We start from the raw sequence: 72,089 nt of genomic DNA, 5'->3' as shown, positions 1-72,089 counted from the left end.
CATGTATTTTGTGTGCACTCTTTTGTGCAAAAAGTCGAGAAGACGAGATTTGGAATCTCGCCTTCTCACCTTCTCATACCCGATAATTCGAGAAGACGAGATTTGAAATCTCGCTTTCTCATCATCTCATACCCGAGAAGTCGAGAAGACGAGATTTAGAATCTCGCTTTCTCACCTTCTCATACCCTAGAAGTCGAGAAGACGAGATTCGGAATCTCGCTTTCTCATCTTCAAATACCCGAGAAGTCGAGAAGACGAGATTTAGAATCTCGCTTTCTCACCTTCTCATACCCTAGAAGTCGAGAAGACGAGATTCGGAATCTCGCTTTTTCACCTTCACATACCCGAGAAGACGGGAAGACGAGATTTGGAATCTCGCTTTCTCATCTTCACATACCCGAGAAGTCGAGAAGACGAGATTCGGAATCTCGCTTTCTCACCTTCACATACCCGAGAAGACGGGAAGACGAGATTTGGAATCTCGCTTTCTCATCTTCACATACCCGAGAAGTCGAGAAGACGAGATTCGGAATCTCGCTTACTCACCTTCACATACCCGAGAAGACGGGAAGACGAGGTTTGGAAAATCGCTTTCTCACCTTCACATACCCGAGAAGTCGAGAAGACGAGATTTGGAATCTCGTTTTCTCATCTTCACATACCCGAGAAGTGGAGAAGACGAGATTTGGAATCTCGCCTTCTCATCTGCTCATACCCGAGAAGTCGGGAAGACGAGGTTTGGAATCTCGCTTTATCGCCTTCTCGTATCCGAGAAGTCGAGAAGACGAGATTTGGAATTTCACCGTCTCGCCTTATTGGACAAAAAAAGGCTGAGAAGACGAGATACCGGATCACGCCTTCTCGCCTTCTCGGACCAAAAAAGTCGAGAAGTCGAGGAATTATCTCGTCATCTCGGTGGCACTTTTAAGCTTCCGTATTGGGGAGACCCACGGTCACCGGTCCCACGTGGTACGTTCACGGGAGCCTCGCCCTCCTACTTTTCGCTCTTGTGACAGAGAGCGAGGGGTGGGAGGATTGGGCGGGTTTGATGCACGCGCCGTATGGGACGGGTGGCCGTGGGGTTCCGCCGAGGAACGGCTGCCGGCGTTCAGATCTTGACTAGTTATTTAGTTACCCGGTGGATATACACACAAACCTCTGCTGTGCAAGTCGTGTTATGCTAATACATCGCGCCTGATACCAATTTGTTTATTATTATTATTAGTTCATAAGCTTGTGATGAAAATTTTACAATTTTACAATTTTTAGAACTTTTTAAACTCAAACATAATTGAATAGGTTTACAGGTGTTTTTGTAATGCTTTTCATGCATGTATTTCACATTGTAACAACTCAAAGGAAACGATGTTTGGATTTTTATACCAATATTTCACTCATTTTTATCAAAATTTCTGTATGTGGTGGAAGACATTTATATCATTTTACAAAACTACGTCATCCTTTATATTTCAAGTAAATATTTTCAGGTTTGAGCAGGACGGATTCTTAGGACGAGCGATCACTCACCCCCCCCCCCTTCATACTTTTTTTTTATAATCCGTATGCTTAATGAGTGCAAGGTGACTGCTGGGTGGGTGAGTTCAGTTGTTTATGGTCGTTGGATGAATGAGGAGCGTAGTATGAATGTGTGTTTGTTTTGAAAGTGATTGTTTGTCGGTCCTATTAATGCATAGCTCCGGTGAAGCATGGACCTATAGGTCCATGGGTGAAGTAAGCTGACCCTACAAAGTTCCACCTGAGCGATGGATTTGAATAACCAATTCCATTGCTCAGGTTGAATGGTGTTGTGGGATTAGCAATCCTTGGCTGGAGCTGTGCATTGGACTTGACTGCTCGCTCGTCCCCAGACACCCTCCTGTCTTTCGTTTTTGTTCCTGCTTAAAATGCTAAAACTCTCTGTACCAAAAGCAACGATTGATGCATACAAATTTTCATATTATCCCCGTACCATTCGTATCTGGAACCATCTACCAGCTAAAGCAGTTACTGCCCCATCAGTTGCTGTCTTCCGGGGGGCTGCCCTTCCTGACATCAGAGAGTTAAAGCCTCCTGTAGGTTCCAGGATGCTGTAAGCACTAGGAGCATGGTTTTTACTTGCACTTCACCAATTTTATTGTAAATAGAATTCCAACAAAATTGGCTGCACCATCACCTTCTGTCACAGCACATCCCATCCCAGTTTAGCTTGGAAGAGCTGCTTAAGGGATTATTCCTTCAAGGTTCAAGGTTCAAAACTCAGTTTTTTATTGTTTGAATTAAGATGTTTATCAATAAGCATCCTTCCACCACCATTAGTGTTTGTATTTTTTTTACTTCATCTTTTCCTTTTAGTATACATATTATATTAAGTTGCATTATAACGAGGCAACGAGTGACGAATGACATGGCTACTTGTTAGGCTGCTTTTTGGACATTAAACCCTTCAAAATACACACTAACTTTTAATTTTACTTGGATATTCCTGAGGTGTATAATCGTAAAGCAGCATATGAAGGAATACCACCTACGTTCGAGAGACAAAAAAGGAGAATCTTGTCTTCAATCTCCATTCAATATGCCGTCAAGCTTGCAGGAGGATTCTTACGGAGGTCTAGCTACTCCCATGCCTAAGCCAACCCCGTCTAACAAGGAGAAAGCCGCTGGTCTGAAACCAGCGGCAAGTGGTACCACACCCCGCCTTGACAATAGGAGAACCGACATAGCAGCTGGGGCTAGGCCACGCACCACCACCTCGACACAAAAGGCCGAACCGCAACTCGCAGCTATAGTAGAGGCAGCAGTGCAGAAGGCCAACGCCGAATCCTACGGAGAAATTAACAAAAAGCTTGATTTAGTACTCCGTGAAATATCCACTTTTAAAGCAGATCTCGCAGCCACGAAGCAGCTTGTTGCTGATCTGGAAGTGTCCGTGATCGACAACTCGGCTCGAGTGAGTACCATAGAATCTATCACCGTTCCTAATGTTGCTGCTGAATGTAAGAAATTGGTTTATGATTTAGAGGAAAAGTTGATCTTGCAGGAAATCCACACGAGAAAGATGAACTTGCTTCTTTATGGAATTAAACAGGAAAAAGATGAAAATGTTTTCACGAAGACAACGTCTGCCATCGCTGAACTCCTCAACGTACCTCGCGAAGAAGCCGAGAAGATCCCGATTGCGAATGCACATCGACTTCCTTCAGTTCGGAATCCGTCGAGCAATTCACGCGACTCCCCGAAGCCCATCATAGTTCGTTTCGTTAACATGAAAGATCGTGATGAGATACTTCAAGCCTTCGAGCGACCTGTTCACGTCCATCACCGTCGGCAATCGACGAGCGACGACGTCGCCGCCAGCAGACCGATTACCGTTAGAACGGATCTACCTGCAGCTATGAAGCGTGAACGCGGCCGTCTATCGTCCATTGCCTACAAGCTTCGACATGACTCTAAATTGATGACTAAAATCAAAATTGTGAAGACACAAGTCATCCTCCAGACGAAACGCAGCAAAGAAGACAACTGGGTCACATGGAAAGAATGAATGCTGCCGCCCGGTAAATATATTCCTACTTTATTATAGGACCTACTTATAAGTTTTGATAAATCCCAAATGCTGATAATGTTTATTTCTTATCAGGTAATTCGATATTCTTCTGAACGTTTGAGTTTCGGCAGTCTTAATTCACTGGCCACACTTTCTGTATCATCCAGAAATTTAGTTCTGAAACTTGTTTTGCACATCTGCATTACCCTACATCCAATCAAAGCTATGCAGTACTCCACTCATTTTATAACCCAGGATATTATAGACAAAATAGACGCCTTGTATCATCGAGTGTCAGCCTTACAGCTTCCCGATATTTTTATTCTTATTGTTCTTGGCGTCTACAAGCGAACCAAAATATCGAGCTACGACCTATATCATGCATACATTATCCATATCATTTTTGACACACAAATGAGGTACTGTATCTGCATTCACATGCCCAATGTTCGAATGATGTAGTTTTTACTTCTATGCAAATTTATCTATGTTTTCAAAGAGATTTACCTGTCATATTCTAGGATATTGGTACAGATATCTTACATAGCCTAGAATACTCATCCTATATTAATATGTTGATATTGGATAGGGTTTGATAATCCCGTCAGTATCCTCAAATCTTATTTGGTGATTTTATATAATTTAACACCATTAAAAAGGGTGTGTACCTGCCATCATCTCTTGAATGTAAATAAATAAATCAGTTATCATTCACGGTCAACTCCTATCTATCGCCATTTAATGCCGATAACAGGGTGTGTTTCCTCCGTGACTCAAGTATTGATCTTTACAATAAAAATTTGAAAATTTAACCCTCTGGTGTGTTGGGATGCAGTCGCTTTCCAGGCTACTAGAACGTCTTTATTTGATAAGCAATAAAGGGTTTAAAATATGTGCCCTCCTGACCTTGTACATTATACTGTATAGCATTTGATGCGCGTTAAAAAAAAAAGATTTCTGAAATGTTCTAGAAGCTCGGAGAGTGACTAAATTCAGCGTCGGCTATCGAGTGTTATGTATATTTGGATTTGATTTTTATTCTGGAACTTGCCGAGCATGTCTAACTAAAGTACTTTGAAATGCCAACCTATATGTATAAAATTATACTTTGTTTTGTAAAGAGGCAAGAAAATCAGTCACTTTTCAACGGTCTCGCGCCTTCCTGGCACAACAGGCTCTACCATTATCATGATTATTATAAAGTCATGTAGTTCATTGATTAGGATATTCTACATCAGTTTTTATCGATCTTTGTGCCTTTATTTTACCTTCTCTGCCACTGTTACTTCGGGCATAATAGTGTTTCGAACCTTTTTTTCAAATCAAGAATAGGTTTTTGGTTTCCTTGTCTCTCGTGCTTTTGTATATAGGCATATAATAGTATAATTCGATCTCTACAAATAGGTGTTTGATATGACAGCCCTACTCATTTCCCCTCAATTCAAAGATTAGACACCACAAACTATGTAAGAAATGAAGATATTACAACTTTGCAAGATAAGTCTTCATAACATAGATTATATACCCTACTCAATGACAAAGACGTATATTGTGCTGAAAGTCTTGATAAACTTTGTTCTCACTGAACTTATGCCATTTACCTTGATCCTATCACCATTGCTTTGTTGCAGTCTGAATATGCTTATTAGGTAAACGTTCTGTAGATTCGATGAAATTGCCGACCGTTTTCCCCTCCCTTTCTTTGCAATTGAGATATTCGAAGGATACCGTTTACGTTTGGCATTGACACATATGTTGTGTTGGTTTTTTTTTCTTCTAATTTAGAAATATTTCCCTACCTGATTGAAAAAAAGATTCATTATCAAGGAGCCCTACAGTGGTTGACCGCTAGATCACAATGTTGAGTTAACTGGAATTTCGGGCTAGAAGGGCTATACGGCAAAAGTTATATTGAAGGAAATTTATTACAGATACTTTATATACACATACATGAATACATTTTAAGCCGGTATGCCTATCTCCTAGCTATGTGGTATTGATATCTTATTACTTTTACTTTTGACCTCCAATAGATATCTTAAAGATTTAGGCTCTCTGACTACCCGCATGCTCGAACGGTCATGTGTTAAAAATTATTTAATATGTCGCTTAGTGGTTTTTACAAAATACTTTGTTTGCTAGTCCATGCTATTTTGCTATTTAAAGCTGAAATTTCATGTGCTTAATGGTTTTGTATTCCTTTGCATTGACTTGGTTTACCAGCTAGGCAAGATAGAGAGAGTTTCTATACACGAGTTTACGTTCTAAGAGTGAGATCTACTCTCTATTTGTAGATATATACGTGTGTATATGTGTTTGTTTTATCTAAAATTGATGTGAAGAGTTCGTGAATTAATACTATCATCGATTTCACTTCACGTAATCTGGCTTTTAATTACACCGCTACATGTTGGTATTCTTAGGTTTTATAATATTAATAAGTGTCATGTACAACAAGTGTAATTACTTCATATCCTCCATCAAATAAGATGATCTATATTCCGTTGAAGTTTGGTGTTTGGTGACCCTTTTGTGATGAACCTTCTAGATCGTTGTTATTGTATGCTGTACGTGTTTCTTTTTTACATATCACGCAAAATCCGCTCCATTGTTTACTCAGGTACAACATTGAAAATCATACTCCTAACAAGTTACATAAAGTACAGATTAAACCAACGTTTGACATGTTGGAACACTATGGAATTATTCCTTTCACTCTAGGGTCTTGAAATGCCAGTATGCAACAGAAGCCCCTCCATCCAGTCGTTAGACTGTTAGAAGGACTGGTTCATTTTTTTATGGGTGGTCGCACAATACATGATTGTTATCCTCTTCGCAGTTTATACAATCGTTACATGTTTCTTTATCATTATGGGTATTTGTCTAAGAATGTATGCTTTTTCTTTAATACACGACATTTGGTCATTCTTTCTCCTCCTTGCTGTTGTTTCTACAATATTCCTTCAAATTATATCTGCCGTTTTAATCTGTGTGTGATCTTGGGGGTTTGTGGGGGAGCATGCACCACCCTTGTTAGGTTTTGAATTGTACACAAAGCGATTTACTGCAAAGAACTTCTTATGCAAAATTTTCTTTTTTCATGCTAATGTATCAAATTAATTCCTCCTATTGTCTTACTTTTGGGAGATTCTTACACAAATGGTATATATGAACATTATTTACATATTGGACTTATTGATACGTATCCAACACAATACTGTATCAGATGTTTCTCATTCTTTCGTTTTATTTATTTTGATTGCTGTCCCAATCTTTTTATATCGAAGTATCTTATCGTAATGTATATTATTAGTCCATTTGCTATGCTTTGCGATTTAAAGGGCTTGCATGTTCCTCCAATAACCTTTCAATTGTCTCATTATTGCTGGTGCTTGTTGGTTCTTCTTCCACCTCATGGAAATGTATATACATGGAAAATATAGACACATTTTACGTCTTCCCTCGAAGGGTTAATGTCTGTAATATTGCCTAAAATACTTTGCTTATTTTGTTCCTGTTATATAGTCAGCTCTGAATATTCTCCCTCTTTTTATAATTTGAAGGTTCCTAGGATTTAAGTGCTACTGTATATTTGTATTCTTTTTGTTTTTGTTTTTGTGTTTGTCGTTATTTGTCTGTATTCGTATCTGTCATTCTCGTAATATCATGTCTTGTGTTATTTCGTTTAGCTGATCTGCATACTCCTCCCTATCTCTGGAGATCCCCTAGACATCCTTTGTGATGGCTGTAAACACAAATTTCCCATTTTCTGATATAGATAATGATGAATTACACGATACTTTCCAGGCTGCCTTTAATTCGAAGTTTGATGAACATGATGAATGTAAAAATTCTGTTTTTCATGACTCCGTAGCTCAAACTCTCAATGCACAAGCTAATCTTGATTCTCTTTCTGATCCTAATGATAATACGTATCAACATACCCCCTCGCTCTATTTTACTGATAAACAGATAGCGTCGAAACAACTTGACAACAGTAACTTTCTAATGCTACATTGCAACATTCGCAGTGCCAACAAAAATTTTGAATCACTTCGTTCCCTTTTATTGAATTCTAAGCTCTTTTGTTCTGTGATAGGTTTGTCAGAAACGTGGTTTTCCCACTCTACTCAACTATCCTTTTATACGCTGCCAGGTTATAATTTGGTCACAAATAATAGAATAGGGAAATCAGGTGGAGGCGTTGCTCTCTTTGTATCCCAACAATTCGATTACAGGTTAAGGCCTGACCTTACTTTAATGAATGATGCTATTGAAACACTTTTTGTTGAAATTCTTATGCCCAACGACAAAAATATTCTGGTTGGAACGATTTACAGGCCGCCTAACTCCTCCCACGATGACTTTTTAAATACATTCCATGGGTTATTGGCACTCCATGAGATGGTCAATAAAACGTGTTTTTTACTCGGCGATTTCAATATTGACTTACTAAAATACGATAATGATACTTTTGTTCAAACTTTTTCGGATGTAATAATGACAGCAGGTTTCCTTCCTTTGATAACCAAGCCAACTCGAATCACAGGTACATCGGCTACTCTCATCGACAATATATTTACAAATACCAGAAGTACTCTCTCTACGGGAATAATTCTTTCTGATTTGTCGGACCATTTCCCCATATTTTCGCATTTTAAACTAGATACCAACGCCACTGAACACAAAGTTGATCATAATACTCGACGTGATTTTTCTGAAAATAATATGAATTTGTTCAATGAAGAGTTAGGAAATGTTGACTGGTCAGGAATTTACAGTATTCAAAATGCCGAGGATGCATTTGACGCTTTTATGAATAAATTGAATCCATTAATGAATAGCTCTTTTCCCGTAGTGCGATTCAAACGCTCTAATTACAAAAAGGTTCCAAGGTCCCCATGGATTACACCTAGCATTTTGCGCTCAATAAACAGAAAGAATAACCTTTACTTAAAAACTATTTCAAAGCCTTGCGACAGTAATAGAAAAAAGTACACTGACTACAAAAATATTCTGACAGGTATACTGAGAAAATGTAAAAAGAATTATTTTCATAATCAATTTGACCTCTATAGAAACGACGTTAAAAATACATGGAAAGTTATAAAAAACGTTATACAAGGTAACTTCAGAATGTCTACGCCCACGAAAATAAATGTTGATGGTGAATTGGTAGAGGATCCCCTTGCCTTGGCAAATGTTTTTAATGACTATTTTGCATCCGTAGGCCAAAATCTTGCCAGCACAATCACTGCCTCTTCTAAACACTTCACATCTTTTCTTAATGTCCCTAATCCAAATTCGATATATTTCACACCAACAGACGTAAAAGAACTAGCTGATATAATTTATGGACTAAAGAATAAAATGAGTTCAGGATGTGACGATATAAGTAACATTCTCCTGAAAAGAAACCTGATACACATTATTAAACCTTTGACTTATATCTTTAATTTGTCTCTTTCTACAGGAGTTGTACCTTCTTCATTAAAGCAAGCCCGAGTAATCCCTATTTTTAAAAAAGGCGACAACACCGTGTTGGGAAATTATCGCCCCATATCATTATTGACATGCCTTTCGAAGGTTTTGGAAAAAGTAATTTTTGTACGCACGACAAAGTTTCTTAATATACATAAATTGTTTTATCCCCTGCAGTTTGGTTTTCGCGAAAAACATAGTACTACTCATGCCCTGTTGTCAACGATTAATAAGATTGCCAATGGAATTGACAAGTATGAGCATACTGTTGGGGTGTTCCTGGACTTCTCCAAGGCTTTCGACACAATCAACCATGATATCCTTTTATACAAGCTTAATTATTATGGAATCAGAGGGATAGCCTTGGAGTGGTTCAGGAACTACCTCAGCAGTAGGCAGCAATATGTTTCCATAGCAAATGTAGATTCCCCTCCCAAATCTATCTCATGTGGAGTCCCTCAAGGCTCAATCTTGGGTCCGCTTCTTTTTTTGGTCTACATTAATGATTTTTATAAATCATCAAGTACTTTATCATTCATTCTTTTTGCCGACGACTCAAATATATTTTTTTCTCATAAGGACCCCAAACATTTACTTGACACACTTAATAAAGAATTAAAACTAGTCTCAGAGTGGATCAAAGCCAACAAATTATCGCTTAATCTCACTAAAACAAATTACATGCTCTTCAGCAATATCATTGATGAACTCCCAGGTAACATTATTTTTGATAATATTAATATTCAAAGTACGAAATTTCTAGGAGTAACTATCGACGACAGACTGTCATGGAAAGAACATATAGATAACACATGCAAAATAATTTCACGGAATATTGGAATTATAAATAAAGTTAAATTCTATTTTCCGACTCGTATATTATTAAACTTATACTCTACGCTGATACTCCCGCATTTGAACTTTTGTATTATTGTATGGGGGAGTTGTGCTGATTTTCATTTGAATAGACTTTTACTACTTCAGAAAAAAGCTTTGCGCGTTATTTGCCATTCTCATTATCGGGCACATACGAATGTTCTTTTTAAAACTCATGGAATTCTTAAGATACATGATCTTTACCATTATAATCTTGGATCTTTTATGTTCAACCTTAGTAAAGATGAACTACCAGACGTATTTTATTCTATGTTCACACGAAATATCAATGTACATCACTACCCTACAAGATCTGCTGGACTTTTCCATTTACCTAGAACGAGGACATTATTAACAAACAAACTGTTTATATCTTCTGGTATCAAACTTTGGAATTCACTTCCGCAAACTTTACGAAATAAGCCAACTATTCATAGCTTCAATAGAGCACTTAAAAAAAATCTAACCAATAACTATAACACTCACATCATTCATCCTACTTAGGATATCTTGTGGATCTTCTGTTCTTCTGGATTCCCCCCTCCCCCACCCTGCCTTTATTTCGCTTCTTTTCCCGTCTCCTTTCTTTCGCTCTACCTGTTTTTTGGGGTTTTTTTTCTTTCCTTCTTCTTTCTTTCTTTCACTCGTTTTTGTCCTTTGTTTTGTTGTTGTCGTTGTCTTTTTTTTCAATTTGTCTGTTCTTGTAATACTTCGTCTGTCTTGTTTTGGTATAACTTTTTGTCATGTCTTGATCTTGTACCGTTCTGTCACGTCCTGTTTTCGTAACGTTTTGTCTTGTGTGTCCTTTTCACTTTTTCTTCATATCTTGTAAGATAATCCAGCCTTGTTTATTTTTTACTTGGGAGAATATGTAAAAAAAAAAAAAAAATACATTTAACAAGGATTTACATATAATTTTTACATATAATTTTTACAAGAAAGATATGATGACTTGTTTATTGTATCTATTTTGAACTTCAACAAGAACGATATGATTAGTATATTATATATATATATTGTTTTTTGCATTAAGTCTTATTTATTAAAGGAAACCTTCAATAACAAGCTTTGCTTTCCAGAAGGTTCCTATTTCATTTCAAAATGTTATATTATATTTTGCTTTACTTTGTAACTTTGATGAAATTTTGGAATGAATAAATTCGTTGTCAATCAATCAATCAATTTTCGTCATCATTTCAAGTTTGATGTTTTTAAATCTGTACACTCTATGTATATATACCTGTAAATTGTACGCAATTCAGCCTTTTGGCTGCAAAGTGCAATAATTTTAATAAAACCTTTTCAATTTCAAATCCACCTGGCAGGGAGGGCATGGATCAGGATTCCTGATATCATTCACTCACTCTTTATTTATTTCTGTTGGTATTGATGATGATGATGATGATGATGATGGGTTCTTGTATAGCGCCGGTATCCGCCTCAGCTGGGCGCTCATGGCGCTTGCTCAAAAATAGGAAATATCTCACAAATTTCAATGTCTTTAAACAGTGCTTAGGATCATCATTCAGTTCAAGTACTGTCCTAGTAATGCTACAATTGAGTTATTCTTGCAATAATGTTGGAGTGGGGAACAGAAAAGTCTTCAGGTAAGACTCAAAAGTTGATTGGGTCTCTGCTCTCCTGATAAATTGAGGAAGGCTATTCCACAGCTTTGGTCCAGAGATGTAGAAGGCTCTGTCACCCCAAGTTGTGTGGCTGAGAGATTCTGTCAGCAATGCTTGATCTGCTGATCTGAGACTGCGTGTTGGTCTATGCTGAGATAAGAGCTCTGATATGTAGGGTGGAGATTTATCGTTAAGCGCTTTAAATACGAAGACCCCAAGTTTATAGGATATTCTCTGGTTGACAGGCAGCCAATGTAGGTTGAATTATACATTTTTTTTTATAGATTTGACAATGATTAGGACGAATTTAAAGGTAAATGCTAGTTTTGGTAACGATATCAAAATGAGTTCGTACAGAATCCAATGAAATGACCACCAAAGTGTCTGTTTGTATAAATAAAACGCATGTGCCAAAGGATTCTGGAAGAAATTGTGTAATTGCTGAGAAATCAGCAAATAAGCACAGGATTCGGGTAGAGCGTCGGGCCCGACGCTCAAAGTAATAATTATACACTGTCCCATGTGCGCTTATCTGTGTTGGGGAAGTTCAGTCTGAACATTATTCAGCGTAGATTTCACGATTTCACAAAGTTCAGTTTATGTAACTGTACCAGATCTAGATCCTCGATGATATACTGACAATTAAACCTGGTTTTACAGACTTTCTCATGAAATCAGTGTTTACTGCAACTACTGGAATTTCTCTTTAACTGAATTGTATAGTATTAAACAATGTTAGTTCCGCATGGTCAGGGAGGAATCAATAAAATTGTTTCGCTTTACATTGTTGAAGAGAAAATTTGAATATATCATATTCCCTACAGTATAATACGATAGTGAGTTGGTGGTGTCATCAGTCTGCAAACTGGCATACCGACCTGGATGGGCATATAACTTTTTTGTGAAATTATGCGAAACTTAGAAATGTTATAACTTTCTTAATTTTTACCCGATTTTGATGACCCTTTTCAGTGTTATTCTAGTTAGATTTTTCTCTTTTTCTTCAAATCAACTTCTGATGGGGTGGGCTTCTCCTTTAATTTCTCGAATACTGATCTTCGAAAATCTCTCATCCACTTGTTTACTTGATCCATTATATCGCCTAAGATAAGCCTTTCTTTGTGCTTTACTGCCGTGTCAAAAAGTGATAATTTAAGCGTGTAGTAATTTTCCTGTAAAGAGGGAGTTCACGCTGACAAAAAGTTTGATGCAAAATACTTTTAAAGAATTGGTAAAGGCTCTGATAAAAATCCGTCAAAATTTTTTTTTAAGTTATCAGAATTTAAAGTTAAATTTGTGACGTGATATACAAGCAGCTGCCCAAATGTTATATAATATAAAATGCATGGATTTGGCAATGGTTCATGATAACTAAAATATGTCTCTCTTTCGGGAGCGGGGGTAAAATAATTTATCTTTTGATAGACTGAAGACAAAAATATCATTTTTTAGACAATGACATTTCCATTAATTATTGAAATTCAAATAATATACATATATTGTCTTCTATTGTTTGAATATAACAATTCATTTCCCGACTTAGTTCAATTTTTCCCAAGGGATTATGTTCTACCCGAATCGCGCAGCGCTGAAGGATGGAGCTACTGAGAGGACATGACATTTTATTTCCTCAACGGATAGACCAGGCAATAATCGACAAATTTTATACTCTATGTAGATTCAAAATCATAGTTTGCATTAAGGATAGGACAGTATATAATGTTTGCTGTAGTTCCCCTCCTTGAATACGTCACGCAAAGATAGACACTGCAAGTGCATTTCTTTTGCAATCTACGCGTACACACAAGCGCGTAAATTAGGTAAACCAGTGTATTTTGGAACCAGATATATGAATAACATATGTTGCGTTTGCTGAGCTGAAAGGGGGCTATTATAGTATGTGGAGGGTGTAGCATTTGTGGCGCACATGGGGTGGGGGTGATGGTTTTGAAAATGTCAAAATCCTTTATGCATGGATATCTTATCAATCATAAAAGACGTCAATGGATACACAGGCTTTTTGGTTTTGTTTTGTGTTGAAATTGTGCTTATTTCATGGATTGTATTGTGGTTGATAATGGGCGTTTTTTAGAGAGAGGTAGTGGTTTGAAGCTATGTTAGGATGCTGAGGATAAGATCAGGTTTCACTGCCCATGTTAATCATTAATTAAAGAGCAAAGAACGTTTGGCTGGAAAAAGGATAGTTGTTGATCAAAAAATTTGGGTGGTGAGAGGATACATTTCCCATACAGGGAATACATCTACTCATCTTGTGTTCTTTTAGATTGGAAGTGAATGTTGGGGTAGTTAGTGTATTCACTTTAGTTGGAGATGTTTATGTGTCGATGTGTCCGAAGTCCTACCCTGCCTGTTAAGTGCTAAGTTAGTGGTGGGCGCATGGGCGAGGATCGGCCGAGGCAGGTGCGCGCGCCTGCCCAATCGCCTAGCCGTAGCTTAAACAAATTCGAATCTTATCAACTAGAAACTTTCAGTACAGGAATTTTTTTTACCGCTTTTTCTGGTAGTGATATCAGATTTTAACGATATTAAGTACTTTCTGAGATATACGACCGTCCACGAAATATGGTCACGCGCGAAGTAAGGTCACACGACCATACTTTTCACTTACCCATCACCCTGAATAATACGGCGAACAATGTCAATGATGACCCACACACGGCTGTTTCACTCCCATAGGCTATGTACAAAATAAGCCCTTTCAAGTACGCGCGCACGAAATCCGCGCGCGCTGCCCAGCCAGCTGATATGCAATTTCAACTTTTACACTACTCGACGATCAACTGTAAGACTTTCATTCGACATGTGTTAGAAAGCTACATTTTGGAGGTTTGCCTTACCTTTCAAGGTTATTCCTTTCCATTGTCATATGGTATCTCCAAAATATCACGAGAAATCACATTCCAAATTTCGAAAATCCTCATCATTTTAATGATATTCACATAAATCCTGAAAGTTCCACTCTTATTAGAGACATTTTCAGTGCAATCGCGAATGAGCCTGGCCCCTGGGACTTGCAGAGAGCGTCCATTTCAGGCTCAATATCTTGAAAACCACTCGTCCGATTTTGGTGTTCTCAACGTCTCAAAAGATATAATGTCTTGTTAAATAACATATCCGATCGGCATCACAAACCCATCACTAGTTTTCTTTTAATTCTACTTTTGCTACCCAGTACTTTTAATGCACGTCAAATACCATATACGGTCTTTGACGTTGCCAAATTTCTTCTGGAAACTTATAACACGATCATTGTTTCATTTTAAGATTTGTAATGTGTATATTTCATGAATAAAGCAACAAATTCAAATAAAAATAATTTTGTTAGAAGTTTTATATTTTTTTGTTAAGTTTTGTCAGAAAAATTATTACGATATGTTGAATTTACTTTATATAGATTTGAATCCTTGAAATTTATAATTCCAAATTGGCAATCGATCTTTCCCGCAAAATACGATTTACGATTTATTTGTAAACAAAACTATCTGGACGTCATCGATCACACTTTGAATGGGGAAATGGGTCTAGATCTAACGTTAGGTCCAAGACCGGACCAAACACAGCGAGATCACGTAGACAAATGTATTTGTTTTAGAGGAAAATTCCATATGAATTATTCCAATGCTCTTCTCATAATTAAGATTTGAGAGAAATATTGCAACTAAAACGATTCACGTTCGTCTGACAGCATTTCGTGATCCTTTTCAGACTTGATCATGGGGAGAGCCTATTTTAGAATGGGAGATCGAGTCGACGATACCAAGTACCACGGATCATGATCGATCATGGAAACTAATTGTTGCCTCTAGCTAGCTCGGGAGCTAGCTGTCATATCATATAAGGTGTGAGAGTATATTGGCCTATTTTTTTCATTTGCATAAATTGCTTAAGTTGGCGGTCCTCTAAAAAAAAGGCAAACTCTTTCTCATTCAAAAAATTAAAATATATAACTTGTTACAGTAGCTTACGTAGGAATATTTAAGGGGGGGGGGTCAAGCTGAATGAAATCTTGATGACCCCCCCCCCCAAAAAAAAAAAAGTCTTAACCACCAATTTTTGGTCGTTTCATACCCCCAAAAAATAAACAAGGGTCTTCCAAAAAATTTACGTGTTTTTTTTATGGGGGGAGGGGTGGGTGGGTTTAAAAAAAAAATTGAAGGAGGTTAAACCCCTGTAACCCCCCTCCCTTGTGTACGCCACTGACTTGTTAGAACTGAACCTGATCCAGAGAGGGGGGCCGGCCCCAGGGCCATCTTACTTTTGAGGATAAGGCAGTCCCCCCCCCCCCTTCTGGAAAGTGGTGTTAGGTGCTGCGGAATAGTTTTGAAAGTGGGGGCTGACCACTAGCGTACCTACGGGGGGGGGGGGGCACTCTGCCCCCCCCCCCCCCTGACGAGCCACAACCCATGCAAAGGACATATACCTGCCCCCCTGACGAGCTTGAAGACCTTTTTTTTAATTTTTTTTTTTGCTTGTCAATTTTTTTTCTGGTATGAAATCCTTTATTTGTGATTGAAGACTTGTTTGGGGGGGGTGGACGGTTTTGCCCCCCCCCCCTGTGGAAAATCCTAGGTACGCCACTGGGGCTGACCATGCAATAATCATATTTATGTGGTAATTTTTATGTTTTAGTACATGGTTTTAGAAAGCCCCCACAGCTCCCCCCCCCCCTTTCACAGCCCCTGGTGTTGACTACCGGTAGTATTATTACTTGTTAAATTATTTTAATGGAAATTATGTTTTTTTCTAATTGTGGAGGTGAAATATTACCACCCCCCCCCCCCCACCGTCATAACTACCCAAGCCGATCAAACCCCACAATATCTCAGAGGCAGGTCCAGTATTTTTAAAAACAAGAGGGTGCAAAGAGCAAAACTGAAAATTGAGTGGGTGCAGATGACAATTTTCTATGCAATTTCCTAAAACTTGGCTAAAGGCCTATAGTTATATTAGTAGTATGTTCAATTGAGATTTTTTCAAAATGAGGGGAGGACGTGTCCCTTCCAACCCTGCCTTTGACTGGTTTTTCACAGTTTCATCAATACTGCCTTTGTCCCGTTTCATTAATTGTTTGTTGTCAGTGATCAAGGATTTAATATACCTGGGCCCCATTGCATAAAAAGTAACCATTATGATTTACCATGCAAATACAACTTGTATGGAGTCCTTGATCTTGATTGGCTTTGATTAATGTTAACATGGTAGTTACCATTTGATAACAAGGTTACCATAATACTAACTTTTATGCAATGGGGCACTGGAGAAGGCAAAATTGAGGAAGGGGTGGCGTACTAATGACAATGGTCTTTCTTTTGGATAAAGATGCCTAATCAAGGAGTCATTCTCAAAATATAGCGTGGAAGGGCAGCATACAAGTACATGTGCCTCACCCTTGTGCCTTTATCCTTGATTATACAACAGAATGTTAGATGTCTCAAGTAGTCATTGCAGGTCATCCCTTGCTTATAAAAAAGAGTAAGATTATATAAACAAATTTTATTCAAAATTTACAATAAAATTGCAGTGAATTACTACATATTTAATGAAGTTTAGATACAAATAGAGATTCATTCACATTCATCTATTTATTGAACCACATTTGAAAATTTGCCCTCCAGTGACATTACATGCACAAAGATATATATATAAATTAACATCAAGACAATAATTTTACCTGAATGAAACCTTCCAATAAAATATTTTTTAATGAGCATGTATAACCGATATGGAAATGAATTATGGACTAAGTGACGTCTAACGTGAGAAATATGGGTAAATAGCCTAAAACTTAATTCATGATAGCCCAAGATTAGAATACTTTATATGTGTTTTGGAAAAAAATGTGTTTAATACATAATCATTAACCATTACCTGATATGGATACTCTTCATTTTATGTGTTTGGATTAGATTCCAGGAGGTAAAATTCAATCTCTACATGTCTGTAGGGTCAATGAAACCCTCGTAACTTTATAAAAGCTATAAAATATGGATGAAAGGAGAAGGGATTGAACTCCTAAGTGAAAACCATGGTCACTTGTCAGGTCTGCATTATATACCCCCTCCAAAAAAAAGAATAAATATAAATATGAAATAATCAGTCATTTTTAAATATAATATTTGCAAATTTCATGTGATCTACCACTCACACAGCCACAAAAATTGGTTATCTATCGTTGTATGCATATCAATTACAGTGTACATTTAATTTTAACAATGTTAAAAAAAAACTGAAAAATTACTTTCACCTTCACATGCCCGGCAAATTCAGTACCCCGTGGATAAATTTTTTTCATGCAATGATACAAGACTTAAAAATACTATGAATATAAATTACAAATCAGATAAGTGACAAATGGTAATTGATTAGATTGGATATGACATGCACATGTAGCTCATTCCTTTATATTTTCAAAATGGTTGAATTTGTAAAAATAATCTGAATCTCGTTGTTCTTTGCATTTTAACTGACTAGAAATGTAAACCTTACAGTCATAATTCATATCATGACACAATATAATACATTGCCATTTTAATACATATTTTAGTTGTTTTTAACCTACTATTTAACATACATGCTATAACTTCTTAATCAATACACTTCAAATCGAACAAGAGTGTTGCTAAGGCGGGCACATAATACGCCCGTCTATAACATGGAAAATTGAGCTATTGGTCAAGCAAGAAAAGTGGAAAATGGTGACTTCACCTTTGACCTTCTGACCTCAAAATCAATAGGCTTCCTGCCTTCCTGGGATCCATGCTAGTATCGTGCACCAAATTATATGAGCCTAGATTAAGTTCAACTGAAGTTATCGCGTTTACAAGGAAAAGTTAACAGACGGACGGACACCGAGTGTGATACCATAATATGTCCCGTCAAGACGGGCGTATAAGAAGTGATGCCTGTAGTCTTTGAATTAAAGTTTGAAGTGAAACATTACTAAATTATTGGAACTAAAAAAAATTGAAAATTTGAATATTATATTGGCTGACATTTTCCTACTAGTCTAGTATAATTAGACATGTCATGAATAATAACTGTAGAGAGACATTCCAGAAGTCTGTTTTTTATTAATAATTGAATTTAATATTATTCAATTAGTGGCAATTAACTCGACAAATACTATTTCCATTATCCACCCATTTCCATACCGAACTTCTGAAATGCGACTATATTGAATTGCATAATAATGCAGGCAATACTGCCAGAGACGTCTTACTTGTATTGAAATACATTCATGTTAATACCCACCTTCTAAATAAATTTGTCAGCTTGCATTCAGAATTTGATCAATTCTAACTGCATATCAATTAAAACAAATATAGCGCAGGAAACTTTTAAAATTGTTTAAAATGCTTTGACTCGTCTCTTCTTCAAGATGAATAGTGTTGAACTAATCTAGGATATTTTCGGCTACTAACACCTAATAGATGTTTTGGGTGAATTCTATCTTGATCTTTAAAAGTACATCAAAGACTGCAAGAACTTTTTTTCCTGTATCCTATGGTTGCACACTTTAAAATTTCTCTGTAGCATGTACCCTTCCAGCAAATATTCTGCACATGGATGTTGGTACATATACTTGCACATGTTTCTCAAAACTCTTATTACTTATCGTTTAATAATTATTGATAAAAAAATAATGAATTTGTCAGATTTGATAAAGAAATATTAAATTTGAAAAAAAAAAAATTATAAGCAAAAGATAGGGAATCCAATAAGCCACTTTTCCTGACTAAGTAATTTTCAGTTGATTATTAACATTAGGCATTTGACCCATTATCCTAATGAAAGTACATGTAGTATTACCCAAGGATCAGATGTAGTAAGTGTGAACATAATTGATGCAGAAATAAAGGAATGTGACCAAGTTGAACAAAACCTTGACCTTTTGACCCCAACTTCCTTTTGTAGTGAGTACCTCAGTAAATCCCGAAGACATAATGAATAAAAAGTTTCGCCATGTCCAATTTGTAACAAGAACTTTTTCCTAGATGATGTTACAAGTAGTCCCTGTTTTTTTAACTATATGTGAACTTGAGGTTTACTGTGTTTGTGGCAAAACTGGCCTCCTAAAAACATTCACAGGACGTGTTAACTACAATAAACGCCAGTAGAAGTAGAACGTCAAGAAGCTCTTGAAAAAGCTGGAATCACACTTGAAGCAGCTATACATTCAATTGTACATATTCCAAGATTCGTGAAAAGAGCCTCCAGTTTCATTGTTTGGAAGAAGCGTCAGGAAGATGGTCACGCCGAAATCAACAAGATACCTGGAATAGTAAGTAACGCAAATTCTTAGCACTGAGAATTAAATGAGAATTATCGTAATTCAAAGCTCATCACTTGTACAAATGCAATATACTAAGTACTCGTTTATTTCTTTGAAATATAGATAAAACATGAATTTTATTTTTAAGAATGGTTTACAAGTATAGATGTTGATCTACTTATAGTTGGAAAAAATATATATCCCCTTCCTTATGAAATCCAAATCACTTTGATTTCTCATCTTCAAACATTTTCTTCCATATTGACAATTTTTTACATTTTAAATAATAGTAACTGTGATAGCGATTGACACAATATTCAGAAAGTAATATGTTCCACCCCTTTTACTTTCCTTTCCTTTTTTTATCCCCTTTTCTTTGTGGTGAAAATTTTGGGGAGCCATGACCCCAATGTGTACATGGAAGTGAGTGGGGGTATTTTATTTCAACCTGTATAGTGGCAGATGAATTTAAAAGCACCAAATTTGAATTGCGAGGGGGAAAATCTTCTAGTGAATGGCCATCAGAATATGAAATTAAAATTGTTATGTATATATGTTTTACAGCTTATACATGTGAAGAAAGCTTCTTCTTGTTAGTCATTCAAAGAGATTTACATAACGAGATGCAGCAAAGACGTTGGCCATGATGAATGATGGGCACCTTAATTGGTCACAGTACAGACAGATGAATAGGTAAATTCCACTGAGAATTAATGTCATACTGACCTCACTATCTTTATTGTCTCTGTTCTTCTTATCCATGGATAACCACTGAAGACCTGGCTCAAGATCTCTGGCAGTGCATGGCTCCTTGGGGTGGGGGGCTGACCAACAGGAATTGCATTGTCTAATCTTCACACAGTCAAAGGTAGTGTCTCCATCACTGCTGTAGCCCCATTCCTGCATAAGATTTTGCATGGTGTGGTTGCATTCTTTAGGTAATCAAGAAATGACCAGGGTTGCCAATCCTCACTTGAACCATGGACAGTCGACAGTGATTCGCTAGGTCCATAGCAGAGTCACAGACTGGAGGTGGTTAGACAACAGAAATAAAAAGAAAAGTTAGCACCGGAATATTGCTTTATTTTGAATAGTTTTAATGATCATAACAATCATGAAATCAATAAATTCATCTCAGGGACATGGCCACCAAGGATTATTCATGATCATTCAAACATTCAAATGACAATAGATACTATAATCTGCCACCAGATTCATGATTCAATTCAGCAAAAGTGAGAATAATATATACAATCATAAATCTTTGCTGGAGACAGAATAAAGCATTGGATTTGTACTAAAACAAGTTTTGAACAAATTTTGATCTGATATGCACTTGCATAATTGTATTATTTTTTTAAAACTGTGCCAATTGTCACAAATGTGGCCTTAAATTTTGCATTACCAGTAGACTCAAACGAAAAAGAGTAATAGAAATATCTTGAAAATTGTTGAGGGAGGCCAGCCTTTTTTTTAATAGCTAAATCTATTAATTGGCAGAAATCATCAAAACCTACCCATATGTTCATGTTCCATCATCTTTCCACAGGAATGGATTTCTCACAACTCACGATGGGGCAATTCCTGAAGAAGAGGTGTGGATTAAGTTTGGGGGAGATCATGGTGGACAGGTGGAGGCTCATTTAAGTTGGTGATACAGAGGTCTGCAATGTGGAAAACACAATGCCTCACATAAATCCTTGTTTGTTGGAGCTCTGAAGGTTCCTTCCATCTCATTGCTTCAGAAAATGACTCATCCCATCGCCAAGCAACTGACAAATGAAGAAGATTAAATGTAGAAGTCAGGATGTTGGAGATATAAATTTCAAATTATTCTATTTTGTAACGTCACAGATGTGTAGATTATTTAAATACTGAAAATTGTGTGATATAATTTTTTAAAATAATTTTACATATAAAAAGTAAAATAGCTGGCAGTTGTTTAAGATGTTTCTTTTATCTGATGTAATATAGGCATGATTTAGATTTAACCTCTGATGTAACATAAATATTTTTTTCTTCAATTTTTGAGACTAGTGGAACTAGTTAAAAGGATACATAAAATAAAAAACCTATAAATATATTGGTAATAATGTCATTATGTGTGAAAAGTGAGATTTTTTAAAAAATGTTGGTGACATTAGTCAAATATGACTTATCACCACTCAAATCAACAAAAGATGAAAAAGCTACAGTACCAGTCACAATTCTTTGACTACCTGTTTCACCAGAGAACAACTATCATTATGATAAAAAAGACGAATAGAATTTATGCTTATCTTCCCTGCACAAAAACGTGCACACAGAAGACATGTTATATTGAAGACGGAAGGATCATTGAAAGATGAAAGTCATCTTATGATGATGAAATTTAGTAAACAAGAAATGCCACCAAAGAAGCGAGTGCAGAGATAAACTATCATCTATCATATAATTATGTATGAACTATAATAATAAATGTATATTTTGGTCTGATATATAATAGAAAATTAGAATTTAACTGACCTATGTGTGCATAGTACGATACAGTAAATTGTTGTGAATAAATGTAGCAATGCGTGGTATTGATTATTGATTCATTGAAACAAAGAGTGAGAAAAACATAAAGAAATAAAAAAACTTCCTCGCACAAAATCCTTCATTTCAGACCCAATTCCGATCCCCTGGCCCCACCATATATACTCTATGCAGTACAGCATATTTTTAATGCAATCCCCCCCCCCCCCCCATGTATCTGAAAAAACCTCAAACCTCAAGCAGAATCTACCCCACCATAAAAAATTAATTAAAAAATCTAAAATCTATAGGGCCTACTAGTACTAGCACTGCTGACCTTGAATCTAGTCACTAGTGGCTTAGTGCGGTGTAGTCAATGTAGCCCTATCAGTATCACATATATACAAGTAACATTGTAAATTTGTATGCAAAAAAAACCCCAAAAACATTGCAAGTGTTGTCATGATTGTGAAAATTAGAGTCTAGACCTAGCTCTACAGACCATGAAATACCCTTTTCACGAGTCAAAGTTAGCACTCAGTCTCAGCAGCATGCAGCAGGCGCAGCAAAATCATTACATGTACAGCGAATGCACTCTCACTCAGTCTCACTCAGCTAGCCGCGCTCAGCCTCAGCTCACGAAGCGCAGCTGAGCCGCTGTGTACATGAGCGGTGTCTGACCACACAGCCAGGCGGCCCGCGACCCGGCCCTGCCCGGCTTCACCCGGGGTAGTGGCGCGCACGTCCTATACAAACAGAATGTGCTGTATCGAAAAATCAACCTAAAATAAATTCTACTGATGGGTCCAACGAAAAATTGCGCCAGATGAATCTCAAGTGCTTTGAAAACAAAACTACAATAAATACGAAATGCTGACAAACCGGACTTTTTACATTTTGGACTTTAAAAAGTGGCATAATTAGGGCCGGATTCGCGAGTTTACATTGGATTATGCAAACGCAAACATCATGACAAAATGGAGAAAAACAGAAAACGTATAATCACATTGCCATACTTACGACTTCAAACATGGAAAAAAATGTTTCCTCCACGGAATTCTTGCGAAATAAATAAACTGTTGGGGATAGACAGAGAGAGTTGGTCGTGTCAGCGCCAGATGCCACAACATTCGCCAACGATTTTTTCATCGCCCTTGTACTATTTTGTAGAGATCGCGGCACAACAACGTTAAATGCATATGCGCACTTGGGCCGCAAGGGGGCGCTAAGCTTATTTTCACTGTGAAACAGCCGTGCACATATGCGCTATGCCTATGCAGTGTACGTGTGCACATACCGTATGTGATGCACTAAATATCGCTGCGTTTTCTTTTCCGAATATTTCCGAATAAAAACATGTACGATGATGAAAATGAACAAGATAATTCTCAAATCGGAAAGTACCCGAGAGCAACAAAACCTCTGTACCCGGAGGACGTTGTTTACACTATGAGAAAACCTACTAAAACAACAACGCCTGAGTATTCATTGAAAATAAAGAATAATAAATTAGTTGCTATTGATACCCATTCTTTTGTACGCACAGATATCTCCCAACGATGAAACTTAAACCGGCTTTACGAGTTTTCTTGGACAATCATGTTGTGCATCTTTGAAAGGAAGTGGCTCCCCCCGACCGTATTATGGTACAGGGGTAAAAAAAACGTCATCAATCACGTGACATATAATAAAAAACCGTATTTTCTTTGTAATCAGTTTCAACTTTTTTAATTTCAAGTCAGTGATATGTAAGTTAAAACATTAAGTGTTGTATCCATGTATTTCCCCCCAAAAATGAAAAATGCCAACTTAAAAAACGAGCGTTATTAAGTGACGACAAAGATTCTGGTAACGAAAGTATATGAAATGTTCCGAAAAAGCTTAAGATGTGAAGAGTGCCGCACACGGCGTTCCAGGAACAGAGCGTCTAGACAACCTTTCAAATAAACTTAAAAAATAAACTTTCACCAGAGTAAGGAGCTTTTAAGCAGCGAGTAAGGTCACGTCAGTGAATGTATACCATTGTAGTCTAAAACACAACGCAGTTACATTCACTATGGTGACATCAAAACCTAAAATATATTAATTGCAATCCTTGCAGCTTTCATCCCGTTATGGTATATTCATCACACACCTATTCAAATGTAAACTTTACTACCCATCATTTAACCTCTTCTACCAACATTGATAACGTATATTAATGGTTGAGTGAGCACAACATTTTGGTGACGTATCCTCAAAGAGGTTTATGGTAGCGCCCTCTACAATTAAAAAGAAAATGTTTAAATTAGTGGTTCCATTTTCTCGGCCCCTCCCGATTTTCAAATTCTGGATCCACCATTGATTTTTATATAAATTCAACTGATTCCGAGAAATTGTTAGTATGAATGTAATTATGCAATGTTATAGAAATTATACTCGAGTTTTCGAGAAGCTCGCTCAGCAAAGAAGATGTTATAATTTGGAAATAGTTTGCTGATGAGATAATGGATTATCAAGACAACAGCAATAAAGTGACACTTCGAAACGGAAACTGCCCCAGATATTCATTTTATAGCCCCGCCCCCTCAAAATTAGTCTGATGGGATATCCTCACTTTGATGGGCGCTCACTCATCCATAAAGAAATAGATATATGAATAAATAAATAAATAAATAATATAAAAAAGCAATATAATTTTGCTCAGAATTCCGCCCATAGGTTGAATAACATACTGCTAAATGATATTCCTTGCAATTTTTTTTAAATGTCCACTATATTGAATGAAGGGTAAAAGTCAGAAGCCAGTGCCTCTCGGCCAATCAAAACCAAGCATTTCACTGAAATTGTCAGCACTGAAAATTTAGTCAGTGCTGACAATTTTTTTGAAACACCCACCTGGTAAAATTTGAGTAGTTAAGGACATGAGATAGGGGCAATTAAGGATACTGGTTCGGACGTCCTTTAAATTTTCATTCCAAAGGAGCTAAATCCACTTAAAGGGTTTTCCTGTAAATTATTATTTTTTTAATTCACCACTTTCACTTAAATACTGCTGTTTTATTTTGATATATGATAGTGCTTTCATCTTTAAAAAAAAATCTAGCATTCAATCTTATTTATTAAGACTTTTTAAAACTTAATTTTTTCATGGATTCGGCTCTGTTTGGAATAAAACTTTAGTCGAATGTCCATAAAAAAAAGAAGATAAGTATGGTTAATAATTGAATACAAACACATAAATTTTACTAGCAAAGTACATTTTACATCTTTTCTGATGTTCATCCATAGAACATTTTTAAAGAGAACACAAATCTGATATTTGTTTATCTTGAATGATGGATTTTTATGTCTTATTCCAAAAAGAAGATTAATAAAAAAATACAAAAATAGTTACATACTGTTATTTTCATCAAAGTTTGTACAGACAGTGTGAACTTGTACCCACAAGACATTCTGAAACAATTGAATGCATAACTTTATGTAAAGTAGTAAAATTGACTAATTTTTAAGTACCACATAATCATAATGAATATTTTTACGAATAAAAATCCTATCAATTTTTGCCAACCTTCCATTTTTTTCAAAATGCGATATGTTTCATTTGATTCCCACAACACATCTAAGATATACACATGTATATATATATATATATCTATATATATATATATATATATATATATATATATATATATATATATATATATATATATATATATATATAAGGAAGAGGGCCCTTTGCACAACGTGTATTGCAGCGCGTCATGTTCTACGTATAGGCGTAAATAATCAAGCATTAACGCTAGACGTAGCTTCCTAGTATCTCTTTTATTGCGAGCTTTCGGCCAGTATATATATATATATATATATATATATATATATATATATATATATATATATGTATGTAATATATTTATATGTAATATATATATATATATATATATATGTTATATAAATATATATATATACAAAGGAAGAGGGCCCTTTGCACAACGTGTACTGCAGCGCGTCAGGTTCTATGTATATAGGCGTAAATAATTCAAGCATTGACGCTAGACGTAGCTTTCCAGTATCTCTTTGATACTTGAGATACTTGGAAGATATTTGGAAGCTACGTCTAGCGTTAATGTTTGAATTATTTACGCCTATATATATATTTTGAAATCGAGCTCTTTAAATACAAAGCGTAAGAAATCACGCTCCAAAACACCTCTTTCAAGCTTGAGTAGCCAAAAGAGTTCGCTCCCGCTGGGTTAATTCCCGGCCATTTTGATTCAAGACGCTGTGTAGTACGGAAATCAATCACCGATACCAACCAACCAACAATGGCGCGAAGTGGATTTTGCCAGATTCTGGTTCTCGTCTACTTATCTCATCTCATCAAATTAGGTAAGTGCATGTATGTGATCAGAATACGCCTCTCTATACGATTTATCACGTAAGGTTAAATTACTTGCAATTACTAATCATATTCAGATAGTAATATTCAATATCGCAGTCAGAAATTGGTAGGTGAAAAGTTTTAGATTTATCGTTGAGCGAGGCAACTTTGCAGGTCTTTTCTTGTTGAAATTTGTAAATTCCAGAGAAGAAACAAAATTGCTGCAATTAATTAAAATATGTTTTCACTTTGTTTTAGAAAGGTGGTTTGTCAGTTGCAGTGGAATGATTATGGAAAACAAACTTGTTCTTAAACGGATGTACATATTACGTCAGAAAAAGTATCAAGCTGTACTGACCGCAGATAAACATTGTTACCGCTTAGAGTGCGCTGGCCCTGTTACGCTCTTCATTTGGTAATAACTTAAGTGATTTTCCATCTGTTCCATACTTTAAAACTTCTATGAAAGACAAGAGAACGGCAAGATTTTTTTCATACTTTTTGCCATGATATACCGATACCATGGCAACACCATTTCCGACACATGCAAGACTGATGTCTGTGCCAAATATCATGAGAAATGGTTGAGAAATGATAAGGTAGTGTAGAAAAAAAAAATCACCTAATTTTCGTTATTTAATATGTTGTTACCATGGCAGCGCAATTTTTTTATATAAGCATAAAATATTCAATTCAATCAAAAGTCTTCTTTATTCGCATAAAGATGCACATATACATAAAAAACATGTTTTCCAATTTACAAAACAAACATATTCAATATATAAAAAAAATACACTTTAACACATCCATTCAAAAAAAAAACGAGCTGCTCGGGACCAGGAATTAATATACCTGTAGGCACAGAGAGCCAATCAGTTCCTTCAATTCACTTTCAGTTAAACAAGATACATCCCTCATTGTAATGAGTTCCCTAATTTGCTCAACCTTGCGATCCACATTAGCAAAGTTGCATTGAACCTTATTCCACTGCCTATTTATCAGTCTAGGGTCCATCATATATTTACTATTCAAGTATTTGATATTCCCTCCAAGCACAGAGAATGAACCAAACTGACTCATTTTGTTATATATGATACGATACAGTTATCAGCCTTAATAGATGACAAGAAAAAAATTAAGCATCGTTTTGGCCAAAAAAGGGAAAGAACACATTGTGTGTTCTTACCCTTTTTTGCATATCTTCACATTAGGACTTATGTCTGTTCCAAATTTCACGAGAATTGGTTAAAAACTTAGGAAATAGTTGGAAGTGCAAGATTTATACATAATTTTTGCCATAATATACCATTACCATGGCAACACAATTACCGGAAAAGAAAAAAGTATTTCACCTCCTTACTGGCCCAAAACCAATTTCATGATAATCGGTTAAAACTGAAGTAGCTCGAAATGCAATATAGGCATACATTCTAAAAATTGTTTGCCATGAATTGTTGGATTTTAACCAAGGCTTAAATTACCCTCTGCCCGTTTTTATCTTTTTGAGGATTTATTACCACACTTAGACCAGGGTTAACTTAAACCTTGCTATCAGAATGCGAAACTTAAACCTAGGTTTAAATATGGGGGTTTAACTTGGACTAGGGGTAAGTTAAACCAGGCTATCTGAATACGGGCCAACATGTTCCGCATTAAATGTTTTACTAGGCCCTAATACAATTTGACCTTTATGACCTAAACTAACGTTTAACTAAACTATGCGTAATCTAAACGCGCAGTTGTCGATACATTGGCATTTGATTTTTATTAACTTTGATATGAAGCCAAACATGATTTGTTTATATCGTAAAATACGAAAGTCATATTTAAGAGGTATGTGAAAAAGTGGGCGTGGCTTATAACGTTAATGAAAAAAAATGCCCAAGCGTGCCCAGGTGGTACCCGTCGGTTTCTTGAAGTAGACACCTTATACGGCAACTTAAAAAAAGCACACATCGCATAAACACCCAACTTTACGGTCATGTTGGGGTTCTACTGAACTTTTGAGAATCACCCACTTTACGAATAAAAAAAATTGCACAATTATTGGCGAAATTTTGCTTACTGTTGTGTAAAGTCGGTATTATTTTCTTAACACCTATAGTATCATTGATTTGTTTGCTCCTTGTTTATGAAAATCTTACTGTTATGTAAATTGTCGGCACGTGGGCTTAAGCAGCAAAAGTACAACCAAAACCACAACGAATCCAATGTCAAGAACCCCGGGGGGGGGGGCACTCAGTATATAATCCATAGTGGGTATGTGCCGCGGAGGGGACCCCCATTTTTACACTCAGATTTCCGTTCCAGGGCATAGCATTTTCATCTTATTGAGAAAAAGTACTAAGAAAGCCGCTCCGAAGCATAGCATTTTCTTCTTATCGAGAAAAAGGAAGAAAGAAATCCGCTTCAAAGCTTCGCATATTTTACGTTACGCCGGTCCGGTCGCATTGATACGCCACAATGAGCTGCAATTTTGGAGAAAAGCGGCAGCAGAGCGCTGTCCGACCATCGCCTCTTCGCGAGCGCACCGGCGCCCGTGCCGCTGGGCTAGCTGCATACATGTATGCCCGTTCCATAGGGATGCACATGCAGGCGACCCGTTCCAAGGACCCCCGTTTTCACAAACATTTGTATTTCCGAAGCCCGTTCCGAGGACCCTCCTTTTTACAATAAGTCCGCTCCAAGGCCCCCGGTTTTTGTCTTGCCCGCGGCACATACCTACCACTTTTTTGGTCGAGTGCCCCACCCGGGGTCATGATGGACAGCGAACATGTCAGAAACCTTCTTTGGAAGTGAGGCATGCCTCCTGAATGCATTCGAGGGTATTATTTAAATGTCGTTCTTTGGCACGTAAGAATGCATTAGTGGTTTCGGTCAATAACTTGTGGTTCAGAGCTCTTAAAACATGAAAAAGATACTCCAATGCGGCTGCATGCATGGGGACATGTAGTTCGACCTGACATGCCTGAACAAACCGACATTTAAACGGGTGATCATATCTTCGAATTACAACCTAGAGCTTATACCTCGGTCACATTTGCTCTACGGCGGCCGTACGGCGAGTCGAAAACAGCCGTTTTAACATATTTTTGTACGAGCTACATATAGATGGTTTGAATAAAAATTAATTAAACGGCTGTTTTCGACTCGCCGTACGGCAACCGTAGAGCAAATGTGACCGAAGTACTACTCAGCATTTTAAGTAACATTTTCATAAACAGGGCGACAGCGCCAGTTTACATTCCTCATTGTATCATTGTATTTTCCACACTTCTTGAGTAGAATATTAATAATATAGGGTATTTATATTGCGCACATATCCACCTTGTTAGGTGCTCAAGGCGCTCCTTAGACGGGTCAATATACGACCAAAAATAGCCTTACCCGGAACAAATTGCAACAAATGATTTTTCAACGGTATTTTGTACTATTTGACCTCAGGAATAACATACTAAAAATCTACCAAAATCCGCATCCGGGAAAGTGGTTATTTTCAAGATGGCGTCCAAAATGGCCGCCATTCACTGAAAATGGATACAACTGACACATTATCCACCCTAGAATACTATTTCGGTTCATATTCCATGGTCTGGGGTACAAACATTGATTTAGGCTAGGATGCATTATGAGCCCTCCAGTGTACCAGGCAAATCCAAGATGGCGCCCAAAATGGCTGCCGTAGGCTGAAAATCCACAATTAATCTAAATTAGTTTTTTATTTAATGGTTTTAAAGGTGAAATAGTACATTGAAACAAGTTACAAGGACAGCCAGTGGTCGAGTGTGTCCAAAAATCCAAGAAGGCTTCCAAAAAATGAGTTTAAAATGGCTGTTGATAATTAAAATGGACATAGTTCATTTTATATCCGCCTGGGACATAATGATTTTGGTGTCAAGACCATGATTTCAATGGTCAAATAAGACATTGGGATAAGTTACAAGGACAGTCAGTGGAGTAGTATGTTCAAAAATCCAAGATGGCTTCCAAAAATGGAGTCGAAAATTGCTGTTGCTACTTAAAAAAACCCGACATAGTTTGCTCAATGTCCAGAAATATGATTTTTGTGTCTATACCATGGTTAAATGGGTCAAATAATACATTGGGGCAAGTTACAAGGAAAGTCAGTGGTCTGGTATGTGCAAAAATCCTAGATGGATTCTAAAAATTGATTCTGAAACGGCTGCTAATACTTAAAGCGGACAAAGCTCATTTCATTTTGGCCTGGATATGTGATTTTGATGTATAAACCACTGGTTTCAAGGGTCAAATAATATATTAGGATAAGTTACAAGGACAGTCAATGCTATGGTATGTCCAAAAATCGAAGATGGCGTCCAAAAAATGGTATTAGAAATATGCTGCTGATACTTAAAGCGGATCAAGCTCCTTTCATATCGGCCTGGAAATGTGATTTTGGTGTCTAAACCACTAGTTTCAAGGATCAATTAATACGTTAGGGTAAGTTACAAGGAAAGTCAGTGGCCTGGTCGGTCAAAAAATCTAAGTTGGCTTCCAAAAATTGATTCTAAATTGACTGCTGCTACTTAAAGCGGACATAGCTTATTTCATATCGGCATGGGAGATGCAATTTTGGTATCTAAACCACTGGTTTAAGGGCCAAAATAATACATTAAGACAGGTTTTAAGGCCAGTCAGTGGTCTGGTATGACCAAAAATCCAATATGGCTTCCAAAACTTGATTCTTAAATGGCTGTTGATACTTTAAAGTGGCATAGCTCATTTTCAATCCGCTGTGAGATATGATTTCGGTGTCTAAACTATGGTTTCAAGGGTCAAATTATATAAATGGACAAGACAATGGCAGTCAGTGGTCTAGTATGTCAAAAATTACAAGATGGCTTCCAAAAATGGAGTAAAAATATGTCTGATGTTACTTATAAAAGGACATAGTTTGTTTAATATCTGTCTGGGGAATATGAGTTTGGTGTTAAAAGCATTGTTTAGAAGGGTCAAGTAATACACTAGGGTAAGTTACAAGACCAGTCAGTTGTCTGTTTAAAAAAAAATCCAAGATTACTTAAAAAAAATGGGGTGTAAATTGACTGTTGCTACTTAAAAGTATGCATAGTTTATTATAAATACACTTTGGAGGTATGATTTTGCTGTCTATACTAGAGTTTACAGGGTCAAGCAATACCTTGGGTTAAGTTGAAAGGACAGTCAGGTGTCAGGTATGTCCAAAAATCAAAGATGGATTTAAAAATAGGGGTCTTAAATGACTGCTGTTACTTAAAAGTGGATGTAGAACATTATAAATACACCATGGGGATATTATTTTGGTGTCTACACTAGGGTTTCAAGGGCCAAACAATACTTTGGGACTGGTTACCATGATATGCAGCTATCCATTTTGCCTTAAAATCCAAGTTGGCTTAAAAAATGTGTTCTAAAGTGACTACTTTTACATAAAATATCTACCTGCTAGAAATAATCTTGGTGCCTACACTTAAATGCATGGGGACAAGTTATCATATTGTTTAATGAGTTGGTAACAGCACCCATTTTGATGAAATTTTAGAATCCATCATGGATTATTTGACAAAATGGAGTACTAACCATCCTGTTTACTTGTCCGAATGTATCATTTGACCCTTCATACCACAATTTGGACACCAACATTATTTCTTGCAGATGAATATTGTAGAACTCTGACCACTATTGAATGATATGAGTCGTTTTAGATTCCTTTAAAAACCCTCTTGTGTTTTAGGCGAACTGGACAACTGCATATCAATGTAACCAGTCCAAACGTATTATTTTAACCATGAAACCATAGTGTGGACACCGAAATCATATCTCCTAGGTGGATTTTAAATGAACTATGTCCATTTTAAAAGTAACAGCAGTCATTTAGACTCCGATTTTTGGAAGCCATCTTGTATTTTCGACATACTGGACCACTGACTGTCCTTGTAAGTAATTTTCTGCCTTTTGAAACCATGATATAGGCAACAAAATCATATGCCCTTGACGAATAAAACATGAACTATGTCCATTTTTAAATACCATCGCGGCTAATTGATACTATTTTTTAAGCCACCGTGGACTTTTGGACATACTTGACCACCAATCGTTCTTGTAACTTATCCCAATTTATTATTTGACCCATTTAACCATGGTATAGGCACAACAAATCATATTCCCGAATATTGAACAAACTTTGTTGGGTTTTTTTAAAGTAGCAACAGCATTTTTTACTCCATTCTTGGAAGCCATCTTGGATTTTTGAACATACTGGACCACTGACTGTCCTTGTAACTTGTCCCAATCTATTATTTGACAATTGAAACCATGGTCTAGACACCAAAATCATATCTCTCAGGTTGATGTGATATGAGCTATGTCCATTTTAAGGATTAACAGCCATTTTAAACTCAATTTTTGGAAGCTATCTTGAATTTTTGGACACACCAGACCACTGGCCGTCCTTGTAACTTGTCCCGACGTACTACTTCATCATTAAAACAATCGGATGGAAACCAAATTAAAGCCACTTAAGTAAGTAATAGATGAATTGTGGAGTTTTTAGACTACGGCATCCATTTTGGGCGCCATCTTGGATTTTCCTGGTACCCTGGAGTGCTAATGTTCACTCTAACTTGTATAAATAAATTCTTTTACCCATTGGACCATGGAATATGAACCCAAATATGATTCTAGGGTGGATAATGAATGAGTTATATCAATTTTTAGTGAATGGCGGCCATCTTGGATGACATCTTAAAAATAACCACTTTCCCGGATGCGGATTTTGGTAGATTTTTAGTATGTTATTCCTGAGGTCAAATAGTACAAAATACCGTTGAAAAATCATTTGTTGCAATTTGTTCCGGGTCAAACCATATATTGACCCGTCTACCTATATTACCCGGCTACATATAGGCGACGCACGAGGGGCGCATGGCCCACGTGTTGAAATTTGGCAGTTTTGGTCAATGCGTTGTTACTCGCTAGATCTGCGCCATTGTTCGTTAAGCGTTCGACGAGCGCGTTTTACCAACGTTCTGTATTCGACGCTGTTCGCTTGTGCGTCGTGATTTTTTGAGCATGCTCAAAAATATGCGCAGAGCTCGACGCATGACTCTATACGTCATGAAGTCGCCAAACATTCGCAAAGCGCGCTAGACCAACGCTAGACGTACGCTGAGCCTACGTTGAGTATCCGTCGCAAGTTCGGCGGCTGATTTCGAACGAACGACTGGCGCACACATAACGTGCTTTCCAACGAACACGCAACGAGTATGAACGAGCTAAACGAGTGCTGAACGAGTGCTGAACGTCTCTCTAACGCACACAACGTTTATCTTGCGTGTTCCTAACCTATACCCGGCGTGTGCCTAGCGTGTAGTCATATGGCATATAAGTGGATCCGGCACCAACTCCTCATCACTTTTTCTCCAGCCCTCGAAAGAATCACCTCGGAAGATGGATGATCCTGACACTCAGTTGAAATATAAAATTGCAGTTCTCCAACATCAGCATAACCTAATGGCACTGACTATTCACCAACTAAAAGTCTCCAGAAGGACAAAATCGATCGATTTAAGGTGAAATAAACATTTTACTATGTTCAATAACCAACGCTTTTTCTTTTGACATAATTATTTGTAATATTAAAATCGAATACAAAGCACATTGTTGAACATTTGAAATGAGAGGTTGATAACAATCATTTACCAAGACCTTTATGACCACTTGTTTTCAATCTACACTGTCCACGTGAGAAATGGGCAGACACAAAGCGTATTTTTTCAATTAAATATATGAAATAACCAATGTTCTATTCGTAATACTTGTAAAAAATTTATTTTTTAACTTGACAAACGGATGAATACAAAACACATTATGATTACGTTAAAACGATCCAATAACTAACATTTTCTCTATCAACAATCGCTTTTTAACAATGAAATGGAATAATACAAAACGTTTTGTGTAAAAGCAATCATTTATCACTACTTTTTAAGACTTGTTTTCAATCTTTATACAACTACACTGTCTATGTGAGAAATAGGCAAAAACGAAAAGCTTTGTTTCACATAAATATTAAATATCCAACTTCATAATTGTACAACTTATAACGTTTTTTTTTTCATTTACAAAACTCATGAACATTAAACACGGATGAAGAAAGTAACATCATTGTCACATTCAAAAAATTAAATAACCAACATTACTATTGTCAACTTCTTAACAATTAATAGATGCGTAAAACTCGCCACCGCGTCCTCATTATTTGAAAGCTCAACAATGAAATATGCATTAAAAACCAAAACTGTCCTTGTGCATCTTTCTATAGCGTCCCTCCCAATCTTGATCAAGACTGATTCTCACCGGCACCAGACAAAGTAGGAGTGTTCAAATCACTGGGTGTGATCTGGCCCGAGGTCGAAGATGCCATCTGACCTGTGGTTCTTTTTAGTTTTGCAGCCACAGTCATGTGACTCGAATTTTTCGGTCGCGGGCTGCGCGTTGAACTCGCAGTGCATGCGCTAGCCTTTCGTTCAACACGCTCGCAATTCGTGATGCATTCGTTGGGAGGTTTTGCATATGCGCTCCGTGCACGGTCAAAATGCACCCAGTATACGCGCAACGCGTTAGCAATATGTTATGTATTCGATGCAAGTTCGCGAGGCTTGACACAAATTCTGACAGGAGTTGAGCGCACAACGACGCACTGGCCCTATTTTCCAATTTTCAATGCGCGGGTCGTGCGTCGGGCTTAAGCTAGGCGTTCATAGCGCACACGGCTTTTTAAGGAATTACTTCCTACCGGTACCCATTTACCTCACCTTGGTTGAGTGCAGCACATTGTAGATCAGTCTCTTGCCGAAGGAAATAACGCCATGGCTGGGATTCGAACCCACTGACGACCCTCTTTCAAAGTCCGAAGACTAATCCACTGGGCCACAACGCTCCATTTTTTTTACAACCTTTGTTATATTTTCTCAACTTGTGTTGCGTCACGTTTTACTCAACAACAACCATGATCCATTTTTGTCCAATATAAATACTAAACAGCCACCATTTATGTCGGCAAGGAATCTAGTGGTATCAAAATAATCAACATTTGTTGAAAAGAAAATATGATTTTAATGTAATTTTATGTCTTTTTCTGAGAATTACCGGACTCAAAATAACGTTAAAATTTAAAGTATGTGTTGGATATGATTCGACCAAAATTTTACCTTTCAGTCATGGAAATGTTATGTCAGGGTAACGTAAATATTTTCATTAATCGTTTTCATGTGTTTCTGTTCACATGATTTAAGGTCAAATGGTCAGTTAGGGTCAATGAACTTTGACCATGGTGTGGTATCAGTTTGAAAATTTAACAAAAGTTACATTTTTGAAATGCATAACTTTAAATGTATTGATCTTCAGATTTATTTCATGAAACTTTTATTTAAAAATAATCATGTACAGTATTTCATATCGTTTTGCATGGGTTTCAGGTATTATGATCAAGGTCAAATGTCAGTTTGGCTCGATAAACCTTTTCCATGCTGTATTGCTGCGGTAATTTCATTGAAATCTTAATCGATTGGAGGTTGCGTTTTTTTAAACGTAAAATAGCTTTTTAAATGTATAGGGACTTAGGTCATGAAACTTGGACATTACTACTGATCATCTTGTATAGAATTCAGGGAACATGATCAAGGTCAAAGGTCATTTAGGTCAATGAACTTTGACCATGCCTTGGTAATCACACTGAAATCTTAAAAGATCATAGCTTGAAACCTGGAAATCAGGAAATTCAGGTATTGCTAATCATCCATGTATGGGTGCCAGCGAAAGCACGATCGTGGTCAAAGGTCAATAGGGTCGATGATATGCGTCCACCTTGTGGTATCAACAATGAAAAGTCTTTACCAAGGTTAAGTTTTTTGACATATTATCATAACTTTTCAAGTATTAGGACCTATATGAAACCCGAATCATATTGAGGTAGTCAAGAATCACTGATCAGAAGGCACAATATCAAGTTCAAAGGTCTTTGTGGGCATTGGAGTCTAAACATACTGCGGTGTCAACATTAAACTCTTAACCGAGGTTAAGATACTTAAACATAAAAAAACTTAAAAAAAAAGTTTTTATTGGGTTTTCATAATTTTGTAAACGTAAAAAAACTTAAAAGTAAAAGAACCTATTTCATGAAAGTTAGACATTAGGCAGTCAAGTATTACTGGTCTTTTGGCATGAGTTTAAGTTAATATGCTCAAGGTCAAGGTCACTAAGGGTCAATGAACTTTAATCATGAAATATCAGCATAACTTTGCAATTTTGATCACCAACATAGTGTATAAAACCTGAGAATATTAGTAATCAGGTATAATTGATCAGTAATGTGTCTTGTTTCAGATCACATGATCAAGATTAAAGTTTTTTTTAATTATCAATGAACGTTGACCAGTGCTGTTGTATTAACACTTAAAACTTAACAAAGGATAGGTTTTTGTAAAAGCTTTAAAAATATTTAACATATTTCATTGTTAAGCTTGGAAATATTACAGTTGAGTATCACTTATGATACGTTCTGAGTTTCAGGTCAGATGATCAATGTCAAAAGTCATTTAATTTCAGTGGACTATGATCGCTTTGTAACATCAACATCGAATGATGTCTATTTTTCAAGATAAAATTGAATAAGTGCCATTACGATAATCGCTATTACAACAATTGCTATATTTCATTTATTTCTGGTCTCTAGGCCTGCAAAGGTCAAAGATCATTTGTGAGTCAATAAAATGGTATCAACTGACAAGAGCTTAACAAAAAGTTAAGATTCACAATTTTCAAGACATTGTCAACAATATAAGTTTAAATTATGTTGAACTTGGTTGTAATAATCAACAAATATCGGAAATTAGATGAGTATTGGGGCGGGGTAGGGCATGGGTCAAGGTCAAAGGTCATTTTAGATTAATATTAGCTTGGTTAAGAATTGGTAATTTGTTATCTTTTCAAAATGTTTGATAAAATTAATCGAAAATGTATATTGTTATTTGATAGAGCAAATATTATGGAATGAAGAATAAGTTTCTCAGTCAAGGTCAGAGGTCTTGTTTCCTTGGATGTTCGAGCGTCCAATCAGCGCTTAAGAAACATTGGAATACGTGTTGTGTAGCATTATAATTATCATGTATTATGATACCAATACACCTGCTGAGACAGCACAAGCTGTCTATATATTTCTCTAAAATTGTTGATTTGATTTTAAAGAACAATAATCATTAATGCGTATAGTTATATCCCATTAAGAGTGTCTTCATTGTGATATATGTCTACGCTTGAGTAAGCAGGAGTTATTATTTGCTATTACTAATTTTTGCCAAATTAAAGCACAAAGTCAGTAGTTAATCCAGATCTTAATAAAATCATAGTCATACAAGGGTTTAAGTTAAAGTCATTGCATTTTTTTTTTTTAATGAACATAGGGAATGTTCTCGAAACAAATTTTTTATTATATCAATTATCATCTTAATTCAAATGGAATTGTTGGTCAAGAATACTTAATTGAATATCCTTATTTCAAACTTTCATGATATATGTCTGTTTATTTTCTATTACTTTTAAACCTATAATGACATTTTACACACTAAAGCTTCATTATAAGATTTTAATGTTGATGCCCCCGACATGGTAAAAATTCACTGATCCTAAATGGACTTTGACCTTGGTCATGAACATAAGTTTCATACAAGCTGATCCCCAATGCTTGATATTTCTGTCCAAGTTTCATGAAATAGAACTATATACTTTTGAAGTTAGGATGACATTAGAAATAGTAACCTAGTTGAAAATTAATACCGACATAGTCATAGGTCATTAACCCTAACTGACCTTTGAACTTGATCATATGAACGGAAAACACTCTAAATGATTAATGAAAGCGTATACGACATCCTGGTGTAACATTAGACTTACTGAAAAGTAACATCATTTGCAAAACATATTTTGACATTTAATAAAAGTTTTGAGTCTGGTAATTTGTGTAAAAAAAGACAGATAATACAATTAAAATGATATTTTTTCTCAACAAACGTTAATTATTCTTATACCACTAGATTCCTTCTCATATATGGTGGATTATGTGAAAAAAATATGATTCTAAGTTATTTAGAAGCCGAGATATTGAAAATAAACCTTTAACGCCGGTCATTTTGAAAAATCCAAGATGGCGGCCATATAGGGGTCGGTGCAAATGAAAGCATTGTTTTTTTCTGATAGCTCTTACAATAACATTTCCCCCAAAATAGAGAGTTTTCAATTTCTCCCCCAAAACCGTCAAAAGCTAAAATATGAACATAATGAACCTAAGTAGGGCCCAATCTTTTTAGAGTGAACTGTAGGCCTACTAGGCCTACATCGCTTTAGAGTGCATTATGTCTCTTTATCAGTTAAAGTGATTGGTTAACATTGGTTTGACATTTAAAAAATCTGAGCTAGAAGGTCACACTTGTCACCTGTGTCTGTGATATGTTACAAAAAGTGAAGCCCAGAAAAAATTGCGTTCGAAAATAATTATTTAGTGCTTCAAAAATTGAAATATAAAGTGACCGAAAACACCATCTTAATTTCATCCCATACACTTATGTGTACTATTTAGGCGTCTTATCGTATTTACAAAATCGGGTTTGCCTTGTAGTTTTAGCTTTTCATTCTCAATAATGGTTGTTTTCAGGGTTTATTAGTTCTAATACATGCACTTGTACACATGTTTCATCTTAGTTTATATATTTTTTTTAAATCGGCTGCAGTTCCCCTTCAAAAAGAGTAATAATGCACTCCAAAATGGTCTACAGTTCACCACAAAGGGATTGGTCCCAAGTATCACTCCGAGAGGAGCGCGATTAGGGACTAAATTAGCTCTTTGGAATTTATAAAGCATTTTGTCAACCGAGAATAACAAACATGGATTAAACAATTCAATTTGTAACATAATAATTACTGCAACTTATTCTGTTTTTCATTGGTAGGCATATCATATAGAATGTATGATAATATGAACTATAATGATTTTATGTTAAGAAAATGAAAAGTGGGGACTTGAAATCATCAGTCCACCTACTGCATATTCATAAATGCGTGCAAAAAAAAAGAAATGAAAGAAAGAAAGAAAACATCAATAACTTCGGTATTTATTGTCCGATCACGATAACATGTTTAGGTCTTGCTTTCTGAATTTAGTCCGTTAATCAAGATCTAATTATTTCCGACACGGAGTACATCTTATATTTTTTATTTCTTTTTTGGTTTGTTTGTTTTATGTTTTGTTGTTTGAATGAGATAGACAAAAAAAAATTGCTGAAGTCTAGTAATAGTTGCATTTGGAAAGATTGCTTTATTTGTGTTTAATTTACAGACGTTGCTCAGATAATTTTGGGGGATGTGGCTAGCCAGAGCATCTTTTTTGCTCCCCTGCCCGAGCCCGAGAACGGAATATCTATATTCAACGGCAGTTTCAGACGGATCGAGGTAGGAAATCAGGGAAGCAACATTGAGCTAATGGACTATGATCCCGTTGACAGGAAGGTGTATTGGAGAAACAGTGATGCTGTGGTACGCATCAGCGTAGACACTACCGAGACACCACCGGTGGTAGAGCCCTACTTAAGAGGAAGTAAGAGAAAATCAATTGAATTCTCTCATGGTGTTGTGGTGCTAGATCTTATCCTACGCAAAACTTATGGCTCGTGTTGTGCAGTCGGGTTTAACTTAGACCATGGTTTCACTCTTTGCGAACAGTATTGGCAAGCTAAAATGTCGAGATCCTGTTGACTTTGTGTGTGTTATGATGTCTATGCTCTTTCCGAATACTTCAATGGCAAAGACAACCCATCCGAGCTCTCTTTCTTCCCTCTCCGTCATAATTATGTGAGGCATACACGTTAAATTACTCTCTGATTTATATAACCAATTTATTTCAACAATTCTCTATACCTTTTATGTTTCTGTATTCAATCCCCCACGGGGGGGGGGGGGGCACTTCCGTTGACGAGTGGATACCATGCGCGACCATGGGGTCTCGAAAAGCACCCTAAACAAGCATTTTCCATATTCTGAAAATGCACCCCTTAACAAGTATTGGCATGTGAAACCCTACCCCTAACAAGTATTGGAAAACAGACGATACTCTTGGGAAGTATTCCCTAAATTGAACCCTTTAAAAAGTACAGCGATATTTTGTTTTGTCACGGACGTCGGTCCTTGGTAAACTTTACAGTGTGAAGACACTGGTCTAAATCTAGAATTTATATTTAATGGTAAGACTAACAGTTTACTAAACGTGACATCCAATAAAATATACAAGGCACTTTTAAGTACTAAATTTGAAAAATCGTATGCGTTTCATAATATAGAGAATAAATATAATTACTTCGAAAAAGATACCCGTGCTATATTTTCAAGACCCAGAAAATACTCTTAGATAGTTTCAATTTAAAATGCTTTATAAATTAATATACACGAAGAAATATCTACATTTATTCAACATTTCCTCAAATAGTGAATGTTCATTTTGTGGGAATGCTGAAGAAACTTACGAGCATCTGTTTTTACATGTGAAAAGACGAAAGACGAGAACCTGTAGAACTCGACTCGGACAACCAGATAAATACTAACTTGATCCGGCGCATGCACATTTAGGGGGCTCAAATTAACAAAATTAAAGGAATAAAGCAATTTTTTTATATTTAGAAAAATATTTTTTTCCAGGGGCCCCAGGCATATCCCGACGGCTTAGCCGGGGTAAACAGATATCCTAACTTGTAGAAGTTAGGATATCTGGTTGCCCCGGTTAGGCCGTCGGGATATCCCTGGGGCCCCTTGCAAAATTACTTTTTTTAAATTGAAAAAAAAAAAAAATGCTTGAAAAAGCCCTTTATTCCTTTAATTTTGTTAATTTGAGCCCCCTAAAGATGCATGCGCCGGGTCAAGCTAGTGTTTATCTGGTTGCCCGAGTCGAGTTCTCCAAGGATACCTGGTTACCCCGTCTAGGCCGTCTGGATATCCTTGTGGGCCCCTCGAAAAAAAATAAAAGTTTTATGTTTTCGCACTTGGGCATGCCAGTGTTTTCATTGGGAACAATTCGACCAGACCTTCATGACCTTAGGTTGATTTGTTTCCCCCTTGCCCTGGTGAAGCTCCTGATAATAACAGCTTGCCGAGCTATTTATGTACCTTAAAGTGATTACTTTTTTTCAGCTATAAGTTCTTTTAGTATCGACGCAGTGAGGAGGCACTTCTACTTCACGGATTCCGATCCAGCTCTAGATGGCAAAATATATTATAAGATGGATTTGTACTCTACTGCGCCTACTCAAAATCTCCTTCAGTTGCCCACAAATTATTTACGTTTAAGGGTCGAAGTTGACAGCATCACTGGGTAAGTTCCTTGTCCAGTTTTGGTCCAATGAATGAAGAGGGCGTCAACACTTTGCAGCGCTGCTAGTAGATAGATCCACTCAATATACGCATACAGTTGGTGTGTGCACTCATTATAGTAGGCATGCCAAAATTAATAAAATTAAATGATTCAAAGGATACAGGGTGTTAAAAAATAACCGAAGTTCAAAGGTCACCTGTATCGAGACTATATGATTTATTCGTGTGATTTTTATTTTACATGACTGGGTAATTCATCAACTTTCATTTGACACCTTGCTTGTGTCACAACTGTCGCGAGTCACAGATTTATGATCCACCGAAGGCAACGGGTGCAAAACCTAGTTTTTCAAAGTTTTGGGTTTAATGTACTGTACATACACGAAACCAACTTTGTTATAAAGTTTATATTTCATCAAAGTGTAAGTCTTCAAATTTTAGAGAAATGTTAAAGGAGAATGAAACCCTTGAAACCAGCTGAATCCATATCAAAGAGAAAAATCAAAGAAACATATTGTTGAAAGTTTGAGGAAGATTGAACGAATAATAAGAAAGTTATGAGCATTTGAATATTGAGATCACTAATGCCATGTAGATCCTCCCATTGGCAATGCGACCAAGATCTGTGATGTCACACACGTACAACTCCCTCATTGCTTTAGTACTTATATCACTTATATTCTCACTTTTATAGAATCTATCACAAGGTGAGGTGTTCTCTTTATGAGAGGACAAGTACAGAGGTTTCACAACATTATATCATTGATGAATCGTTTGTCATATGATTAGAATGAGCAAAAAGGAGATGTTTTGGGGTATATTTTCAGTGTCCAAAAGGGGAGAGTTGTTCATCTGTGATATCATAGATCTTGGTTGCGTTGCCAATGGGAGGATCTCCATAGCATTAGTGATCTCGACATTCAAATGCTCATAACTCTTCTATTGCTAGTCCTATTTTACTCAAACTTTTGTTGATCTTATTCTTTGATTTTTCTGCTTTCACAAAAGCTAACTTGCTCCAAGAGTTTCATTCTCCTTTAATATATCTGTTAACTTTTTGTGATTGACTGGCATTGACATATCATCTGCCTATTTTTAATATTTGTTGAACCTATTACTCATCCAAATATTTTACATCAACACATTTAACGTTTCCACACTACCTCCAATGTCGACGCTGCATGTCTTGCATTGCTCTTCTAACCAATGCCGGATTGTGTTAAAGAACCCTCATCCCGTGTGGGGGGGGGGGGGGGGGGGTGTTGCACCCACAATGTATTAACGCCCAGGGCGTCGCCCACAAATGTAATAGCACTTTACCCACAAATGTAATAATGCACTTTACCTACAAATGTAATAATGACTTTACCCACAAAGGCTATAAATTTGAAGGGATTTTTGGCGAATCCGTTCTAAACTAAAATCCTATATTAATGCGTTCATATAGTACAAAAGTGCCGTCTCTTTTCCAGACCCGGTTAATTAAAACTAAAGCCTTATAGTAATGCGTTCGTATAGCACAAAAGTGCAAAGTCTTTTTTCCAGACCCGGTTAATTCAAAAATTATAATATAAGTCCAAAGTCTTTTTTTTCCAGACCCAATTGTTTCAAAAATTGTAATAAAAGTCCAAAGTCTTTTTTCCAGACCCGGTTATTTCAAAAATTATGATATAAGTCCAAACTGAGATACGATAATGCTATTCCAGTGGAATAAAAATAAAAATCGAGCTTAGTCTTTTCTCCAGACCCAGTTAATTTAAAATGGTGGAATTAATGCCTTTGTTGTTTTATCTTATACGGCGCGTATTGTGAATATATAAACTAAGAGTAAATTGAGAATCAAGTGTAGTCTTTTCTCCAGACCTGCTAATTTAAAACTAAAAAGTAAAACCTTATAGTGATGCGTTCATATAGCACAAAAATGGAAGTCTTTTTTTCAGACCCGGTTAATAAAAAAATGATAATATGTCCAAAGTCTTTTTTTTTCAGATCTGGTTGTTTAAAAAATTATAATACAAGTCCAAATTCTTTTTTTTTTCCAAACCCTGTTATTCTAAAATTATAAATAACAATACAACAACAACACAAATATTATAAAGACCTCATAATCTTATTAATGCTGGATAACATGGACATATAGCGTAGTCTTTCAGCCAGACCCAGTTATTATTTTTTCAAAATTACACTAATAATAATAATAATAATAATTAACATTTATATAGCGCTTAATACAACAGTTTCTAAGCGCATTGGAAAGAGAAAAAAGAGGTAGCAAAATACAGTGAAAGAGAACAGGATATGGAATTAAGAGGACTGCTTAATGAGGTAAGATTTGAGGAGTGTTTTGAAAGATTCGACAGTGGATGCATTACGGATGGAGATGGGGAGATTGTTCCAGAGTTTAGGGGCAAGAGCAGAAAAAGCACGATCGCCATAACGGGTAAAAGTGCGGGGTCCTAGAGATAGTCGAAGGTGAGCAGTAGAAGAAGATCGGAGACGTTGAGTTGCAGATGAGTGACAGAGAGAGATAAGATTTTGAAGGTAGGATGGGGCGAGACCATGGATGATTTTATAGACAAGGAGAAGGAGCTTGAAAATAATTCTATTATGAACCTGAAGCCAATGGAGGGAGTAGAGAATTACTAGGGAGTATTACTAATGGTAATAATAAAAAAAACTCCAAATCTAAGATAAAACAATCCTTCAACCTAAGAACCTTTTTTTAAAAAAGAGGTTTAGAGCGTTGTCTTTATTCCAGACCTAATCGTTAAAAAATTACGAAAATAAAATCTTCTAACGTAAGACCCTATCATATTCTTATTCTTGTGGAATAACACAAGTTTTCAAAAATGTACTCTTTCCTCCAGACCCCGTTATTTAAAAAATGAATTAACAAACTTTAAATCTAAGACTAATCTTCAAAAGTTACACCCAGTAAATAAAAAATATGTCTTTACATTGTAATAATGCATGGGTAAAACAAATATCCTTTTTCCTAACTTGGTTATTATTTGAAAAAAAAAATAGTTTTTACAAATATTCTAAAAGGAATACCCAATAATCTAATTATTGTGGAATAACATGAAGACCGATTGTAGTCTTTCCTCCCGACACAGTCATTTCAATAATAAAAACAATAAAACCCAACCCCCACCAACGAATCTAAGAACCAACAATCCTCCAAATTAAGACCATGTAGAAAACCACATGTTTAGAGTGTTGTCTGTATTTCAGACCCATTCATTTAAAAAATAAATTAAACAATCTTAAAAACATAATACTTTGTCATATTCTTATTCCTGTGGAATAACACGAGTATTATGCTTAGTCTTTCGTCTAGACCCGGTTATTTAATAGTTAAACAAATATTGAAAAAAAAAATCCAAGCTAAGATCAATCTTCAAAATTAAACCCAGTTAAAATGATTGGGTTCAGAGTGTTGTCCTTACCCCCACACCCAGTTCTCTTAAAACTACAAATTAAGCGAAACATTAATCTTAAGACTTAGACCCCAGCATTTTTAAAACTATAAAAACCCTGTGATAATGCATACCACAAAAACGACAAATTAATCATAGGCGTAAATATTCATATCTGAATGATACGCGCCTTAAAACCCAAGATAACAACAACAACAACAACAACAACGTAATACTACATCAATGATATTGTGGGGTCTTTGTCAATATTGTTTGTTTGTTTTTATTGTTTCTTATAATTTCCTATTTTGAAATTACTAGGTCTGGAGCAAAGACTACACCCTATTTCCATGCTATTCAATTTTGATAAGATTGCAGAGTCTTTGTTTTGGTGTTGTGTTTCTAATGATTTTTATAACTGGGTCTGGAGGAAAGACTACGCTATATTTCCATGTTATTCAACATAAGTAGGATCGTGGGTCTTTGTTACTTGTTGACTCTTCAAAAAATGATTTGTAATTTTGAAATAAATGGGTCTGGAAGAAAGACTACCCATTTTTCCATGTTATTCAACAGCAATAAGATTGTAAGGCCTTTGTTTTATTATTATAATTATATATCTTTTTTATGACTTGTTATTTTAAAATAACTGGGTCTTGAAGAAGACTACGCTTTATTTTAAAGTTAGTCAACATCATTGAGATTGTGGGGTCTTTGATAATATTGTTCTTTATGATTTGCTATTTTGAAATAACTGGGGCTGGAACAAAGACTGCACCATATTTCGATGCTATTCAATGTTGTAAAATTGCTGGGTCTGTTTTTAATTGTTGTTGTTGTTTTGTTTTTGAAATATTTTTTATAACTTGGTCTGGAGAAAAGACTGTGCTATATTTACATTTTGTTCAACATTTATAAGATCGTTGGGTCTTTGATTTTTTTAATTACTATTCATTATTTCACATTTGCTATATTTCCATGTTATTTAACATAAATAAGATAGTGGGGGTCTTTGTTACTTGTTGACTCTTTAAAAATGATTTGTAATTTTGAAATAAGTAGGTCTGGAGGGAAGACTACGCAATATTTCCATGTTATTCAACAGCAATAAGATTGTTTGGCTTTGTTTTATTATTATAATTATACATGTATATCTTTTTTATGATTTGTTATTTTGAAATAACCGGGTCTGGAATTAAAAAAAAATGGACTTATAATTTTTTAAACAACCAGGTCTGGAAAAAAGACTTTGGACTTCTATTATAATTTTTGAATTAACTGGGTCTGGAAAAAAGATTTTGCATTTTGTGCTATATGAAAGCATTACTATAGGGTTTTAGTTTTTAGTTACCGGGTCTGGATAAAAAAAAACTATGCTTTATTCTCAATTTACTCTTAGCGCATGTATTCACAATACGCGCCGTATGGATTAAAACAGCAACAAAGTCATTATTACCACCATTTTTAATTAACTGGGTCTGGAGAAAAGACTAAGCTCGATTCTAATTTTTATTCCACTGGAATATCATTATCGTATCTTAGTTTGGAATTATATTATAATTTTTTAAACAACCGGGTCTGGAAAAAAAGACTTTGGACATATATTATAATTTCTTAATTAACTTGGTCTGGAAAAAAGACTTTGCACTTTTGTGCTATATGAACGCATTACTATAGGATTTTAGTTTAGAACGGATTTGCCAAAAATCCCTTCAAATTTATTACATTTGTGGGTAAAGTCATTATTACATTTGTTGGCGATCAAAAATCATTACATTTGTGGGTAAAGTCCATTATTACATTTAAGGGTAAATTTATTACATTTGTGGGTAAAGTGTTATTACATTTGTGGGCGTCATTACGATTGTAGGTAAAGTGTTATTACATTTGTGGGCGATTATTACATTTTTGGGTGTAACAGGGGGGGGGGTCAAATATATTGATGCGTGACCAAAAAAAAATGCGTTTAAGGGGGATGTTTTTTTTTTCATTTTGGACGCGGGCCGCGCGAGCACTCGTTAAGGGTATAAAAAACACTAATATTTTAGAAAAAAATGTGGTTTTGAAAGACTGGTCAATGGTCAATCGTGGGGTCAAACATTTGGTCTCTTTTTTTTTTTTTCATTTTTTAAAAGACTAACCAAACGTTTGCAAGCAAAAAAAACTGATGAAAAAAAAACCTTTCATCAAAGCTGATTTCGTGCATGTATATCTAAACTACAAAACTTAGATAAAATAGGTGTTGTACCCTTCGTATTTTTTGGGTCATGATTTTGTGAAAACAGTACTCTGAGAGAGCGGTGGTCACAAATCTGAACAAGGGGACCTTCGTATACTACCAATGCAAAGTGTTGGTCGACGTTCGGAGTTCGATTATAGTATTGTCCCTTGTGAGATGGAAGGTATTCTCTTAAAACCCCAACATAATATACATGCATATATATATATATATATAAATATAAATAAATAAATAAATATATATATATATATATATATATATATATATATATATATATATATATATATATTGTGAAAGGAATGGATGAAGGCAACAATGGTAGGTGTAACTTAAAGGGATGGTCCAGGCTGGAGATATTTATATCTAAACAAATATAGTAAAATCCAATTCACAAAGCAAAATGTTGAAAATTTGATCAAAATTGGATACCAAATAAAGAAGTTATTCAATTTTAAAGATTCGCATTATTCTTGTGAAACAGTTCTTGGCATGTCTTCACGAATATTCATTATGGGTTGATGATGTCATATCCCCACTTGTTCTTATGTATTTCTTATGAAATTAGGTTTATTCAATTTTTTATACCAAGAACTATAAGGATTAGATTGACAACTGATTAGCTATTAGTTATTTATTGCCGAAACTTATTTCATCTTGATGGAGACATATTATTTACACATGTATAAAAAATGAATCAATTATGATTTCATGTAATAACATAAGAAAAAAGGAAAGTGGAAATATGACATCATCAGCCCACCTATTAAATGAATATTCACGATAATGTGCATATAACTGTTTTCACAAAATATTGATCATTTTTTAAATCCAATAACTTTTTTATTTGTTGTCCGATTTTGAAGAAATTATCAGCATCTTGCTCAGTGAGTTTACTCCATTTATTTAGATAGAAATATCTTCAGCCCCGACCATCCCCTTTAAGGTCGAAATATCACGGAATATCAGGAATCTTCTTCTCGCGCTTCAAACTCGCATTATTTTATCAGTGGGATTTGTATCCTATTTGTATTTCACTACAAACAGTTCTTAGTTAGTCCCTTTTAAGGTAATTAAGTATATTGAAAAAAAAAAACAAGAATCTCACTTCGCGCTTGCATTATTTATTTAGGCCACATGAGATAGGCATACCTTATCATATTTGTTTAAAGAATAAACCATCAAATTTACTTTGAAAGTCTTTAGGTTGGACTACCAGCTAAAAAACCGCATACATTCGTACATGTAATTCCGAAGCTTCGTTATTCCGAAGGTTCGGATATTCCGAAGGTTCGTTATTCCGAAGGTTCGTATTTCCATAGGTTCGTAATTCCGAAGGTTCGATAGTCCGAAAACGAAATGAGGTTCGTAATTCCGAAGGTTCGTTAGTCCGAAAACGAAATGAGGTTCGTAATTCCGAAGGTTCGTTAGTCCGAAAACTAATGATTAACGAGCCTCATTTCGTTTTCGGACTAACGAACCTTCGGAACAACGAACCTTATTTCGTTTTCGGATTAACGAACATTTGCAACAACGAACCTTATTTCGTTTTCGGATTATCGAACCTTCGGAATAACGAACCTTCGGAATAACGCCACAAATGTTCGGATTAACGAACCCTTTTACGTTTTCGGATTAACGAACATCGAGGTATAGGCAATTTGCGTGTTTCGGAATTACGAACCTTCGGAATAAAGAACCTTCGGAATTACGAAGTGTTACCCTTAAAAACATTAACCCAAAACAACCTGTTAGCGATCGATGTGCACATATATAAAAAATATTTTCCGTCCCATCTACAGGCGAAAGCTGGATCTTTCCCACTTATTCCTGAGCGTTTTAAGGTGTGTTATGTTTAGGAGTGTGTGTGCGTGTACTTCTTAAATATCTACCAAAATAATTGCCCATGATAATTAAACTCCGAAGCAAATTACATTTTATTTTATATTTTTCAATTCAGGTTTCTTTACTACACATCGCCGATGTCGAATATGTTGGGAGTCTATGACATATCTGCAAGAACCACGAAGGTCCTTCAACCCTTTTATGCACAGGCGTTCGTATTCGAGACGTGCCTAACTAGTGGCAGTACACCTCCTTCCAGTAAGACACCGTTTTATTCTCAAGGCGCTTATCTATCGTTGTTGCATCTGAAAATGAATTTTCATGAATTAGTTTTCAGATTAAAAAGATAAAAAAAACACCCACAAAAACAAATTACGAATTACGAACCTCATTTCGTTTTCGGACTAACGAACCTTCGGAATTACGAACCTTATTTCGTTTTTGGATTAACGAACCTTCGGAAATACGAAGCTTCGGAATTACGAATGTATGCCGGTTTCATCGGCCCTTTTCAGCAAATTGGTATTAAGAAAACACAAAGGCATCTTTAAGCTTCCCAAAGTTTACCTGAAAAAAAACTGACGAAGTGTGACATTGGACAAAAATATCAAAATTCAATCTTTGTTCTTATAAATTGCAATTTAGCGGGGGAATCACGACGATTTTTTAAAATTTTATTTGATAATTTGCAGACATATACGATAATCTTCCATCCTTTAAATTTTAAATCAATTTTCACTGTGAAAACTAAAACAAAAATTGGGTTTGATAAGGTTTTCGTCATTTGACTGCATATTTTCAACATTCTGAATGAAATTTGAAATTAGAAATACTACTAATATTGTTTTTGCCCAATTCATCCTCGACCCGGCAGCCACAGTATGCAGCGCCATTTCTGGCCCACAAATGGCGCTGCATTGTGAAAATCGTATTAGAATATATATTTTGGTGTCTTTAGAGTGACAATTAATTCTGTATTCTGAAAACTGTTGAATCTTTTCGTGTGAATTTTCTTGAATTTTCTTTCACTGAGCACGCATGACGCTAGAGCTATAATATTGCGTAAAGTAAAAAACGTCGCATCCCTGTGCGCAAGATAACATGTCGAGATAAACTGATAATCTGAAAATTCTTCATCTTTGTCGTAGAAAATTTACATAAGGTAGGCAGGGTCCTTGGAACGACCTTTGATTAGGGGTGCTGTTGTCACTATAATCATGATAATCCTGTTTTGTTTTGTGTGTTTTTTGAGGATCATTTCCAACAAGCCATTCATTTGCTATTTATGATCCTCCGACCAATAGAATTGTATTACCTTTTTTTTTTTTTTGTATGTACATATAGCCTCATTCAGACGTGGGTTCTTAATCTCAGTAAAAGATACCCAAAACCCTTCCTAGAAGTATATTGATAGAAGGGACGATGGAGTAACTTTGTCGAGATAGCCACTACTCAAACCTTTTTTTTTTCGACTGGCCTTCTTCCGACCCTTCCCCCGGCAAAAAATGAAATAATAATAAAAGTAATAAATAAATGAATAAATAGATAATTAAAACAGCCTACGTCTGGGTCGTGACAAAATAAACATCTTTTGAATTTTTATTCATGCATAATACAATTTTGACTCTGAGTAGGAACCCACGTAGTAACGAGGCAATAATAATGCATGCAGCCGAATGCGTTAGTTGAAATGCAGAGCACGCGAGGTTTCTTTAGATAGGTGCCGCACTGTGCCCGAGCCGCTGGCGGCGAGTACCCAGTGTGTGCAACACAGTAACATAGAAACAAATTCTTAAAAAGTTACAGTACACTTTTGTTGGACTTCTACCGCACTGTTCTGTTTGAGCGTGCAATGTCAATTTTCGTTGCACACCTTTTTGCACTGCCGTGCAATGCACCAAAAAAGTTGGATGTCATGTGACGCGTATTGGCCAATCGCGATGCTTGAAATAATACACCTATTTTATAATATATCATACAACTCTGTATGTATCCTCCCCATTGCTCTAACTAGGCCGTCTGTATTACTACAAGGATTCCGAGGTGTTAGGTTACACAGATACGCTCAACAATGAAATCCGGACCCTCGGAACAATGCCTGGTCGATATCTTTCGAGACTGGACTTGGCGAAATATGGAAGCAAGCTCTTCTTTATACGAATTACATCCGGTTCCAATAAGCTGGTGGAATACGACACAATGTCCTCCTCCCTAGAGGTTTATGATGACATCCAGATTTCTTATTCTGTCGCCAACATCTCCATGAACCAAAGGATTAACCCAACATCTATTCGGATCATCAATGGTAAGATTCATGCTTCGTTGCTTGTTTATAATTAGTCAATTGTATGAATATAATGACATTCCAAGTATATGATAGTAGTTTTTGAGTAATTACTCAAGACACACAAAATGATTGTTTTTAAGTTGTTGTTTGTCTCTGCGTGTGTATGTCCGATAATGGTATTTTCTTAGCCGTTTCAATAATTTGGTGACTTCTAGGTTGAACTTCTGGATGTATATTACACATAAAGATGGACGTAAATAATGGCAACAATATCCCATGTTAGAACATGGTTTTGCTACAAAGTAGGAGTTGGTCGTGCCCGTTCTTTTGTTAATTCACCTTAAATCGCTCTGATTTAAGAGTGCAAAACCACAAGGCGACGGAATTCCACGACCGGTGTTCTACACATCGTCTACGAATCTCTTCTGTCATGTATGTTTGTGTGAATTTCTGTTGTCATTTTCGAAAAAAAATACACTAACTAATTCGTCAGATATTATTATAACACATTTTTTAAAGTTGAATTAAGAAGGGGGTGAGTTTCCATAAATATAGGTTCTACATACAATATATAGTATATATATAAGTTGTTCAAACACATAGCATGTCACAATAATCCTCTGCCTTCTCGATATTTTGCTTTGAAAGTCTATGAAATTAGCCACCTGTCAGAGCCCGAGAGACGAGTGTACAGAAAAGTCACTCGGAGTGTGACGTCACCGGGGGGAATTTAGTATAAGAGGTGCCTGAATGTCATACAGAAATGCTATGCAGAGAGAGAAAGATATTTTACAATTTTTTTTCAAAGCAACTCAAATCAAACAAATAGGACTGATATGTACAAATCTTTACTTTCCCTGTATAAAAAACAGTATGAATAACCACCATGAACTCTTCAATCATGATGTAAGATAGCAAACAGTGAGTTATCGAATGATATTTTCACTATTTCTCATTTATTTTATCACGATGTTCAATCATGTGAGTAGCTGGAAAGTAATTCCGGCGGCTAGCTCAGCGCGCGCTGAACGCATAATACTAGTACACACAACACCCAGGCATTGAGTGTACTGTTATGGTCTGGTATGTCGACTAGTAGTTCATGGCCGTGCAGCGATCCCCTGGCGTTTTTTCTTCTTTTCTTTTGTCTTTGACTCCACTTTTATATCCTCTGGATCATTTCCACTCATAGCTCATTCCACAGAACAATCTTGAACCAAACTTATAGTATTCTTTCTCGGCCTTCTGAGTTGTTTTCTATATTTAATTACGCTAGGGGTCACCGTCACACATACAAACGCAATTCGGAAGTGAGTTGAAGACAGAAAGATATATAGTAATTAGTATACATCTCTATGGTTGAAGACAACAAGAACGGTACGGTAGCTCGACAGCTAGCTGCGCCGGAGCGGGTAGTCTAGTTCTAGACGATATTAAACGAATTTATTTGCACCGATATATACGTTCTATTCCGTGCGTACGCCCAGCCGAGTGTGCGCGCAAAACCGAGAGCCGAGAATTTTCTCGGAGTACAGGTTCTCGGTTTTGCGCGCACACTCGGCTGGGCGTACGCACGGAATAGAACGTATATATCGGTGCAAATAAATTCGTTTAAAATATCGTCTAGAACTAGACTACGGAGCGGGCGGCCGGTCGGCACAAAGCAATTCCGCAACCAACTGTGTTTTTTTGCAAGAGCCGCGTCACACGCGGATAAATATGTCATAATAACACGTCTGCTACGTTATCGACTGGTGAGAAGATCTCGATCAAATTTCATATTATTCACCTTGAAATTATTCCTTTAGGGTCTATGGTATCATTCTGAGGGAATTCACATATTTGGAATAATAGTACGGCCACAAATATTTTAATCATTTCCTCTTTGCAAGTTCTATGGCTCGCAGATACAACTTCAACTGCAGTTATTCCATATGAAGGAGTACGTGCATAGTACACAAAACGGCACTGCCTTGTTTACTACACCGGGACCGAATACCCCCCGGTGACGTCACACTCAAAGAACACCCGTCTCGGTAGGCATTGCAGGAGCGAACTCAGGGAAAATGGGTAGGGATAAATCGTTCAAATTCACTATTTTGAAAAAAGAAAATGGGGGGTCGAATCACCTATTAGTGTTTGGGGGGTTGTAAGGTTGCTATTAATGTAAATATCTCAATATTTGGAATCGTCTTCTTAATTCAACTTTAAGTTAAAACATATTTTATTAGCGGCTCTAGCCCAAAGTGTGTCAACAGGCGACGTAGTATATAATATATGATATAAAACCATGAACGAAATCTAAATAAGTTATTCTGATTGAACAAGAGAGCATAGAGGGGTTTATTTTCAATTCGTCTAATGTCGATTCGTCCAATTGTCAACTCGTCTACTACATTTGGTCTACCATCAGTTCATCCACTATCCACATGGTCTAATTGCCATTTCGTCTAATCACCATATCGTCTAATAACCAGTTGGTCCAATAGCCATTTAGTTCATATACCATTTTGTCTAATTGGACTAAGTCTTGATTGTGTAAAATGAATGAAAATGACATGGACATTAGACCAACTGGTTATAAGACGAAATTGTCATAGACGAAATGGTGATTAGACGAAGTGATGATTGGACTTCATAGTTATTGGACCAAATGGTTCCTAGACAAAATGTTGATGGACGGAATGGCATTAGACTAAATGAAAGTAGACCATTTGGTGAGTGGATGAGTTGGCAGTAGACGAATTGGCAATTTACCAATAGAGGGGGATGACAAAAATAGATTCACGTTATAGAACCACTCAAACCATCCTCGGCCAATCAAACTACTCAATTTCTGAAGAAAAAAAATCCGTCTCGTGATTTAGATTAGTAAGTAAAGCGCCAAAAGATAATGCATCAATTCAGACTGAAGTCATGTAATATACATTTTTAACAGATAATTATACCGAGGCCGTTTCCATTGTGGATTGCCCTATGGACTTCTCTGTACCCATCGCCAGCAACTCGACAAACGGTACGCAACAGGTCTCCTGGACTGAACCTTCTTTGAACGCTTGGTCCAACTGTGCTACCTTGGAATTTCTGGGACCAGGAACCAATGGAGGCAATTTCAGCGAGGGGGTTTACAACATCTCCTACGAAGCCAGTGATTTGAAAGGAGATACAGATATTTGCAACTTCATGCTGACAGTTGGAGACGTAGCGGATGGTCAGTGAATCAATTAATTATTAATTTATAAGATTATTTCAATTGGCATTGCTACAGAATGATAGGAATTGTTTATCACTGAATTGTAGCAAACTATGATTTCATTATAGTTCCTTGAAATCATAGTTAATTGCCACCATATCACATGTAAAGGTCTATTTTTTTCGCATAAACCAAACTCTGTGAAATCATGAAATGTAGGATGGAAATGATTACACAAAAGATCATCATTAACACATAAAGGGACTCGTTGGACAGTGTATTTCTAATTTATTGGATAAAGTCCACACATTTCGGTAAAATGACATAATTATTTGTTGTCAACTTTCTCAGCCAGCAATTATATATTTTCTACCAAACTCATATGAAACACGAGTCTTTGTATCATATACACAGATTTTGATGGTTGTTTTATTGAATTCTGTTCAAATTCACTCCAGAAACTGTTCAATGTGAACAAGTGATAATGAATCGGAGGCTACTGCTTATGACATGGTCATATGTATTGTAATAAAAAACTTGACTTTTTTCTGCTCTACAGATTTCCATGGCTGGAAATCGAACCCACGTCTCTCAGATTGGGAAATTATATTGCAATTTCCTAATTAATACTAGTCAATACAACCATACAATCATGTTGAATACTTTGAGTTTGTTTGGTGTCAGAGGTGATGCATTCAGGTGGTTCGATTCATATATAATTTCATTCACAGATTATGTGTGTAAAAAGTAGTAAATCTGCTGCTTTACCTCTGACCAATGCCGTGCCGCAGGGCTCTGTGGGAGGTCCGACTCCTTTTTTCGATCTATTTGATTGGATCGCAACAAGTTATGATTCATCATAGCATCTATGCTGACGATATTCAACTGATGATTTATTTCGATTCCACTCAAATGGCAGCGGAAAATGCCATTCGTCGACTCCAATCATGTATGTCTGATGTGTGTTCATGACTGGATGCGTACCCCTTCTTTGAAATTGAATTTAGAAAAAGGTGAATTTCTTACGTTCGGCTTGAAAATACGGCTTAACAAAATTGATGTCGATTGCTTTTCATTTTCTTGACACTTGATCAACTTGTCTCATACTTTTCGCAATCTCGGAGTAATATTTGATTCACACATGACTATGTCTCCTCAAATATCTGTAAATCAGTTAGGTACACACTGCGTAATATCGGTTTCATTCGGAAATACTTGTCAAAGTCTGCCACTGAGAAAGTAGTACATGCCTTGATTTCCTCCCGTCTTGATTTTTGCAATACACTTTTGTTCAATTTCTCACATATTACCCCTATTCTGAATTCGCTGCACTTGCTCCCTATCAAGGATCGGAAAACTTTTAAGATTGTGTTGCTTGCCTTTCATTGCATTCATGGATCAGCTCGTCAATACAATCTTCTTTTTAACAATTATTACATACCCACCAGGTCACTACGCTCTTCAACATCTCGTCTGCTTCTGGTTCCAAAAGTTTCGAAAATGGGGGGGGGGGGGGGGTGATCCTGTGCTCATGGTGTCCCATACTATGGAACAGACTTCCTGAATCCATCAAGGATTGTGTGTCTGTTGAGTCCTTCAAAAATGTACTTAAAGGAGAATGAAACCCTTGAAACCAGCTGAATCCATATCAAAGAGAAAAATAAAAGAAACATATTGTTGAAAGTTTGAGGAAGATTGAATGAATAATAAGAAAGTTATGAGCATTTGAATATTGAGAACAGTAATGCCATGTAGATCCTCCCATTGGCAATGCGACCAAGATCTGTGATGTCACACACGTACAACTCCCTCATTACTTTAGTACTTATTTCACTTATATTCTCACTTTTATAGAGTCTATCACAAGGTGAGGTGTTCTCTTTATGAGAGGACAGAGGTTTCACACTATTATATCATTGATGAATCGTTTGTCATACGATTAGAATGAGCAAAAAGAGATGTTTTGGGGTATATTTTTAGTGTCCAAAAGGGGAGGGTTGTTCATCTGTGACATCATAGATCTTGGTCGCATTGCCAATGGGAGGATCTCCATAGCATTAGTGATCTCGACATTCAAATGCTCATAACTCTTCTATTGCTAGTCGTATTCTACACAAAACTTTTGTTGATCTTATTCTTTGATTTTTCTGCTTTCACAAAAGCTAACTTGCTCCAAGAGTTTCATTCTCCTTAAAACCCTTATTTCTTACATGCGCTTTGAGCATTCTACAGGGTGGATTTGGCGCTGTATATAGTCCGCGTGTATTATCACTATTATTAAGGGGTCTGTTCCTGAAATTTCAAACGTGTCAAAGTCTGTCTGTATGCAGTCGGTTCCAGACTTTACAAGTATACGTAACTTTATTTTAGTTAAACCATTATGTAACGAATACCAATTTACATGTAGCCTTTGTGTCTTCAATTTAACCTTAGTATAACACACTCATTTGATAAATTATCAATCTTTTATGTATCAACTCACTCTTATCAAGTCAGCAAAGCCAATGCCATCTTCGAAATAACTCGAACAAGACTTACCCGGCCTAAAATTTATTCACAGGAATGGAACTAAGGAAGAGCATCCATGCGAGTTGAATATTGTGTGTGTGTGTGTGAATGAGGGTGTACATGAATTGAATTGAATTGAATTTATTAGAACTTCACTGGCAATTGCCAGCATTTTGTTCATAACAAGAAGTACAAAATGATACAAGACAAATATACGATGCAAGGAATATAAGCAAATAAACAAAAACAAAATAGTATTTCGTCAAAAAGAAGAAAAAAAAGAAACAACTTGTAAATTATATACAAATATACACAATAAACATAGGAATCATTCGGATAGATATTTTGACAATGAATATAGAGACTGATATCCAAGAAAAGATAAAGAAAACATAAAGAAAGTGAGAGAGGAAAGGGAAATAAAGAGGGAAGAAGTTCGAAAATGGAGAGAGCGGGAAAGAGAGGAAGAATGAGAAGAATGGCATTACATGTAAATTCATTGTGTAAAAATATTGCGAATATATTACTTCAAAGTGTTTACCGGTTGATATTTTTAGTACTTAGAAATCACCCCTAATAGCAATTATGTTTTGGATAAAAGAACAAAACAATTTAATCAAGGCTTCAGTTTCCAATTTCATGATGTAGATACATTTTTCCTGGCACTCCATTTCAGTAAACCTAATATTGAAGGTAATTATCTTTTCAAAAATATCTTTACGCAAATCTTTATATCTGTTACATTTCATTATAATGTGGAACTCATCCCCGACAAAATTCAAATTACAATCTTCACAAAATCTCAGGTTAGGTGGTATCTTTTCCGGTCTTTTGTACCTTCCTGTTTCTATTGGTAGATTATGAGCGCTCAGTCGGAGCATGGACCTAATAATTCCATGGTCGGAGCTTGGTTATATCATGGACCTTATATTTTTTCTCAAATTGACATTGTGTATTGAATATAAATAATTTTCTTGTCTTATATTGAATTTGAATTGCCTAAAAGTTCTTAGTTTATTTCCTTCCCTAGTGTCCCTGTCGTTAAATAAATCCAATTCAAATTGTTCGTCAAATCTTCTTTCCAATGATGTTTTGCATATTGTAATAAATTCTTTTTGGGACATTGGTATATTTTCTGGATCAAGTATGGGGGTGTCATTTTTCCGACAAATATCTAGTATGTTAAAAATATCCTGAATTGTCTTAAGCCAGCAATTGTTTCCGTTATTCAATAGACTTACATTTTCTACAAAAGCTTTGTAAACCAAACTATCTTCGTCCATATTACGTATTCGAATCCAATATTTTAGTATATTTATGGCAATTTGGATGACTTTTGGATATCTACCGATTTCAGCTGTCGCTGCTAAATTACTGCATTTGCGGTTTACCCCAAGAATATATTAGCAAAATTGAATGTGCACCTTTTCAGATTCGTGTTTAAAATATAGCCCTGTTTTCCCATCCATTAATTGTAGATTTTGTTCCATGTCTATAACATTAGTACCCCAAATTTCAGATCCATAAAGTAATATCGGTTGTATCGTTGCATCGAAAAGATGCAACAAGGTTTTAGTGCTAGGAGTATAGGAACCAAAAGATTTGTACAATTTGAACAATGCTCTTCTCGCTTTATCAGCTAAATCCCTTGCGGCCACTTTAAGTGATCCATTATTTGCGAAAACAATACCAAGATATTTCATTTCCCTAACAGTGCATAGTGTTTCTCCATTAATTTCAAATGAAACCCCTTCGTTCGATCTCCCTGATTTTGAGCACACCATAATCTTAGTCTTAGATACATTTATGTTTAACATCCAGGATTTACAGTATGCGGTGAATTTATCTAAACAGTGTTGCATACCTTTAGGGGATTTCGACACAATAACAAGATCATCAGCATACATTATACAATTTAGTTCTTTATCAAAAAGTGTTACTGGATCGCTTACTGATGTATCAAATATATTAGTTATGTCATTTACAAACAAATTAAATAAAGTTGGACTAATTACGCAACCCTGTTTTACTCCAATATTAGTATGAAAATATGGGGTAACACCTTCGTCTAATTTGATCGATACATTACATTTTGAATACATGTCACGGATGACTCTTAAGAAATTTCCACCAATTCCATGTTCTAGTAGTTTGTACCAGAGACCATCCCTCCAAACGTTGTCAAAAGCCTTTCTTAAGTCTACAAAGCATACGTATAATTTATTATAGTTATCATTTATTTTACATCTTATATATTTATCAAGAATAGTTTTTAGAACGAACATGTGGTCTGACGTTCTATAACCTGCTCTAAAAGCAATCTGATTGGCTGTATTGAGACTATATTCTTCTAGAAATGATACCAAGCGACGGTTAAGAACTGAGCAAAAAACCTTTCCAAGACAACTTGAGAGGGATATCCCTCGATGATTTGAGGGGTCGCAAACTGACCCACTTTTGTAAAGAGGCTTTATGAGGCTTACTGACCAATTATCAGGAAAATGACCACTGATAAGGATTAAATTAAATACCTTTGACAAAACTGGTGACAACATAAATTTTCCAGCTCTCAACATTTCGTTCAAAATAGCATCATTACCTGGGGCTTTCTTTCTCTTTAAAGTTTGAATACACTGTAACACTTCATTGGGAGTGATCTTAAAATCGAGAGATGAAAACGTGTCCTGCAGTTTTGGGTTATTTACATGATTCTTAATTTCATTTTGATCTTTTGAAAGTAGGGGTTTGTGATTCATGAGTTCTTTAAAATACTCAAACCACCGTTTTGGTTGTATGTTATTTACTGGACTTTTTCTATCAGTGTGCAGTTTTTCTAGGTCGTTAATCAGATCCCAATAAAGTTTAGGGTTCTCACTTTGAAGATTGTCTAGCTTGTCAATTATATGATTTCTCTTATTACGTACAGTTTCTTTTAATCTTCTTTTCAACCTTTTCTTCATGGTGTAATATTGTAGCCCGAGGCCTCTATCAAATGGATTGTTACACACTTGTCTACACAATAGTTTTACGCGACGCCGAAGAGCAAGGCATTCCGCATTAAACATTTTCTTTCTGTTCTTTTTCTTTGTGCTTTTTACCCGAGGTATTTTTACTTTTATTTTCGCTTTATCTGCGATAGTTAAGATACAGTTTGTTACATCATTAACTGCGTTTTCAATACCAATGTCATCTATACAATATACATGTATGTGCTTTGACTGTCGTCGCCATCCGTTCGTCTCGAGACAAGGATGGTGATACACTTTCTATAGTGGTTGTAGACTTCTAGTGTATATAGGCAGTCTTATTGGCAAGTCATAAGTTAAAGGAGGCTGACGTTAATTCAAGTGATGTTAAAGATGGTGCCCTCACTCTCCTGATAGCTATTTCGTCTGCCAGTTGGCATTTCCTGTAGTTTCCGCCGTATGGACACCTACATTCACAGCATTCCCAGGATGACGGCGATCGGCTTTATCATATTTCCAAGTATCAGTGGCAATGTCAGCAAGTTTCCTGCAATGTTTGCTGCACTGGTTTTATTTCTAACACCAACCTGGAATCTATATATGTCCACATTAGAGAAGTTTTAAACAACACCATTTTCGTTTTGGTCTAACACCAGATAGGTGTTTACACAACACCAATAAGTATCAAAACAGCATCGGTTTGATTCCAGTCTGGTGTTGTTTCAATACTTCTCTGGTGTGAACATATATAGATTCCGGGCTGGTGTTAAGTCAACACCGGAGTTTTTGCAGTGTGGCGTCTCTTTCGCGGAGTTGTGATTTTCCGATGAGACTAGACCCATCAAACAGCTCTCGATAGAGCTGTTTTTTTTATAGATACGATCTAGGCTGCTCCCTGCTAGAATAATCTGAGCTGTGACTCTCTGTCCTGTCACTTAAAGGAAACCAAAACCCAAGAAGGGAATCAATTTCCATTTGTTATGTAGACAATTTTTCAGATTTTCCCTATTACCATTAAAATTGCATATTGCCTCATTCTGAGCATAGCGTATGTCATGGGAAAATATAGTAAACCAAGGTCAGGAGGATATGATGTGAAATATCTATATAAAAAAAGGGGAAAATCTGAAGATTTGTGTACAAAACTAATGGAGGGTTGTCCACAAAATCAGCCATTTTGAAGCATGTTTGCTAATTTGAGGATCCCCACTGACAGTACAGCAAGACTTTTGTTCACTTTTTCGTTATGTGAAGAGTCATACACCTGTAGTGTCACCCTGATGACAACGACATTAAACGTTGTAGATAAATACCAGTAATGATAACAATGCCAAAATTCGTACACATTCCAATCGAATGACCACCCACGTGTCTGAATGTATGAATAAAAAATGGATGCCAAGGGGTTCTGGAAGATAATGTATAGTATTATTATTGAGAAACGAGAAAGTGGGTATAATATTTTATCAAATTGTCCAGTCTTGTTCTCCAATAAAAAAAAAATACACTGTCCCACGTGTTCTTATCTGTGTCGGCTTTCTCCAGTGTGATTTATTTTTTCAAGCTTGGGTTTCATGAATTCACAAAGTTCAATTTGCATAATTGCACAAAATCTAGATCTAGACTGATATGGAGACAATAGCCGTGATTATACATAATTTATAATGAAATCAGTATTCACTGCAACTACTTTCATTCATCTTTAGCCTGTTATTCTACAACTGCCTATACATATTACCTCCTAAGGTCCCAATAGTTATCAATTATCTTTTTTTAAAATTCATTATCACGTTTCTGCAACGTATGCAAGATCTGCTTATTTCCCCACAAGCAATGAGCCTGTTATATTTCCACCTGATTGGTTGTCATGATTATCTCTTAAATTGTAACGTCTTTTGTTTTACTGTTATGCTACTTATTACATAGCTTGCCTTGGACAGTGGGGTGGTATATAAAGCAAAATTGCTTATAAAGGAACACACTTTCAAGATGTAAATCCTTTTTTTTATATTGTATATCAAAATTTTCATATATTTTTTTTTTATATTTCAGACGCTTCTACCACGGATTCTTCGTCTACCAGTCCACAATCTGGCACTACGCCGGAAGAAAACCCCCCTTCCGGAGGTGGCGCGAAAGCTTCGTGTACTGTCGTTCACTTGGTCTTTTCAGTTGCACTTCTCATAACCCGCTTCAACTAGGCCGTTCATATCGTTCAATAGAGTCATTCCTTTCCATTTTTATGGGCGGTAGGTCACATGCTTCAAATACTCTGCTCCTTCAAACATGATTAGACCCACGCACATACAACTCGTTGTGTGCGTCTCAATTGCAAGCACGCGCATCAAAGTCTGCAATCGACACCGAGCACACCTCGGCAGTCCGTAAGTCTAAATGTTTTGGTCACACTCAGCCGTACAACAGCCTGCGTCGTCCCCGGACTATTTGAGGATTAATGAATCAAACGTAAACTTGCAGGGCACGCGAGATGAACAACGAGGGTTTTGGCGGATATCTTATGCGCACCTTTGCGACAATATAAACACGTAGCCACAGCCAGCGGTTTTTGTCTCACCTGCATAGCAGAGTGAGACTATAGGCGCCGCTTTTCCGACGGCGACGGCGGCGGCGGCGGCGACGGCGACGGCGACGGCGGCGTCAACACCAAATCTTAACCTGAGGTTAAGTTTTTGAAATGACAGCATAACTTAGAAAGTATATGGACCTAGTTCATGAAACTTGGCCATAAGGTTAATCAAGTATTACTGAACATCCTGCCTGAGTTTCATGTCACATGACCAAGGTCAAATGTCATTTAGGGTCAATGAACTTAGACCATGTTGGGGGAATCAACATCAAAATCTTAACCTAAGGTTAAGTTTTTGAAATGTCATCATAACTTAGAAAATATATGAACCTAGTTCATGAAACTTATACATAAGGATAATCAAGTATCACTGAACATCCTGCATGAGTTTCACGTCACATGACCAAGGTCAAAGGTCATTTAGGGTCAATGAACTTTGGCCGAATTGGGGGTATCTGTTGAATTACCATCATAACTTTGAAAGTTTATGGATCTGATTCATGAAACTTGGACATAATAGTTATCAAGTATTACTGAACATCCTGTGCAAGTTTCAGGTCACATGATCAAGGTCAAAGGTCATTTAGGGTCAATGAACTTTGGCCAAATTGGGGTATTTGTTGAATTACAGCCATAAATTTGAAAGTGTGTTGGTCTAGTTCATAAAACTTGGACATAATAGTAATCAAGTATCACTGAACATCCTGTGCGAGTTTCAGGTCACATGATCAAGGTCAAAGGTCATGTAAGGTCAAAGAACTTTGGCCACGTTGGGGGTATTTGTTGAATTGCCATCATATCTCTATAAGTGTATTGGTCTAGTTCATAAAACGTGGAAATAAGAGTAACCAAGTATCACTGAACATCTTGTGCGAGTTATAGTAGTTTTCAAAATCAGCACTGCTGCTATATTGAATCGCGTGATGCAGGTGAGACGGCCAGAGGCATTCCACTTGTTTGTTCTTTCTCTCTTTATTTTTCTTCTTAGTGGATGGTGCTAAATTCGTCATACACCTCGGTGTATGTATCCTGCGGGTAGTTTTGTTGATAACTACTGTGTTGCACGCATTTGTGCAATTATTTCCATCTTGAACAAAGCAATAAGAAGAGCTCAAGACAAGTTAGATTATGGTTAGCCACCACCTGCACCACTTAGCATATACCCACATGTGTGATCTTACGTTGCACGTACGGGAAAACGTTCTATATCGTTATACAGCCATGGGTAAGTAGAAAACTTTCACTGGCTTATTTGCATATCCCCAGAATCATAAAAATAACAAACCGACAATAACATAACAAAAAACTATCTGTGTGGCTACGCGTTCTTATACCCCCCCCCGGCTATGTTATCTTATAAACGCAAGTGATACGCACGGGCATCGTAATTGATATAAATGTTCGTTGAACGGATACGCAGATATAGCAGGTCACCTGGGTGTTTTGGCTTGAATGGAGCCTTGGAAGGCAACACTTGGGTTGCATGCACATTCACTGTGCCTTGCAGGCGGGAGGGGCTCCGGTTCGTCTCATAATAAATGGACCTTGCTAATGAGTACGTTGGTGTTAACCAACTAGAACATACAGACAGGTGGATGGCTTGATGTTACCAGGTTCGAGCCACACAATTTGGCCAACATTTTATCCAAGGCTGCGATGCACGTGCGCGCAAAGATGCAAGATGTGATTCGATCAGAGCGTACCCTTTTGCACGCCACAAGGATTTTCTCAAAAATTAGCCGTAGGATACAAGTACAAAGGTTCTCGGCTCTTTGTGATCAATTTTTAAATGAGTGTCAAGTGAACTCACTTTATTCTTATTTTTTGTCTTCTAATCCATCTTGAAACTACTGAATGACTTTGAACGAACGTCGTGACAATTTTGCGCCTAATTTATATTCTTGAAGAAAAAAAATTGTAACCAATCATACAGGTACCTAGTCTCAAATCACGCTCTCGGGTTACTGTGAACAGAATTTCGTTTATTTGATTTTATTTAGCTTGGTACTTGTTCAGCAAGGAATTTGCACAGTTGAACTAACATGTTAATACTTCGGCGAACCAGGGTGATATTATAGCAACTTAATATTTAATACAATAATGTTAGGGGTACCAACGAAACTGTTGATGTTTACCATTGTATTATTTTTATTATAACACCATCGATTTACTAATATGTCTCAGTTTTAATCGATATCACTAAGAAGTTTTATCAAATGAGTGCGGCGAAATACTTTGCTAGTACGAAATGGTACAACGAAATTATTTGTGTGATTGATTAATTAATAGGTAGGTCTTATGTACATGGAATGAAGTATTTAGTAGCTCTTTACACACAAATTTAATTTTGGCAGGGATGTGTTATCATATAGTTCGATTTTTCTAGTTTTAAGCCTTTTTATGACTAATGTATATCTTTAATTCATATTAATCATTAGTCGAATTCATTTCTTTACTTTGGAAACAAAATAAGACAAAATATTTACAATTGTTCTGATTTACATCATCGCAAAATAACATGTATTGGTGTGGTTACACCTTTCTTCTGATATCAAATTCCCCCAACATATCATATATATAACTAGCCGCTAGAGTCAAGGCATTTATCTTCTTGTCTTACGCGCCTAAATGTATGATAATATGTACAATTAAAAGAAAATCAACCCTTTATTGTACCAAACAAGTCATTTGAGAGGATTTGTGGATCACAGGAAATGGCGTGGCTAAAACTGCGTAAATCCAACAGGTTTGTGAATTTAGTCAGAATATCGACACCAGTTCACAGAAAATTACATGCTTGTAACTGTTTTTCTTATTGTAAAAAAGGATAGTATATTTTTATCTGGTATCTATAACTTTATATCTTGTGAAAAAATAAAAAAATATGTTCATGATTTAAATATGCATTTCATAGTTTTTTAAGGTTGCATTTATTATTGTTATTGCTTGCATTATTACATCTCTGTTTCATTATTACTCCATTGTTTTATTGTATCAACACATATTTTTATTAGCTTGCCGCTAATTTATTTTCGCGGACTTCGTATCTAATGGACGAATCTCGTGGGTATTCATAATTGCATCATTCCCGACCTTTCGTTGGAGAACGCGAAAGCTTATTTGCGACGGTAGTTGATTTTGGAAGAGACTTTTTGGCCCGTCGTCATAGTCGTAAAGCTCTGTCCTGCAATGCAAATTGTGTGACATGAGATTTTTTTTCGTTTCGCATCTGGAACGGAAACATTCAATCTGCGTTTCGTGTGCAAAATTCTGGTTGCTACTATGGTAACAGCGATATATCCGATTTAGGACGACTTTCCAAAGCCACTTTTGGTTCCTCCCAGAGCTCGAGAGGCCACCCGGGGGGCCCACTTCCATTGAAGAGTGGATACCAGGCGCGACCACGCGTAAAAAGGGAAAAAGTGGGCAAGTACGTTACGTATAGGCCTATGTAACGGGTGTAAAAAACGATGTTTAAAATACTGAAAAGGAGGATATGTTTTCAATACTTGTAGGGTTTCACAAGCTAAATACTTGTTAAGAGATGCATTTTCATAATCTGGAAAAGCCTTGCTTCCCTTGTTTAGGGTGCTTTTTGAAACCGCATGGTCGTGCCTGGTATCCACTCATCAATGGAAGTGGTCCCCCCGGGAATTAGAATCTAATCCCCCATTTATGGAGAAAGTAAAACATAATGCCCATTACATTGTGTGCTAGAGGCATATCGTTTGTGTAGGAGTAAAAAAATGAATGTAAAGTACAGTACATAAATTAGTATCCCTAAATTAGACCCCAAAATAGCCAATCCGGAATATAGTTATTGGAAATGGTTTTTCAACCGATTTGAGTAGGTATGGGTGTCAACATTTACCAAAAAAAGTTAGGTGGAATACGGGTTGGGGAAAGTTTTTTTTTTTCAAGGTCAAAGGTCATTGACCTTTTCATATATACGTTATAATTATATCTCTGAGATGGAAATGCACGGGTTGGTGATAATGGTGTCAAAATGCACAAATTCTAACCAGAATATCAAATAAAATAAAATTGATTACCTAGAATGCACATTCACCGATAAAATTCAAGGTCAAAGCCTTTCAAAGGTCAATGACCCTTTTTTTAAAATTATATACCATACCATATAATGGTATCTCTGAGATGATAAGGTACAGGCTGGTGATCATGGTGTTAAAATGCACAGATTCTTACAAGGAGATCAAATAAAATAAATTTAAGTACCTAGAATGGACATTCACAAATAAAATTCAAGGTCAAAGCTTTTCAAAGGTCAATGACCTTTTTACATAATATACCATACTGTATAATGGTATCTCTGAGATGAAAAGGCACAGGTTGGTGATCATGGTGTCAAAATGCACAGATTCCTACCAGAAGATCAAATAAAATAGAATTAAGTACCTAGAATGCACATTCACCCATAAAATTTCAGGCCAAAGGTCAATAACCTTTTATACATTATATACCATATATAATTGGTATCTCTAAGATAAAACGGTGCAGGTTGGTGTTCTCGGTGTCAAAACACACATATTCTTACAGGAAGATTAAATAAAATGAAATTAAGCATCGAGAATGCACATTCACCCATAAAATTCAAGGACAAAGGTCAATGTCCTCTTTAACATTCGATACTAATAATGGTATCTCTGAGATAAAACACCGCAGGTTGGTGATCTTGGTACCAAAATGCAAAGACTTGTACAAGAAGATTAAACAACACCAAAATAAGTATAAAGAATAAACTTTCACCCTTGAAATCCAAGAAAAGAGGATATATAATATATATATATATATATATATATATGTATATATACATATATATATATATATATAAAATGTATATACATACATATACATTATATATATATATCTATGTATATATATAATGTATATGTATGTATATATACTCTGTATGACATGCAAATAACCAAAAATTTATCCTTTGTGTTCATATTTTATTTGTGAATAATGTAAATAAAGATGGCTACTTTGTAATGAAAACATGGAGATTTCATAATTTCAGTCTGAAATAATGAAGGTCATGGAAAATGTATTTAGGGGTCAGAGGTCAATGTACCCTTTCCATAATATCAGTGGAAATTAAGTAAAAAAAGTTGATAACCAAATAACACTTCTTCATATACTGCGATGCGTTGCCAAAAGCAATAAAAAATGAATGAAATCAAGTACATGTATATATTTTGAACTTATTTTATTTTAAGTAGCAGCATTTAATGCATCATACTATCTAAATCAATGTTGTCGTTTATTTTCTCTCCAGCGATAGGCCACTCACCTAAATGCTATAATAAATACTATAAACTATTATCTTAATCTTCTGAAAATGGAAATGATATATAATGTATATGTATGTATATATACTCTGTATGACATGAAAATAACCAAAAATTTATCCTTTGTGTTCATATTTTATTTGTGAATAATGTAAATAAAGATGGCTACTTTGTAATGAAAACATGGAGGTTTCATAATTTCAGTCTGAAATAATGAAGGTCATGGAAAATGTATTTAGGGGTCAGAGGTCAATGAACCCTTTCCATAATATCAGTGGAAATTAAGTAAAAAAGTTGATAACCAAATAACACTTCTTCATATACTGCGATGCGTTGCCAAAAGCAATAAAAAATGAATGAAATCAAGTACATGTATATATTTTGAACTTATTTTATTTTAAGTAGCAGCATTTAATGCATCATACTATCTAAATCAATGTTGTCGTTTATTTTCTCTCCAGCGATAGGCCACTCACCTAAATGCTATAATAAATACCATAAACTATTATCTTAATCTTCTGAAAATGGAAATGATAGGTCTAGCTCTCATGTCGCAGCTAGCATCATCTGAGAGCATTTCCAAACAGCAGAGGGATGATGATGAAGATGAAATGAAGGCCATCGTTAGAGCTGCAGCTTCTGTCATACATGTAGTAAATGGCGTGTATATCAACTTCAAAAAGATGAATTCCCGTATTATTATTAATTACCTTTCATTGCGAGCTGCCAGAATCTCTTGAGATGCTAATGCTGCAGGACAAAACTTCATATCTGCTCTCTGCCGTACGTCACCCATGATGCTATTTCTACTAGGTATCAGTTTGTACAAGGATCATGTATTTGGTCCAGAACAACTGATTGTTATCATGCACAAATTAGGCATATAATAATGAAATTCAAAAGGAGATAATAACATACAAGTACACATCCATCGACCTAACAAAACTCCTACAGCACCACTTCCAGTTCTTGAGAACCAAGCTGTGCAACATATCAGTGATAATATAGATCCTCGTGTGATATCCCTTGACAGAACGTTAGGCTTTTATTGAATGGGCGGGTCCTGAAAATGTCAGAAGATTTTCAAGAGTTTAATTACTCTTTGCTGAAGTTGAGACACTTAACTTCATTTACTATGACAAAAAAGCTGCATCTCTAATTATTGCCTTATTTTAATTCTTCATCATTGTCCCTGGCTATATGAAAATGTTCTCGGATGATGCTAGCCATAAAGGTTAGGCCTATCCTTTCCATTTACAGATTAAGTCATAGTTTTATATTATTGATTGTAGCATTTGAGTTTAGTGACCTATTGCTACAGAGAACTTAGTACCTTGATTTAGATTTATAAAATGCATATCTAAATTTTTGACAACCTCACCATTTCAAAGTATATCATACATGATTTTTTTTACACTTTTGGCAATGCATTACTGCAATATATATTAAAAAGTGCTATTTGATCTCAATTTCACCTCGAACTTGTATTTTGACATCATCACTGGTCAAGGATTAAACTATTAAATTTGTGTTCATTTTCCATGCAGGTCAGTCTTTTTACCATCAGAATCACTATACCTACATGCCACAATCGCGTTATATCGACCTATTCTATTTACTTAAATTCCCTGACGTTATTGACATAGTTGATTGACCTCTAACCCCTAAATATATTTTTCATGGCCATTTGTATCCTTATTTCAGAGTGAAATTATTAAACATCCAAGTTTTCATTACAAATAGCTATCTTTCTTTCTATAATTCACAAATAAAATGTGAATATAATGAATTATTTTCTTTTGGGGGAATCATGCATGGAAATATATATATTTATTAACTTTTGACTTTTGTCTTTGTATATCAAAGGTGAAGGATTATTCTTAGTGATTATTTTGTGCCTTTTTATCTTCTTGCAAACAATTCTTTTTGACACAAAAATTACCAACATTCAGCGTTTTATCTCAGAGATACCATTATACGATATATAGCTTATGTAAAAAGGTAATTGACCTTTGACTTTGCACTTTATGTATTAATATGCATTCTAGGTGATTAACTTGATCTTATTTGACCTTCCTGTAAGAATCTGTGCATTTTGACTCAACGATCACCAACCTGTGCCGTTTCATCTCAGAGATACTATTATACAGTATGATACATAATGTTAAAATTTTTTATTTCATTTGATCTTCCTGTAAGAACCTCTGCAATTTGACACCAAGATCACCAACCTGCGCCTTTTCATCTCAGAGATACCATTACACCGTATATGGCATATAATGTAAAAACAGGTCATTGAGCTTTGAAAGGCTTTGAACTTGAATTTAATTGGTGAATGAGCATTGTAGGTGCTTGATTTTATTTTATTCGATCTTCTTCTAAAAATCTGTGCACTTTGACACCAAGATCACCAGCCTACGCATTTTCATCTCAGAGATACCATTCTACCGTATATGGTATATAATGTAAAAAAAAGGTCATTGACCTTTGAACGGTTTTGACTGACCTTGAATGTTGTTTAATGTGCATTCTAGGTACTTAATTTTATTTTATTTGATCTTCCTGTCAGAACCTCTGCATTTTGACACCAAGATCACCAACCTGTAATATTTATCTGGGAGATACCATGATACAGTATATCTTAAAAGGTCATTGACCTTTGACCTTGAAAAATGCACTTTCCCCAACCCGTATTCCTCCTAACTTTTTTTGGTAAATGTTGACACCCATACCTACTCAAATCAGTCAAAAAAACATTTCCAATAATATCATTCCAGATGGTTACTAATTACGGGATACTAAATTGTACGTAGAAGAATGAGTAAAAACCCAGAGAGCAGGTGCCTTTTCGGAATTCTTGATACCTTTAAAACCATGAGTATACCACAATTTAAAAAGAAAGGGCTAAGAGAAGGGAAAGGAAGATAAGAGAGGAGAAGAAAATAGCATAAAGAGGCGAGTAACCAAGTAGAATAAAAAAGGCATGAACTGGTGATGCAGATGACCTAGGAGTAGATTTAACGCGTATTTTAGTTAGGCAGCTTTTCATTTTTATTGATCTCCTGCAAATTAATGAGGTGATATTTCCTCAAAATATTATTCTGGCATATTAAAGCCCATTTTACAGGAACTTTTTTAAAGTTACCTCACCTTCTTTCGTACTTGACATGTATTTGGAAATATCGTCTTTTGGCATCCCCATGGGAGCAAAATATCATTTTTGCTGTATCTGAATCAGAGGAAGCAGCCTTTTGCCTCAATGGGGGCTCCAAAGTGGCAGATTTCCCCATAAATAGGCAAAATACGACAAAGGGGTGGGTAACTTTGTGAGGCCCCATAGGGGACTGACTTCGATTTCCTAGCCCTTCTTTATACATGTACATAGGCTTTCGCATCCTACCGGGTACCCATTTAACACCTGGGTGGAGCGTGGCAAATTGTGGATGACGCCTTGCCATTATCTCCGTCATTCCTGCATTCAGTATCTCACAATTTAAGTATTTCGATATCTCAGTAATCTCGGTACTTTCAGTATCCAAACTCATCTCAGAATTTTCACTCCTATACTAAGGATCAGTTACATCCAACACTTTCGTACTTCTGCTTTTCCGACCATGCACTCTCGTAGCTGAGTACCGTACCGTACA

The 72,089-nt window shown here is 36.1% G+C and overlaps 1 protein-coding gene and 1 long non-coding RNA gene across 2 annotated transcripts; one reads left to right on the top strand and one right to left on the bottom strand.

The window, feature by feature from the left end:
- Positions 1 to 17,025: 17,025 nt before the first annotated feature.
- LOC129275083 (uncharacterized) lies at positions 17,026 to 23,503 on the bottom strand. Its single transcript, XR_008585967.2, has 4 exons — positions 23,339 to 23,503; positions 21,340 to 21,594; positions 20,549 to 20,848; positions 17,026 to 19,823 (listed from the first exon to the last, which is right to left on the bottom strand). It is a non-coding gene; the product is annotated as an uncharacterized LOC129275083 (long non-coding RNA).
- A 16,569-nt stretch (positions 23,504 to 40,072) lies between these two features.
- Positions 40,073 to 66,035, top strand: LOC135155147 (uncharacterized). Its single transcript, XM_064103916.1, has 6 exons — positions 40,073 to 40,326; positions 41,910 to 42,090; positions 49,705 to 49,847; positions 51,604 to 51,894; positions 54,815 to 55,087; positions 62,596 to 66,035. The coding sequence occupies exons 1-6, from the start codon at positions 40,212 to 40,214 to the stop codon at positions 62,742 to 62,744; spliced, it is 1,152 nt and encodes a 383-aa protein (XP_063959986.1). The 5' UTR covers positions 40,073 to 40,211; the 3' UTR covers positions 62,745 to 66,035.
- The last annotated feature ends 6,054 nt before the right edge of the window (positions 66,036 to 72,089 follow it).

Source organism: Lytechinus pictus, chromosome 8, assembly GCF_037042905.1.
Source record: "Lytechinus pictus isolate F3 Inbred chromosome 8, Lp3.0, whole genome shotgun sequence".
NCBI lineage: Eukaryota > Metazoa > Echinodermata > Echinoidea > Temnopleuroida > Toxopneustidae > Lytechinus > Lytechinus pictus.
This window is presented reverse-complemented; position numbering and strand designations above follow the sequence as displayed.

What these genes read in the sequence shown, in the direction of transcription:
- LOC135155147 (XM_064103916.1), top strand. Translation starts at nt 40,212, where the DNA reads ATGGACTATGATCCCGTTGACAGGAAGGTGTATTGGAGAAACAGTGAT. An exon ending in GAAGTTGACAGCATCACTGG is followed by an intron (nt 42,091 to 49,704) that starts GTAAGTTCCTTG and finishes TTTTCAATTCAG; the next exon opens with GTTTCTTTACTACACATCGC. An exon ending in AGTTGGAGACGTAGCGGATG is followed by an intron (nt 55,088 to 62,595) that starts GTCAGTGAATCA and finishes TTTATATTTCAG; the next exon opens with ACGCTTCTACCACGGATTCT.